Source organism: Malania oleifera, chromosome 1 (assembly GCF_029873635.1).
Source record: "Malania oleifera isolate guangnan ecotype guangnan chromosome 1, ASM2987363v1, whole genome shotgun sequence".
Classification (NCBI taxonomy): Eukaryota; Viridiplantae; Streptophyta; class Magnoliopsida; order Santalales; family Ximeniaceae; genus Malania; species Malania oleifera.
In genome coordinates, this window is record NC_080417.1 from 113,513,484 (window position 1) to 113,585,572 (window position 72,089).

The window sequence follows — 72,089 nt, forward strand, 5'->3', positions numbered from 1 at the left end:
GTTATAAGATCCTAGATATATCTTTTGATGTTTTGGGGATTGTACATAAACAGTATTATGATGGAATGTAGGTAACTCTGGTATAATATATTTTATGGTTTGGTAAATGAAATTTATGTTTACTACTACTTAGGTTTCCGCTGTGTATGATATGTGTATCCCCGTTACCCACGGGTTAGGGTAGACTTTATTATGTTTTAAGTTAAAGATGTTTAATATGGTTGCTAATGTGTTAAATTAGGCAGGTTGTTACATAATTTGTTTTTGGGAATTTGTGGAAACCGAAAGGAAGTACGTTGGTTGATCAATACAAATTGTAGAAATCGTAAGGGAGTACGTTGATTGGTTAACACCCAAGACTTATTAACTGAAAGTCTATTTAAAGTCCAAGTTCTTGGAAAAAGTGTTGAATTTCATATTATGCTTCACATTGAGAAATCAAATCCAACAATACAGGGCTTGAATCAATCATATACATAGGGCTACAAACAAAAGCTAAGAATTACCAAGTAGCTGCTTATTATATCTTGATTTGGTTGAATACTTTGGTTGGTTGATTGTTTTGTTTACTTGTTGGGTTGAAGTGTTGGATTGTGGATTGATTATGTAATTAAGATCTTGCTATGTATTTGAGAAATTAACAAGAGGTCAAAGAATTCATAAAAAGATTTAAAAGAAAATTTAATAACCCAGTTCACCCCCCCTCTTAGGACAACTCCTTAACTTTCAAGCTTGTTTGTAAGCATAATTAGCAACTTGATTAGCACAAAAATCCTCTAAAAATTGTTGAGCTATTTTTCTCCTATTCTTATACTTACAAGCATACACCACTCTCTTTTGATTCTCTTGTGAAAAATCTTAAAAGGGACCCTTGATTCTCAATTTCCATTGGCATATTATTACACTTGGAAGTTTGGTTATCCTTTTATTGTGAGCTTCGCATATTTTTCAAAAGTCCTTACTCTCACTTATTCATTTGCTTTTAAAATCTTTTTGAGGGTAAATCTTTAACGTTCTTCCCACATTATTTGATTGATACATATATTTCTTAGGAAAAACTCTTCATAGTTTGTGAGTATTTCAATATTTAGTGCAAGACTTAAAGGCTTACTTTGTGTTTATTGAAAATTTATTTTTAGATAATCTTCATTACCACCTATACTTGATTGTTTGAAAATATTTGTGGTAGATATTGTTGACCCTATAGGTCATGCTAGGTTTTGATAATGACAAATACTCTAGTATTTGATAGCTTTCAAGTTTGTGTGCAGGTTTATATTATCAGATCATATGCTGGCACATGAGAAGACTCAAAGACTAAAGACCCTGAAGACTTATTGTTGTAATTTATATTATTTGGGTCTGTAATAATTTATATCGGTATGTAATAATCTCTGCATGTCATGCATGTAGGATTTGTAAGCTCAAAATGACCATAGATTGACCATAGGGACCGAATGACTTTAGGGCTTCGGTCGACCGATGTCAGGTTTTTTGGTGTACTTGAAAAGACCCTAAGTTCTTACACATAGTGCACAAAGTCCCCATAATCACTTACATTATCCGAGGAAAGAATTGAATTAAAAATTGGACTTAATAGGAAAATATGTGAGAGGTCGGGCGACCAAACCCTTGGAGTTCAAAACTCCTCGAACGCCCAAACTACTGGAAAGTCAACAGTTTGACTTGGGTTCAGGCTACGAAACCAAGAATAAACTTATCACCCTCCAGTGACCGAACCTCTGTTAGGGTGCTTTTCACCAACTCGGGTTGCTGATGTTTTCAGTTCAAAAAGGGCTCAAGCAACCGAACTTATTAGTTTGGTTAACCAAACTTTGTTTCAAGCACCCGAACCGTGCGACAAATGTTTCTAACTTTTGTTCAGGCAACTGAACCTAGACCCGGGCAACCGAACTGTTTGAAAATGTTTTTTAACTGAGTCTATTTGGGCACCCGAACCTCAGACCGAGCATCCAAACTTCTCGGGTTAAATTAATTTTTACAAGGGTTAAAATTAAGTAAACTGAGTTAATTTTTCTAATTGATTTTAAAACAAATTTAATAATACCTATAAAGTCCCCAACGGTTATATTTTGGTCTTGGCCTATATATAGGGTTTCATTTGTGTGGATTAAAGAGAGATTAGCAGAAAATAATTTACAAAAATCCTCTCTATTTCAAAATCCTATTCTTACCCAAGTACTCTCATATCTTCATTCCCTTAAAACATTTTAGAATTGTGAGAGTATACTGATTGTGCTAGTGTATATTAGGTTGCTAATACTCCCATTTGATTGATTGATTGATTGTATACTTTTCTTGGGGAGTTTTAGTTTAGGTTTATCCCACAGATTTTCATACTATAAATCTTGTGTTGGGATAACCTAGTAAGCTTAGGATATTTGCATTGTTATTTCAAGTGTCTAATAACTTTGTTTTTGGTTGTGCAAAGATATTTTCAAACAAGCAAAATATTTTCAAGCTAGTAGTGTGCCTATTTCATTGAAGAAAATCTTCTTGAACTAGTTTGAATATCTGATTGATATCTTTGGAATACTAATTTGCTATTGATTTGTGCTTTGCTTAAATTCCAAAGTATTGCTTGTTTTAAACACTCTTGAACATTATTGTGATCATATCTTGTTGAGTGTTATTTGCACGAATATATACATCACTGAGCTTACATTTCCTACATTATTGATGTGTGGTTGATTAATTATATTGCGCATATTTGAGTATATATCTGCTTTACATGAAAGTACAATCACTGTACCAGTTGATTGAGAAAAATACTGTTGTATTTCCAGGTGTGGCCTGAGGGGGTTTGATCTAGTGTGGAAGGATCAGGTTAGGGTCAGCCCTGTGAATTTGACCTAGGGCCTTCTACGCCCCGTAATGAGAGTTTGTAAAGGTTGAGGTCAGCTCTGTGCTAATTGACCTGATTGTAATCGGTGTCGCTCCACCCGTTAAGTGAGCTTTAGTGGAATCCTCGGGTTTGTGAGCTAGAGGCGAGGACGTAGGCACAATTGACCGAACCCCGATAACATATCGTGTGTCTGTTTATATTTCCGCACTTATGTCTGTTTATATTTCCGCACTTTATATTTACCACATGTGTATGTTATTATGTGAATGATGCGCATGATTTAAATTCTGCATATTATACTCATCTGTGCATTTGGGTAGATAGACCTAGGTTGTGAATGTACTGTTACTGAACTAGTTTAACCTAAGAGAAAAAATTTTAAATTCCAATTCACCCCCCTCTTTGGAATAAACCAAAACTAATAGATATTATTCTTTGTGCTTTAAAATCCTTGATATACTTATAGAGTGCATTACACTTTAGCATCAAGGATCACACTCATTAGCACTTTAGCATCAAGGATCACACTCATTAGCATCTCTCACTTTTTTACATAACATATCTATTTGAGAGATAAAATTATAATACTCTATTGAGCATCAACACTTATCATACTAGAGTGCATTGGTTTTATTGTTGTACATAGATTGTGTAAGAAGTATCTATATTGTACACATTTATTATTAACAATTGTATTCCAGGCATGGCCAGAAGAGGGTGTACTTTGCCCTATGAAGGAGTGGTTGTATAGGTTGGGCTCAGCCCTGTGAATGTGAGCTAGGGTATTCCTCTCCCACTAAGGAGAGGAGATTGTAATTGTTGTCACTCCACCTGTAAGTGAGCATTAGTGGAATCCTTGGGCTGATTAGCTAAAGGCGGGGACGTAGGCAGAGTTGCCAAACCTTGATAACATATCGTGTGTCATTGTTCCTTTATTTTCCTTACATTCTTGTGATTGCTTGCTTATTGCTATCTATTGAATTCATTGTGTTGACCCTATAGGTCATGCCCTGTTTTGATTATGACAAATACTCAGATATTTAATGTTTGTCAAGTTGATGTGCAGGTTTATCTTGACAGTATCCTATGATGGCACTCGGAGACTTGGAGGAAAACGAAGACACAGAAGACCCTAGATATAATTTTGTTGTAATTTATATTCGGGTCTGTAATATTTAAGTAGGAAAGGTCTGTAATAGTAAATAGGGCTTTGATTGTAATAATTGCATACATCACCTGCATGATGTAATGTGTAAGCTCGGAATGAAAATGACCTTAGAAAGACCTTAGGGAACACCTTGACATCGGATTTTTTCAGTGTCTTTAAAAGGATCTAGAAATGACCCTAAGACACTCACTCATGCATACACATGTTTGATTATTTTATTAGGGTGATTGAATGCTTGAAACAGGACTGAAATGCACAAAATGTGCACCTTCGGTCGACCAACTTAGGTAGTTCATTTTGGCCCCGGTCGACCAAATTCAGTCCAGGTCAACAAGTTGACTACGTCTCAATCGACCAAACTGTATAGTTCAATTGGCCCCCGGTCGACCAAACCTCCTAGGAAGTCAATACTTTGATCTCTCGTCGACCGAACCATGACAGTTCAATTGACCCCGGTCGACTGAACCTGCCTAAAGTCAACATAATTGACTTTATAGTCGACCGAGAGTATTTTGTATGACACCAACCTGGTCGACCGAGTTCCCACGTGTGGGAACCTAACGATCTGGTCAACCGACTAGGTAGTTCATTTTTACCCTAGTTGACCGAACCACGCTATTTTGAAAAATCGCCCATCCCGGTCGACCGATCCTGAAGTTCAAAATTAGCCCGGTTGATCAAGCCATAAGAGCTTCAGTAGACCGAAAGTCTTCTAGTCGACCGATGATCTTGGGTTGCTCCAAATTTTTACTACGGTTAACTATTTTAAACGGGATTAATTAGGGCTAAAATGATTTAAAACAAAATTAATAATACCTTATATATCCTATCGGCTAAAATTCTTCCAACTTCTATAAATAACCCATCATTTGCAAAGACTAAGGGTGATTAGCCATTTTTTATTAGGAAAGATTCTCTGAAATTCCCAAAGTCTATAATACTCATTTCTAAGCCCCAACCACTTATACTTACCTTCTCTTATTGCCAAAAGTCTTTTGTAAGTTGATTGAGTATTTGTGTGAATAGGTTTGCTCTCCTATTTTTGTGTGATTGAATCGATTTTCAATGGGAGCTAAACCTAAGTATTCTTAGGGGGTCTTTGCTAATAAGCCCATCCTAAGAAGACTTGCATTTAGCTTCTGAGTATTGCATTTGTATTGCAATATTTTAAGAAGCTTGTATTTATTTTTGGGTTGCAAAAACGTTTTCAAAAACATACACAAATATCTTGTGTGATTTACATTGACATATCTTTGAGAAGATATTTATGTTTGTGATATTAATCTTTGTTGCAATATTCATTGACCTACATATCATTTGCTGAATACAAAGATTGAATATTTTTTCCAAACCAAGCATATGCATTATTTGATATTTACATGTTTGAGACATTTTGCTGATAGGAATATTTGAGACTTGATTGACATCTTTGTTTGAGCACGTTGATTGAATATTTAGTAATACAAAGATTACACTGGTTGATAATCTCACGCACTCATTACACTAATAGAAAATATATTTGAGAGTTGAAATATTAGACCACACTAAGCTTGCATATTAAATCATCTTGTGGTGTATGTGATTGAGCGCATTTGGGTACATATCTGCTTTACACGAAAGTACAATTACTGTACCGATATTCTTTGATTGAGAACATACTGTTGTATTTCCAAGCACGGGCCTGAAGAGGGAGACTAGCCATATGAAATAGTCCCAAATTGGCTTAAACCTAGTTAGGAAAGTTAGGTGCGCTATCCTAGTAAGGTGTGTTGGTTGAGGTCAGCCCTTTTAATTGACCTAGTTGTAAAGGTTGAGATCAATCCTGTGCTAATTGACCTAGTTGTAATCGGTGCCGCTCCACCCTTTAAGTGAGCCATTAGTAGAATCCTCGGACTTGCGAGTTAGAGGCAGGGACGTAATGTAACACCCCAACCCCGAGAGGCCTGGGATATTAACTTTTTACTACTAATTTACAGCGGAAGCAAATAAACTCAATTTTTATTAAACCAGAGCGCTAATCATCCATATTACAATCATTTATTTCAAAAAAAGAAAAATTACACAAACATAAATATCTAAAACCATACTAATATTTCTAATCAATCTTTATTTTTCTAATCCCCACCCGCATGCTTGCTAAGCTTGATTTCCGACATGTCCTTCAGAGTTATCTAAAATAAAATACGATTGGGGTGAGACGACGCTCAGTAAGTAAATAAGATTATTATTAGTGTGTGGCCAAAATGAGCTTTTAAAGAATTTCGTAAAACAATATTTAATACTATAACTTCAATATTGCTTCTAAATATAAATTTAAAAATTTCTGCATAAAACTTTGGTCATCAATTTCAACAGTAAATTTTTTATAATCATATACTATAACTGCTAAATTAAACTTTTAACTTTAAAACTGTAAAAATATTTTATGATAAACATACATATACTTTTCCTTATACGTTTTCCTTAGATCGTCATTTAAGCACAAAAATGATCATTTTCACGTAAACTTACACTTTTCCTTCAAATCATCAATAACTTTGTACACGTAATTAAATATGTATAAACATATATTATAAAAAAAATCACCCTTAGGCCTTTTTGCCGTAAGTCATGTTTACCCCCATGACTGGGTTGTGCGGTCCGAAGACTGGACTTAGCTGGCTAGCCGACCAAACTAAATCAACGTACGTAAACTTTAAGTGAGATTTTCCTTATTAAGTCCTGGTCCGGAACCAGATGTACACTCAGGAGAAATCCACTAACATAAATAACCACTCTGTAAACAGTGTGGGTGCACTCTGATCCGTATAAACTTTAAGCTGCGGTACCGAGCATCTGTAACTTTGAACTTTCGTTGCCATAAGGGGTTTTAAAATCATCTTATTATAATTTATGCAATTTAAAATAATATCGTAAAAATCTCATCTTTACTCATATTTTCATAAAAAAAATGCAACGTAGAAATAAACTCATGCCACACAATTTTTGTGTTAAAAATATATATAATTTTATTTTTGAATAGAAAGAAATGCTGAAAATTTACCCGAGGAGATTAGAACATTTCTTAACCTAAAAATAGATGCAAGTATATTAAAGATAGAACTGGTATAATTAAATATGCGTAAAAAATAAACCCATGAAAATTTTGTGGAACTAATTAATATAATTGAAATTTACTTATAAAATAAATAAAAAAAATTAACATAATCAAAATTTACTTACCTTCTTCTTTTACCGTGTGCTACGAACACAAAAACTATCTTTAAGCAATGAGATCGGAAAGAGTGGGTGAGTGAGAACTTACTCAAAATTCTCTCTCCACCACAAATTCTTTCGCTCACTAATCCTTCTCTTCCTTGAAAAATTGTTGTGAAAAATGAAGGTTGAGAGCTCCCTATTTATAGGAAAATTTTGGGGAAGAAATGAAATTTATAAAAGTGTGGGGAGATGGGTGAAATTATAATTTTTTAAAAATTAAAAAATGGGTAAGGGATGGGCAAGGTATGGGTTGAGTATGGGATAGGGATGGAGGCCATGTGGGAGTGCTTGCCACCATTCCCATTAAATAAATTTTTAATTAATCACTTACCTAATTAATTAATCAATTAGTTAATTAATTATTTTATTATTTTTCTTAATCATTATTATCATTATTATTATCATTGTTATTAATTTTGAACCATTTTTAGTATTTATTTATTTTATTATTTATTTTTGAATAAGAATTAAATTTTAATTTTGAAAACTCATGTGGGCCCCACACGGTCTTGTGGGCCCCACACAACTTCGAGACCCGAATGGATCCTACGTAATTCGAATAATTCTTATACGATTTTATGCATCCTAAATAGCTTTGAGACTCGTGTAAACCTCCATACGGCTTCGGGACTCATGTGGGCCCCACACAGTCTTATGGGCCCCGCATAGGATACCTATATTATTATTATTTTATCATACATTTCTATAAATTATATCAGTCAAAACATTATTTTATGTACTTATTTACGTATATAAACAGTGTCTACCCTATTTTATCCTATGAAATTCCATTTTGACCAGGCCGACCTCCAGGGAGCGACTGAGCCGCAATGGTCTCTAAGCACTCGCTTAGATAAGGTCTTTCTTAGGCATGAAACATGGAATCAAGGATCCTAACAGAGAAACACTTTCTTTTTTAATACTAACTATTATTATTATTATTACTATTTAATTTTTTTTTTCTTGGGTTATTACACGTAAGTACAGTTGGTCGAACCCCGATAATATATCATGTGTGTGTTTATATTTCCACACTTTATATTTACCACACGTGTATGTTATTGTGTGAATGATGCGCATGATTTAAATTCCACATATTTTACTTATCTATACATTTGGGTAGACTGACCCTAGGTTGTGAATATACTGTTGTTAAACTAGTTGAACCTAGGCGATAATTTTTAAATACCCAATTCACCCCCCTTTTGGGAATACACCAATTCTAACACATTGCATTGGTATTTAGATACATATTTGTGATTGTTTGAGAATTACTAGAACTGTTTTATTGTGAATATATAGCTATGGTACCGTGTTTCGTGAAAGCCTAAACCAAGTCATCCGAGTTCTGATAACATATAGTAAATCCCAAATAATGATACATAGTTGTTTCATAATAATATTTGTCATGATAATATTTTCATGAATTTTTGCAAACCATATCATGTAAACCACGACCCTTGCGCCGACATATTATATTTTGTAAATCATGACCCTTACGTCAATATAATATAATATGTAAAACCACGGCCCTTACACTATCATAGCATATCATATAAAACCACGGCCCTTACCCCGGCATAGTATATCATGTAACAACCACGGCCCTTAGGCCCACATATTATATAATGTAAAATGATGGCCCTTACGCCGGCATATATTATAACATACATAGTTTTGAAATCCTTGTACTGTTTCAATACCATACTTTAAATATAGTTCCTCTTCTGTTTTTAATATCTTCTTGAAAACAACGATAATATGTTTATTCTGAAAACATAATATTCAGTTATTACAAAAAATCATAAAATTTCATACTCATGCCACACAAAAGTAAATGATGTTCTAATCGTAAAAATTGCACAAATATCATATCCCCTGCTAAAATGTATTAAAATCATTTTCCTGATAACATCAGTATTTCCAAACGTAGTTCTATATCATATATATATTTTTTGGAAATAAAAGTTGAATAATAATAAATAATTTCATAAAATTACTAACTTAATTTATCCCTTACCTAGCTTAGTGAAAAGCCCACAAATTAACCTATCTTGCACCCGTGGTGTTCCTAACTCAATATCCTGAAATTACATTTCCCCCAACAAAACTTCAATATAAACCCATCTAATACCTTTTCTCAGCCCATAAATACCAAATATCTTAATAAATATTAAAATAATTAACTTACCCAAAATTTGGGATGGTGCCTAAGCTAGCCTAACCAATGAATCTACTCCTACAAATAAGAAGAGAAACTTTCCAGGAGTAGCGTGACGGCTTTGGATCGTCGAACTGGCGAAGAACCGGCCCAAAAACGTAGAGAGAAGGCAGAGGGCAACGAGTTTAGAGAGAGAGAGAATTCCTACATGTTTCTCTTGTAGGAAAATGGATTCTTGGCCTTTTATAGAATGTTTGTCCACGTGGCCTCATTGACGAGTCCAAGAAATAGTCTCGTCGATGAACACCTTCTCCTTGTCGATGAGTTTCAGCCCCTGCAAATAGTCTCTTGGTAAGTTCTCGTCAATGAGACTCATATCCCCGTCGACGAGCCTAAGAACCCTACTCGTCAATGAGCACTTCTTCACTCATCAATTAGACCCTACTAAAATCCTTTTTTTTTTTTTTTTAAATTCCCCTTCTCTCATTTCTTTATTATTTAATTACTATAATTCTTTGGGTCTTTACATATTTTCACCTAAAAGGAGCTGCATATGAGGCAGATGAGGTGGTTGGAATTGGTTAAAGATTACGATTGTACCACCAGTTACCACCTAGGGAAGGCTAATGTGGTAGCTAATGCGTTGAGTCGTAAATCAAGGTGCGCATCCGTGTTAGTAATAGTAACTGCACCTCAGATCATAATGGATTTAGAAAGACTTGGTGTAGAACTGTGTTAGCTTTGGTGCAACCCCAAGAAGGGGAGTGATTTGGTTATTTAAAAATTATTGTCTAAGTAACAACAGTATTACACAACCTATGGTCAATCTATGCAATCAATAAATAAACATACACATGCAGTAAAGTAAAGTGCAGAAAAAGTAAACGATACACACGATATGTTATTGAGGTTCGGCCAAAGTGCCTACGTCCCCACCTTGGCTACACCAGCACAAGATTCCACTAAGGCTCACTTAAACGGGTGGAGCGGCACCTAATACAACATGCCTTACCAGGGTGGCGCACCTAGCTTTCCTAACCAGGTCTAAGCTAGTTCGGGACTATTCCACTGGGCTAGTCTCCCTCTTCAGGCCCACGCCTAGAATACAACAAATGATATGAAATTTTTGTACGTAGAAATATATTTCTTCGCAAGTATGTACACTAGTATAGCTCAAGCAACAATGCAAGCACGTATGATATGTAAATGTGCTCAGTGCTCTAATGTGTGCTAAACACTCAAATAATTATAGATAACCAATCTAGATCAAGAGTGTATATCAAAGTAAGATTTGAAACACAGTATGTGAATATCACAAAATCAAATCAAGGTTTCAAATATGCTTAATAAGATGATTCAAACAAACTCAGTAAGATGTTCTCAATATACTAAGCACAAGGAGTGTTTGAATGCAAACTTTGAAAATGATTTTTGCACACAAAAATATAGGCTTAAGTAACTTGTAATGACAATGCAAGAACCACAACCCTCAAAGTCTTCTCACGCTAGATTTATCAAATGAAATCTGTGGAAGAACTTAATGTTATACTCTCAAATAAAATCAATCAAATAATATAGCTAATGAGAGTATGAGCTAGTGAGATTAGGCACAAGCACTTTAAAAATACTCACAACACTTGAAAGATCAAGAAGAATGAAGTATATATGTGTTTGGGAGTAGTATAGGCTAAAAGAGGATTTTTGAATTTGAGAGAATTTTGACCTTAATCAATTTGCTAATTCTTGTTAATTATTGCAAATGGACATGTACATATAGGCAAGGGGTAATTTTTGACCGTTGGGGACTCAATGGGGATAATTAGAAAAGTTTAAAACAAGTTTATAAAAATTAACCCAATTTACCCATTTTAATTTCAGTAAAAATCAATTTTAACCCGAGAGATTTGGGTGCTCGGTCTGAGGTTCAGGTGCCCCAATAGATTTAGTTAGAAAATCAATTTTTAATGGTTCGGGTGCCCGAAGTTAGGGTCGGTTGGCTTAATAAAAGACAAAAACTTTCTGTCCGCCATTCGGGTGCTCGAAACTAAGTTTGGTTAACCAAACTAACAAGTTTGATCGCTTGAGGCCTTTTTGAATGCAAAGGTTTGGGCGCTCGAGTTAGTGAAAAGTGTTCTGATACGGTTTCAGTCGCTTGAGGGAGATAGGGTCATTTTTGGTTCGATCGCCCGAACTTAGGTCAACCCGTTGACTTCCTAGTGGTTCAGGTGCCCAAAGTGTTTTGAACACAATGGGTTCGGTCGCCCAACCTTTCACAGTTTTGCCTATGTGGTCCGATTCATTTTCAATTTGATCCCCTAATTGAGCAAGTTATATGGGGACTATTTGTGCATTAGTTTAGGGACCTAAGGTCTTTTTGTCCTACCGGAAAAATCCAGTGTTGATCGACTAAAGGGTGATCCCTAAGGTCTCTCTAAGGTCTTGAGCTTACCTGCCTATCATGCATGAAGCAAATTATTACAAGTCATAGGTGTACAGTCCATAACTAAATTTACATCCCAGAATGAAGAATATGAATAGAAAATACAAATAACAACACAGTTTTCTTCATTCTTCTGCTTGATCACCGCACGCCATCATGAAATGTCTTTCAGTTCGAGTACACGCGTAGGGTGAACCTATATACAAGCCTTTGTGCAACCATCAATACCAAGAGTATTTGTCATGATCAAAATTGGGTGTGACCTATCAGGTCAACAAGCTGGTAGAGGGTAGTCATCAGACATTAATTACTCATTTGGTACTTCAGCCGACTTTACTAGAGAAAATTAAGATTGTGCAGATGTGAGACACAAAATTAGTAAAGATCAGAGATAGAGTGCAAAGCGGACAGGGAGTTGATTTTAATATTTCAGATGAAGGAGCTCTGAAGTTTCGTACTAGGTTGTGTGTACCTGATGACGCTGGAATTAAAAAGACTACTTTGGAATAGGCGTACCGTTCCCTGTATACAGTACATCCAAGAAGTACGAAAATGTATAGGAATTTGCGGATATCCTTCTAGTGAAGCAATATGAAGAGAGAAATTACTGAATATAAAACAATGTTTGACATGCCAGCAGGTGAAGACTGAACATCAGAGACTGGCGGGACTATTGCAACCACTTTACATCCCCGAATGGAAGTGAGAGCATATTTCTATAGACTTCGTATCGAGGTTACCGCCGGCACTTCATGGACAGAACGCCATCTAAGTAGTCATTGATAAATTGACGAAAACTACCCATTTTCTTCCCATTAGAGTTAACTACTCCATGGGTAGATTGGCAGAACTGTATATACAACAGAGAGCTTTGAGATCCCAGTTGGATTTTAGCACAACCTTTTATCCTTAAACCGATTGATAGATAGAAATGACTATACAAATACTTGAGGATATGTTACGTGTCTGTGTATGTTTATAACACAATAGAACTATGTGCCACACACTAATGCTAATTTATCCCACTTACTGAAAGGTGTCTTATCCTAAAATTCAAACATTTCAGAAAACTCAGACAGACGAGCGGAGCGAGCTTTGAGATAGAGGAGGTTTTAATACTGCCCTAACTGTAAGGTAAGTGTTTGAGTTAGAAGAGGAATTTTGTATGAGTCTCTATAATATTTCTATAGATTTTTGGGGATATATATATATATATATAATTATGAAGTTAGCAGGACTCTAGTATTATGTATAAGATTTAGGTATACCATGTTTTCCACTGCACAGTTGATATATATTTATGAACAGGTATATTTTCGGTACCTCGTCTGAGTTGATTTTATTTACAGCTTGTGGTATCAAAGTTTATTAAGTAAAATAGAAAAAAAAATATAAATAGAATTTTCGAGGCATTACAATAATGGTAAAAGTAAATGATATATAAAATAGAAGAAAAATACATTGCCAACAAAATATTTCCCAATGGGTGGAACACCGAATTAAAAAAAGGAAAAAAGGACAAGTGGATAAACTCATCATATCCATAATCCAATCAAATCCCAATAATTTTAGGGATTCCATTCCATTCTTTCTTTCAAATATAATAAATTTTGAAGTCCTATAATTTATCCTAACACGGTGATTTGCAGGAACATCCAATACACAAATTACAACAAAAATAGAATACAGATAATAAAAAGGTAATAGGCGACGTGTCTGCATCTTCTTCCCTCTCTCTCTCTCTCTCTCTCTTTCTCTCTCCTCCCAAACATTCATTCATCAAATTATAATTCTAGGGTTCCGGCTCTCTTGCACTCCATTGATGGATCTCTAGCGTTTCTTTTCGAGGAGAATTCAAGGCTGGATCTTTGTTTCATGGTCTATTTGTCAATTCCTTGATCCATTCTCGGGACCATTTCTCATTTCTCATGGAGGAGGTATAGTCCATAACTCATCCAGACATTGTGGTGTTCTTTCCCAAAAGTTTTGGTGTTTGCTGATTTTTATTTTATCCCAGTTTTGGTTTTGGATTTTTTTGTCCTTGTTCTCGCGGCGAGGCAGTGGTGTGTGGTGGGGGAATTCTTGTTTTTCTCTTGGCGTTTTTGAAGGCGAATTTAGGAGATAATGTATGTTTATGCTCTGCTCATCATTGTGATTATAAAATCGATTTAATATGTTTTTGAAGATTTTGCATAAGATGATTTTAACAGGGCTGGAAGTTTCAGCATTTTGCCGGGAATGGCGTCCGAAAAATTGCAACGGAAGCCATTTCCATTATTTTGAAGAAGCCCAATAATGTTATCCACGAAGCGCCTCCTGTGTTGCGCTGGAAGTGTGTCAGGAAGTCGATTCGGGAGGATTTTCCATTTTCCAATATTATGAAAGTGCACACCAAGCCTGCCCACACACGCACACTAGAATGGATGTGTGCAAGTAAATATAAACATTCACTATTGATTGCTTATAGTTTGTCCTGCTGATCTCGTGGGCGATTCTACTAGCATTTCTTGAATTAGTTCTAGATGGTCCCATTTACGCATCGAACTTGTTTCAATTATTGGGATACGCATCAATCTTCTTCTTCTTCTTCTTCTTCTGCATTTTATTGAATGTTGTTCTGACAATCAAAGAAAATGTATTTTCTTTGCTTACATTGTTTTCCTTTTCTTATCTTTGAATATTTCTTTGGCTTCTGGGAATGTTAAATTGTAGTGCGTTGTATGTGTTTTTAGATTTGCGGGTTTTGTGTTTTGAAGGTTCCAGGGATGGAGGAGGCCAAAAAGAATGGGAGTCACATGACATCAGCTGCAGCTTTTGTGGAAGGGGGAATACAAGATGCTTGTGATGATGCTTGCAGCATTTGTCTTGAGACTTTCTGTGAAAGTGATCCTTCAACGGTATCATATTTGATTGTGCATCCAATTTGAATCATACCCCTCTTGCCCTTCGCCCCCCTCCTCATGCACTTCCAGACAGACACACAATGTTTTAATTGTGAAGACACCTCCTTCTAAAATATGGCTCTCTTGTTTTGTAGGTGACCAATTGCAAACACGAGTTTCATCTTCAGTGCATCCTTGAATGGTTAGTCCCATATTTTTTAAACTGTTCAGTTTTTACATTTTATGGATATTTTTACTTCTACTGTCCACGCATGCACCAGGCTGTTAACTTATCCATTCTTTTCAGATTTCCCTGAGACATGTTGTATTGCATGTCTTTCTATGCCCTATGCTCCCTGATTTCTTAGTAAAAAAGGAGAAATATAATTTTTTTTTATCATATTTTTAAATTTAGAGATGAATTATTTATAACTCTATAAGAACAAGAAGAAATAGCAATATAAAATAATTTTGGTGATAAACTTTTGTGTGTGTTTGTGTTCTTTGTTTTGGTGTTGATTAAAGAAAATTTTTCTTAGCAAATGACCATTTTTCCAATGGAATCTAAATCAAAATTTTCTGCTTTTTGAGTTTCAATGCCCAAGTGAGCTATTTTCCTTGACTGAAGTTTTCCTGCTGCAAACTGTGGGAAACATGTTTCCAAAGGTCATATTCTTTTTGTTCAAAAAATAAAGCCAAGTGTGAAATGATGGTGCCAAGTGACTAAGTTGGTGTGTTTTGTAAGGGGAAGTATTACACACCCTGGGAAAGGATTCTCGTAGTCTTTGGTGATTTCTCCCTCCAAGTTTTTTGAAGCCATGAAATCATACACAATTTTAGTTGTGGAAACTAACTCTGTTTGGCATAAAGTTATCAATAGTAAATCTGTCTTGCAAGCAAATAGGTGGGATTCTAATATTAGAGCTAGAGTTTCCTGCGAAAGCCATGGAATTTCATTTCACAGGTATCTCCTTTTTTCCATGCAATAAACATGAAGTGGGTTATGGTTGTCGCTTCAATTTTGGAACAATATTTGGATTGAAGATCATTTATGCTTCTTCTGCTTTTCCTTCTCTTAATTTTCTCATTTTTCCATCATGATACACTTATTTCTTTGTTTTATTTTAGTGACAGTGATCGTGTTTCTTGGAATTATCATATTTGAAGGAATTTGAATGATAAGGCTGAGGAGTTCACTTTGCATTTTGGTTTGTTGGGGTCCATTTCTATTCATATGGTTGGGAATGTCAGGTTCTAGAGTTTGAATGTTTTAGTGTTTTCCCTTATAAATCTTCTAATTCTTATCTGATTTGTTATTCTCATTCCTTTCCTCTTGTTAATTAGCTGTGGAAAGCTAAGATTCCTTCTAAAGTCAAGGTTTTTGTTTGGTTGGCCATCTTAGATTCTTAATAGAGTTAACATCAACAATCTGTTGCACATTGTCGTAGCATGCAGATTAGAGGACTTTATGTTGCTCTGACTATGGCTCTGGCTCTGGCTCTAGCTCTGGCTCTTGATGTTTGTGTGATGTGTTATGCCAACGGTGGGACTTATACTCATCTATTTCTTCGTTGCTTTCTGGCTGGCCTAAAATTTGTGGAGCAGAATTTTTTAGATTATTTGGAGAGTGTTCGATGTGTACTATTTCTTTAGAAGATTTTCTGCTGATTGATTTTTAGAGGTTTTGGGAGGTGTAAGGATGTGAGGAGATTATGCTGGTGTGCAATTATTATTATTATTATTATTAAGAAATGCTCATATTTTCTGTGATTGCACTTTGCCTCCTATTCTGTGTTTTTTTTTTTTTTTGATAAACAAAGAATTTATTCGAATAGATAGGAATGTACATCAGAAAAAAGAAAGAGAAAAGAAAAAATTGAAAATGGAACAGGAGGATAAAAATCCTCCCTTTGCATCACTAACAATAAATTACAACAAAATTCATCATTGTGAATATATATATTTGTTTTGGGACAGGATTATCCTATTTTTGCATCGTTGTGTGTTTTTGTTCATATTATTTGGCAGTGTTGGTTTCTCTGATCTTCAATATGAGTAGAAATTTGGTAGGCTTTATCATCCTGATTTTCCTTTTTTTTGTGTATATATGAATATATATATATATATATATATATATTTGTTTTTTGTTTTATTTTTGTTTTGTTTTTGTTTTTGTTTTTGTTTATTGTTTTTTCTGTTTTGTGTTGAGAGGCGTTATTATCGTCCTGCTATATTCTTTCTTTTCTAAATGAAAATGCTTTTCTATTAGAAAATAGTTGATTTTAGTTGGACTAAACCAAGTGCAAAGAGCTCATTTGAAATTACCTCAGGTCCCACTAAAGCAATTGCCATTTCATGGCTTGAAGAAAGGTTGGAGAGGAAAATCAGTCCCACTTTCTTGGGATAAGTTTCTGCATGGTTTTGCACTTTTCATTGTCTTGTTGAAGGGAAAGAAGTGAAATATACCGTACAATTAGTTTGCATTGATTGATAATTCCTTTAATCCTCCCCTTTTTATGGGCAGTAATTCCATTAATCTGTCTTTGAATGTGTTTTGAGATTCACTTTTTTCTCGGGAAGCCATGCTGCTTACACCCATACAGTGAAACTACAACATTACTTTTAAAATTCAGTGTATAAGTATAACCTCTGTGTACCTTACTGCACTCTCTCTCTCTCTCTCTGAGAAGAAAGAACAAAATTAGCAAGGAGCAACCATGGTGAGGTCACCTTTCACTTGTGTTCTCTTAGCATACAACCAATTGACCAAGTCTGATATATTTTATTCATTATTCCTTTTTAGCAAACCTCAAAAAATGCTACAACAATGTCAACAACGAAGCATTTAGTCTCTGCATGTGAGATTGACTGTATGAATCCTTCTCTGCCAATATTCTCTGAAAGCTAGTGCATTGTGATCACCTTCTTTAATGGTTCAATCCAAGTTTCCTTTTTGGTTTACTCCTCCTCCCTCATACTGCCTAGAACCCTGATAAGATCACTCTCATTTTAATTAAGGTTTGAAATAATGTGGTTGTCTTTTGAATTTTGACTTCAACCTAATAACTCAGTTTTGTTAATGCAACTGTAGTTGTTTAATATATTTGTTTCTGCATTGATGTAAAAAACTGCAAGAATAATGGGATTGGATTCCAAGGTCCACGAATGTAACTGGGATGAATGTGATTTTGAAAACATCAAACACAACTAATGCATTTAAAGCATTTCTTTAATAAATTTTGAAGCATTTTAGGCAGTATTTGTTTCTCTTTGTTTACATAAAATTTGAGATACTTCTGAACGTTATTCTGATAGGTTACTGATGTGAAATTTATTGTATGCTTTGTCCATTTCTGATATGACCATATGATTCTCGGTCATCTTCCAACGTACCAACATTGAGTGAGAATTTATGTATTTCATAATAACCGTACTACTGGTTTAATTTGTTAATTTGTTGGTCCTGAATAGGCTTGGCTGCTATTCTCATTTCTCATTTTGTGTACCCAGTTCCTTTTTTCATTTTTAAAAATAACTTTCTAGATTTTGTTGGTGTATTCTTTTCTTTGTACATTTATTTTTCAATTTATGTTTCCTTTTTGCAGCTGCGACCATAATCTGACTAAGCTCAATGAAAAAAAATCTTTGTTACTATTTATATCTTATTGCTTTTGTTAGTTCACTGTGTTTGCTTTATTTTGTAGGTAGATTGACATCTTTCCATGACTGTTATGGAAATATTAATGAAGATACATAAAATATTATCATCTGGGGATCTTTCTTTTCAATCATGTCTTCTGGAAGCTTGCTGACTTCAAATTATTATTCTGAATGATGTTTTGCCATTTTTTTTGGGACGTCTTGAACTCAAGACCTAAATCTAAACCCCACCCTGCCTTACCAACAGGCCTTTCTAACCCTAAACCCAAACATCACTCTACCCTGCCACCATGTCAAGGCCTTAGTGGGACATTTTGTTGTTCTTTAGTGCTACAAACATTTGGTTTTGATGTAATCATAAAACTTGGGCATGCATTTGGAAGATGAGGACATTTTCACGCAGAGGTTGTTATTACTCATGAATCATAAAAGATATGTTGTATTTTAACAAATGCAAACTGCTTTGGCATCTTAGCTTTTTGTAGTTATGATTAATTCTAGGAGTGTTCAAGTGCATTTCTAGTTAATTTTAAAAACTGGATGTCAGCATTTCAGAAAATTGGTTTAATAAATTTGTTATATTTATACTGAATTGTGATACAAAACCTTAAAGTAGTGTGCCAGGTGAAGCCTTGGATTGTAAGTTCTATTGAAGGTAGACGTCCAAAAATGGAGCAGCTTATTGAGTGGTCTTCTCTCCCTCATGACTTGGTTAAGTTAATACTGATGATGTATCTAAGGGTTACTCTGGTTTGTGGCTGAGCAGATGTTATCAAAGACTCATCAGGAAAGTGATCAAGTGGTTTTGCTGTGAATATTGGTGTCTGCACACAAATTGTGGGAAAATCTGGTCCTGGCTTTTGAGATTTGGAGCTTGCTGGGGAGAGTGGCTTCTGAAGGGTTATTATCATGATTCATGATGGATTCTTCCATGGTTCTGTGGCTCTCTAATGCCCATCCAAGATCATGGATTCCTCTCACCCCATGTAAATGTTTTTAATGGATGTTGGGACCTTATTAGAAGGGACTGGTTATGTATAAAAACATCATGAGCGGGTTTTTTAATGAGATCTCATGTGCCCCATGAGTAATCCTCCAGATCTCACTCCAAGATATTTGTGGAATGACCTTTCCTACTTTGATCCCTGTGTACTTTTCTTTTTCTTTGTTTTCTTGTTGTGTGATTAGGCCCTCCATTGGCCTGAAAAGGAAAACTTTTAATAACTTAATATTATTTATTTATAAGTAATTATGTACATTACACACTTTATTTGGCATTTAGAGAACTGGTAAAGTGCTTTGTGGATTAGAATGGTCTTATCTGAAATTGATTTGATGCTTATCTGATGACCAAATTTGGATTCTTATCAGATATTGAATTGAGGGCTAAATACCCTGCTGATTTAAAACTTGTTTAAGTGGGGATATTAAACTTAAAAAGTGTACTCTTAATTCATTTTCACAGGTGCCAGAGAAGCTCTCAATGTCCTATGTGTTGGCAATCCGTTAGCCTGAAGGATCCCACGAGGTTCAATTTGGCTGTTTTTGTTATTTAATTTTCTGCTTTTTGATTATCAATCTTTATTGCTTTGATGGATTTACATGTTCTGCATGTTGTGACAGTCAAGAGTTGCTTGAGGCTGTGGAACAGGAGAGGAGCCTTAGATTTACTCCACCAAGAAATGCTACGATATTTCATCATCCCACACTTGGGGATTTTGAATTACAGCATGTCAGTTGTTAATCAGCATCAGCTAGGATTGTTAATTTATTTCGGTTTGGCCAATAAACAAAAATTAGAAGCTGGGCCATCATTTTCTTATGTGCTTTATCTTGTGGTAATGCAGTTGCCAGTGGGTGCAAATGATGCTGAACTTGAAGAACGGATTTTACAGCACTTTGCTGCTGCTGCAATGGGAAGGGCTCAGCACATTGCCAGGAGGGATGGCCAGAGGAGTCGATCATCTGCCAATGGCCATCCGCACTTTTTGGTATTTTCAACTAGTCCTAATGCACCTCCTGCTGGTCCTCTCTCTGCCTCTTTGGGTCAGGTGGAAGGCGAAGCTGAACCGGCCATGATCACTGTTGCCAGTCCATCTGTTCAACTGACATCTGGTAGTGATGGCCCATCACAGCTGACACCACAGTTTCCTTCTGTTCAAGCTGATCAAATTTCTGCTTCAGCATCTGGATCTAGGGTCATATTGGCAAATCAACAAGGAAATTCTAGTAGTAATCGGTAGTTATGCTATTCTCATTTGTGGATTGTTATTGACTTTGGCTTTTGATCAGGTGCTTTTTATGCACTTTCTTTTTTGTGTATGCAAATATTTATTTATTCAAATTATTTATTTCCTGTTAATAGAAGCTCTGCTAATCAATCATTGCTCCAAAATCAAGATAGAGCTGGACCGTCAGAATTCCAGTCATTTTCAGATTCTCTAAAATCTCGATTTAATGCAGTCTCAATGAGGTATAAGCCACATGGAAGATTTTTCCCCCAATTACTCCTAACTTCCTAGTGGGTGATTCCTAGTGGGTGTGACATATTTTTGTTGTTTATTTATTCTTTTTTTTTTTCTTCTGTGTTTCTTTTCTCCCCCCCTGAATCCTCTAAATCAATCATGTTTTCTGTGGCAAAAAAAATGTCAGATACAAAGAGTCAATTTCAAAGAGTACGAGAGGGTGGAAGGAGAAGCTCTTTTCTCGTAGCACATCCGTGGCTGATATTGGTTCTGAAGTTCGGAAGGAAGTGAATGCTGGAATTGCTAGTGTATCTCGCATGGTGGAGCGCCTTGAAATGAGAGAAACTAGTGCAGCTGGCTGTGCTACCGTGTTGGATCACCGCGCTGATTCAGCTGCTGAGCAGAACAACCGGAATAATGCAGAGACTCATGGTGAAAACTCTCTAAATGATCGCGATAAACCAGCTTGTCCTGCTAGCTCGGTTTCAAATTGAGCTGTTGAGAATTGTTTCAGCATGTCCTTCTATCCTCAGCATTTCATCTTTGAAGGTGAGTCTTGATATTGGTATATGGATTTGCTCTTATATTTTTCCGCAACCTCTTCTTCCATTTTCCCTTTTTTTTTTTTGTGGGGGTTGGGGTGCTGATTTCAATTCAGCAACCATTTCTTCACGTGTATTCTAAGTAACTCCGTTTAGAAGACTGGTGGGGGCTAATTCAGCAATCATATGTTCACATGTATCCTAAATAAATCTTCTTCCTGGTTGTGAAGAAGACTGGTATATTTATATTTTCTTCTTTAAAAAAAGGGTTACAGCGACAGGCACTGACCTCCCTTGTGGTTTCAAAATATCCACAGACCTCGCCTGAGGTTTGCCAAAAAGAGACAATGAACTCCCCTTATATTCGGCAAAAAGAATAGCTTTTTGAGGGGATGAGTGTTAAAATTCAAATGTCAAGGAAGGTTTGTGGGATGTTTGAAACCTCAGAGGAGGTCTATGGGATTTTTGAAACTTCAGGGGAGGTTCGTTTCTTTTCTCTAAACCTCAGGGGAGTTCAATGTCTTTTGCCCAAAAAAAAGAACTCTTGGCTAGAAGGGCCATGGGGATTCCAAACCGATGTACAAAAAATCAACAAAAAGTCACAAGTAACATTCAAGCCAATCAGGGAGGTCTGATGCATAGTTTCCAAAGCTCCAGAAAAATGAAGTGTGAAAAAGCATCTTCTTTAACTTCTGTGAAGATAATAGTTTAAAAGAAAAAAACTATTTTTGGACGTGTAATGAGCATAAGAATATTTTAATTAGAAGATTTTAGTGGGCCTTGACCCAATAGTAAGGGTGTTCGAGTCACAGAAACAGCCTCTACAATTGTGGAGGTAAGGCTGCATGCATCATACCCACCCCAGACCTCCCATATGGCGTGGGAGCTTTGTGCACTGGGTGTTGCATTTTTTCAGAAGATTTAGGGAGACCGTTTCTTATCATCTCAAATACAAATGTGATAAATATTTTAGTTAAAATATTTTATATTTAGGAAGTATTGAGGTTTTAGAATGGGGAGATATTTGTAATTTTCTGAATTTTTCAAGCTCTCCTTCCTGTAATTTGTTTCTTTATTGTTGTTAAAATCTGCATGTATATTGTATTTGGATTTGTTTAGAGGGATATTGTATTGTTGTATTTGGTTGGTATGCGTTGGACTGAGTGGTGAAAGTCCTATACCCAAGTTCCATGGAAATTTCGAGAATCCTGATTTTTGACAGTTTTAATTTTAATTTTGATTTAAAAAAAATGGAAATCAATAGTCAATGGTGGAAATTTTGAATTAACATTTGTAAAAATATTAATATGTGTGATCATGCATTGTTTGAAACTAAAATAAATTGAGGAAAATGGACCTATTACAAGTAATGGACATAAATTGCACGTCACATAGCATGCAACTAAGTAAAAGAACATCCGGATCATTATAATAAGACCTGTGCATGCATATTTAACCTCTGAAAATTATCATCAAAAACCATAGGAGTCAACATAAGTTTCTTGGTAGTTCAAATCATAGTTGCTATCCTGTCATTACAGCAATTTTGAGATGCAATTGATATTCTTTACAAGATTTTTTCCATATATTATAATTTGCAAAACAATTGGGTATGTGTAACATTACTTCATCTAATATAATTTCAAAAATTTTGAGTGTAGGTGTGCATGTGTTATCATTATTTGCTAATAGCCTAATACTACATTATAATTTGTTAAAAAGCCATTATGAGATAAGCTATAAATTCTTAAGATGTCAGTATAGATTATTTTGATGACTTCAGTTCTAGAATTAAAAAATAAAAAATTGAAGTTCAGCCAAAAAAAAGAGAAGGAAATATCTTTTGCTTTGAACCCCTCTTAAATTTGAAATTTCAACAAAACTTAATTCCATGGCTATATGCATACTTGGTTGAGGGCATCACCAAAATAGCATCTCCAAATGTGGGGTAAGGATACATATCCTTCCTAGATCCCCAATTTTCTTTGAGAGTGTTGTGTACTGGGTGTTCTTTCTTTCTTTTTTCTACAAGAGAACAAAAATGTGAAAATTCCATCACAAATTAAATTATGAGGGTATTGCAAATAGAGAATACCAAAACAGTTGGAGCTTGCTTTGATAAAGAGACATGGTTAATCAGTTGGGGAAAATTGATGACTTGTCAAATGGAGTGAATGCTTCTCAACTTGAGGCATAAAAGCAATCAAAATATATGCGTTTAAGTATTTAATTAAGCCATGGATTGTGAGATGTGTGCTTAATGTATCCAACACTAAAGGTAGTTGTTTGGGATATGGGGAGCGAATCCTTAATATCCTCAAATGGGAATGAATTGCACACTTGTGTATTGCATGTTGGGAATTATTTGAGATGGACCCTGTCACTAAACTTTGGTTGGGATTTCTCATTCAAAGGAATTGGGAAACTTGGGGATGTAGGAAATATTGTCAAGTTCTTAGAATATTATGGTCAATATGATGTCACTTTATTGTTCTTATTACTACAATTTGGGACTCTTTATTTTTAGATCTTCATAGAAATTCGGCTTCTTTTTTTTTTGTGTGCGCACGCATGTGTGTATGCGCATGCACACAATTTTTTGTTCTTGAAATACTTTCTTTGCACATAAAAAATGGAATCTTATATGTTAGTTCAGTTTTCTGTTCCCTTTATTTCTTAGATGTACTGATTCTGCATTCTCTTGTAGCTTCTATTAATTTGATGATGCAGAATTGCGAAGCATGATTCTCATTTTTGACCTCAAATAGTAGGTTTGAGGTTCATTGAGCTGTAGTTTGTGTTGAATTTTTTTCATAAAATTATATTTTTTGATAGAAAAAAGAAAAAAAATATTTTTGAGAGACGGTAGAGAGTACAACGAGGACAAGAATTCTTCCTATGCCCAAAAAAAAAAAAAAAAAAAGGAACCAAAAAAGTTACAAATATATCAGGCTAGAAAAACTATTCAATCATGTTGATAAAAAAATGTACAAAGACTAACAAAACAATCATAAAAGAAAGCCCTCAGAGATACAAAAAGATGATGATCCTGTCCCAATTCAAATGAATATGTGAAGAGTGAAATGAAAAATGTGAGCATTCCTCTCCAACCAGACCATCCTGAAAACAACAAAAACTGAACACCATCATAGCCTCCTTGCACCTTATGACTCTCAAAACCTCTAGAAGTAATACAAGAAGGCCTCAAAAGAACTAGTGCATGCCCGACATTTGCCAAACAAACCAAAAAGCTTATTCCACAAACTCCAAGCCATAGAGCAATGAAGAAATAGGTGAGCATGAGACTCATCACTAGCATAGCACATCAGACATGTCAAGAGGCAAAGCCTTACAAGGCCTTCTAATGTGCAAGAGATTATTGGTGTTGTCTTTGTTAAGAATGGCTACCCACACAAAAGCCTTGACCTTGTAGGTGATGTAGGATGCGGGTAATTGTATGGATTATTTTGACCCAATTTGGAGACCAATTTCAGAGAATTGGGTCATTGATTTTCCTATCAAACAAGAAAGTGGCATGGCTGTTGTTGCTTCTCATTCATTTGAGTTGTGTGAAGGCTAAAGTGATCATTTGAATTAGGGAAAGTTGGAAGTTTTATATTTTAATGGTGATGGTTCTCCTAATGATTTGATGATTGGGTGTATTCTTTGGACTATTATTTCTGATGGTATCACATGAATGAGGTCCGAAAGTTATATTTAGCTGAATTGAAAGTGAAGGGAACTGCTCAAATTTGGTGGATTGGAACCTGTTCTTTGCATGATCCCTCTTAACTGAGCCAGGAGAGCCAATATTTGAAGTAGGAATCTGATTGATTCAATCATCCATATAGGAAGGTAATACTTTAGAAGAAGAAGATGTTTAGAAGATTCATTGGTATTGGGTGAGCCTCTGGAAATGTTAAAAATGAAAGAAGGTTCAGTTAACAATGGCACATCGATACTGTTTTTCAAACTATTATGGAATGTTGTCTATTTCTTTTGAGGGGTTTGGAAGAAGGAAAGATAGGGCTGCACTTTGGAAATACAACTTTTTTTGCAGTGTTGTGGTGATTATGGTTGGAGCATAACTGCATGGTTTTTTTTTTCAGGGAGGTAATTGAATTGGCAGCTGATCTGGGAGAAGATTCAATACCTGGCCTCTTTACGGTGTGTTGGTTTCAGTTGCTTTAAGGAAGTTGGCTTTTTGGAGGTTCAGCGAGAATGGAGGAATCTTTTCCTCTGATTTTTTCCAGTTTTTTTGTTTTATTAGTTCATTTTTTCCTGGATTATGATGGGAGAAGTCTTTTTCTCCTTTTTGTTATCAATGAAATCTCTTCTTTTGTTATAAAAAAAAAAATTTTAGTGATATTAGAACATGGAAGGAGAGAAAGCAAGTTATGCATGGGCAATTTGTACCTTCGAATTAATGGCAGTGTGTTCATCTGCAGCTGTTTGATTTCAAGCAAGAACAAGGACAGTGGCAGATTATGCTAGTAGGTTGTATCATTTGGCTTCTCGGCAACATAGAATGGAAAGAGGATGTGATGATAGCTTTTTAGAAGCCAGCTATTGCCTCCAAGCTTGCTGGTGATGCAGTTGAAGTTGTCACTTGGATTAAGGAGAATATGCAGTGTAATCCTCCTTGTGCTACATCAACCCTGTGATATGAGTAGACTATTAGTGGAGTTATGTGTGAGAGTCAGCTGAGCAGTTAGGTAAAGGAGTGTTCAGACTACTACCCCTTGGAACAGTCCTGAGCATTTCAGAGCAGCTTCTAAGGTCAAAGTTTTAGGATTTTGGGCATCAAACTGCACAATGTCCTGACCAGGTCATGGAAATTGCAGAAAAGGAAGATAATGATGATGCATCCTAGTAATTAAAGATGAAACAGAAGCTCCTAGTCACTTATATGAGGATGGAAATGTGAAAAATTGTTTAGTTCTTTGACCTATTCGCTCATCCCACAAAGTTGAAGAGCAAGAAGATTGGAGGTGTACCAACATCTTTCAGATTTAGGTGATTTGTCACAACTTTGTACTTTGATTGTTGATCTTGGTAGTTGTAAAAGTGTAGTTTCTAAAGAAGCAGTGAAAATGTTAAATTTAGAACCTCATCCTGATACATGCATTTTTTTCTTGGTGAACTGTAACAACTTGAATATCTATGAGCATTGCTTGCTTACCTTCAAGATTGGTTAAATTATGGAGACACTGTAGCGTGATATCCTTCCTGTCAAGATTTGTCATACCCTTTTAGGCCAACCGTGATGGTTAGAAGGGTTAAACATGATACACCTGTGAAAATTCGTATACCATCTCCATCAATGAGAAGTTTAAGTTGATGCCATCTCAAGTTCTTCCATTAACTAAATTGAAGTGCACTATGGTCCCTTTCTTGTGAGTCAAGATGATTCTGTTCATGGTGATGGGCTACTTGGTGCCTTCCCTCTGTTTGAGTTCTTTTTAGGAGGAGGGAATCAATGTAGGGTGGGAAGTGGGTAATTGGATGGATTGCATTGGCCCAATTTGGAGACCAATTTCCAATAGGGACAAGGGATTGTTGAATCCTAAACCCAAATATGTTTGTTTAATTAGTAGTAGGCTAATGTATATTTGGGGGTTGGTTTGTAGTAGATGTGTCTTCTTAGGGTTCATTTGTAATTTCATATATCTCCAGGGTTTGTGTAACTTCTTGTAATTTAGGCTTTCTTATAAATAGACTAATAGTGTGTCAAAGCCATGTAAGAATTATTTCTTTGTGAATTTTAATTGAGAAAGTAACTTCTAGTTCTCCCTTCCATTGAGATTACTGCATAAATAAAAATCCCATGAAACACAATCCTCATCAAGATTCAAGGAGGAAATAGGTTCATTATGACATATGGTGAGGCGATAAAGAGAAGGAAAAGCACCAGAATAAAAATATCCCCCAACCAAAATTCCTTCCACAAACATGAAAACCATCCCCACTTCATATCTAATACATTGAAAGAAAAGATGTGAAATCAGTGAGAAGAATTTCCAGAAGCTTCCATGAGAAACTCTAATTTCAGCATTAGTATCCATCCATTTTCCTGTAAGCTAAATTTATTATCCATTAGTTTAGGCTGACGAGAATTAGTTTTCGGAGGGAAATGCCATATCCATTTTCCCATCAGGGTGATGTTCTTCGACACTAATTTCTTGAGAACTAGACCCTGCCTACCCCTTTAGCTTTAGGCCTACAAATAATCTCCCTAGTCCCAACTTACCAGATGATTTCTTCTCTCACGCACACCCTACCAAAGAAATTCTTTTGTAACTCTCTCCGAAGTACTGTCCACCCCTACAAAAACCTTAAACATAGACTGAAAATTAAGGGGTGGAAGAAGAAAAGCCTGGATCAAAGTAAAGGAACTCCTGGATATGTCCTGGATCACAGCAGAACTTCACAGCCTGCTAGAGTAGCAAAATTAGTACCTTTGGGCCTTGTATTAATAGCACCTAGACTCGGCACAAACTAAAAAACCAGCAACATAGTAAGAATATTACAGGGAGAGGATCTATCATCAGGGTAAAAAATATGTTTTGATCTGCAAACTTCAAATGCAATATAATCACATCAACCTCTGTAGTGAAGGATGTTAAACAAAACTCCTACAACCCTATCAACCATCCTACTTTAAAGTCAGAGCTAACGGATACAGAGAAAAGTAGACAAAGGATCCCCTCTTTTCACTCCTTAGAGGCCGTAAAACATGTCTTAAGTTTTCCATTGGTAATCACAGAAAAGAATCAGCACAAAGGCAACATCAATCTACTCCTTCATCTCGAACCAAAACCCTTCCTTCTGTATCCTAAAAACTCCCACCTGACCCTAACTCAAATCTTAGGTCTTTCCTGTTTCTCCTTCTAACATTGTCAGCAGCCTCATTACCGACAGGAACAATATCCCAGATCTGTCTCTCCAGCAAAAGCTGGCTGCGAACTGGAGATGTTATCTAAAATCTCTCTCAATCTATAGGCTAGGACCTTAACATTAATTTTATATACTCTAATGGTCAAACTAATAGGTCTAAAATTGTCCACCCTTATAGAATGGTCATTCTTATGTACTTTATTAATAAATGTTAGTTCATACGTTTGTGAGTTGCCCCATTACCATAAAATTCCTGAAAAGCTCTCAATAAGTTATATTTAGCCACACTCCAATACTGATAAAAGAAAGCTAAATTAAACTCATGTGTCCTTGGTGCTTTGTCCCTCCATCCCAAAATCATCCTCAAAAGGCCTCTCCAACCACACAAACTTATAGCTTGAAATAAGACACCAATCCACTCCTTTTACCATGGGTCTAGCCTCAACCTCCTTCGATAAAAGGTTCTTAGAAAAGCCACTAATCAACTTTGAATCCCTAACATCTTTCCACTACTTTCCAATTCTTTAAGCATTTTTTACCTCGCCCTGCCATTTTGTACCCTATGACAGAATGTAGTGTTTCACTTCTTGAAAGTAACTTGCACATTCTTTTCCTCCAAATCATTCTGAAGAGATGCTATCTTCATCCTTAAAAGTCATCTCCTTAAATAGAGTATCCAAGGACAGTAGCTTCAATCTCCTTCAAAATGTTATCCTTTCTAATCCTCAAAAAACCTAAAACCTCCACATTCCAAGTCTTCAAAGCCTCCTTAAAGATGTTTCAGTCTCTTAATAAGCTTAATCCCTCCCACCCTCAAAAGGAACAAGAACTGGAATGGAGTAGGACCCCACCTAACTTTAGACAATTCTAATATAAGAGGAAAATGATTACTGAATCCATTCTAACTAGAACCTAGTGTGAAGTGTTGGGAAAGGCGTTCTACCACATGGCAAGGTTAGAAATCCATCAACCCACACTTTATAACAAAATTTTCAAGAGACTCCATGCTAGAGGTCACATTGGAACGGTAAAGCATTTCCAACATTTAACTCCCTATAGCCCAATTATAGGCACAAAAACCAAACAAATAGAAGAGCTCGTCCTAGAAGAAAGAAAGATCTATAAGACAATACCTAGATGGCCCATAAACTGACCAAACTGACCATTGATCCTTCCCAATGAAAACTAACCAGAAAAAAAAGAGTCAAGGACATAGAAAGACTATTAATTCTAAGAGAACACCTACTATCCTATCATACAAGTTTGTCCTGATGCATTAAAAGAAGGATGACGCTCCCAATACTTCCTAGACACTCCTAACAAGGACCTATCTATCAATTCCATCTTTTAGCAATTGGAGCATTTTTGCCTTGCTCCACCTATTTTCTTTTCTTTTCTTTTTTAATTATTTGTTTGCTCATCATTTTGTTTACAAGCATTTCCATTTTTATTTAGGAATTGGAGCATTGTCACCTGTCTCAGAGGGAAGGCTTTACCATGGTTTGAATTCTTTTCCTTGATTTTGTCTATCCATGTAAAACAACATGATTCAGTTAGTGATTATCATTAATTATATATAGCACATATAAAGTTGTATTTTATTGTTTAGGATGAATCTCGTTTCTAGAGAACAAATTGACTCTTGACTGTTCTTTTGGTCTAGAACTATAAGTTTATTGAAAAGTAAAAATATATACAGGCAGGAGGATAAGGCATCCTCCATTCTTCCTAAGTAACGGGGGTAAAAAAAAGACTAAAATATACAAAAAAATATACAAAGTAAACAAGTCATCACTGCAGAGCATCTATCCAATCCCAGTGAGAGGTAGTGAGGTACACTCTTGAAACTCTCAAACCAATGCTGCAAGGAATCAAGAGAAACAAATGTGTCCTCCTGAATTAAGCATGAAGTCAGAAAGGATCCTTAAAAATCTGAGCATTCCTCTCCATCTACAAACATCGAAATTTTGCAAAAGCTGCGCTATTCAACAGCACCTTAGCTGTCTCTTTCTTCCCAAAAACTTGTTATGTTTGGGACAATGGAAGAAAATAGTATCATCTGCAATTTGCAAATAAGAAGCAACCACCTCGTCACTCCCAACAGGAAGACAACCTCACACTAAACCTTGCACTAAACCTTTATATAATACCCTGCCCATCATCTTACTAAGAACATAAATGGTAACAGCAAATGAGAATGTGAGATAAGCATCACCCTATTCCTTCAGGAGTTGACAGTGGATCAAGTACCTCTACCTTTTCCATATTGATAATAATGCAGAAAAAAGGCCCGACTACAGTCCATTCAAGAGTGTTGGAATAGTGCAGCCATGTGTTTTTCTAGAGAGTATGTCTGTGTGTGTGCGTATGTTATTTTTATTTATTTATTTTTTGAGTAGGTTGGGGTGATGTTTGGCTTGGCTATGAATGAGTGGTTCTATTTCTTCATCTTGCGGGGAAGGGATATAAATCACTAAATCTGCTTACTGTTAAGATTCAAAGCTGTGTTTGTATGAATAATAGGCATATTCAATAATTGGTATGCTGTCCCCGGACAGGCGGACACCATCCTGCTCGATGCTAATGTACTCGGTTTAGAATTTGGGAATGTTCCCATTACAATGTATGATTTGTGGAAACCATGGCTAGGACAGGGCAGCGTCAAGCCATAGAAGTGGCTATAAAGGCGTAAAGAAGTATTGGGATCTTGTTATTTTATATAGCCATTTTTTTCCCTGCATGTTCAACATCTTTGCTGATATAATTTTTTGGGATTTTCAGGTTGTTGGCTAGCTTTCGCCTCTCTCCAGATATGACATGCTGAGGACAAGATGCTTTGTATTTTGGTTGAGCGTTATAATGTGCGAGTGCCTTAAGAGATTGTGCTCTGAATCCAAATAAGTGCGAGGGGAAAGTCCGAAAGAGGGGGCTTCCCTCATGACAGGCTTACAGATGTGCATGTAAATTTGTATATGATACAGATTTGGTGCCGCATATATCCCGAATATATCGAACCATGTTCTTGATGACTAAACGATTTGTGTGTTGATTGCAAGTATGCCAAGGGAAAAAAAGTTGCTTAAATATACGCTTGTGCTATGCTTGGGAGTATAAAATTTGAACATTAAATTTAACATTGTGTGAAATGCAATAAAATGTAATATAATTTTGTATTATTTTTATGCAAAATTTAAGTACGTCTAAATTCACTCCCAAACATACATTAATAGGCCTGGAGTTGCATCAAGTGGGTAGTGGGTCATTTTCTAATTTATTGAAATTTGAAAAGAACAGGTCTTCTGCTCTTACCGGAAATTTAGAGGGTCATTGCAAGTGCAGAGACTCCACACTGGTTTTTGGCACTGGTTTAGTTATTGGAAAATTATCTGAGAGTTGGATTCTTAGCTGGCTCCAATATAAGAAGGTATTGTATCTCATATGTCTTGGTAGAAATGAAATGTTCAGCAATTTATTTGTATTTGTTGTTATCGAGCAAGTAGGAAGGGACATAAGAAATATAGAAATAATGACCCACAAATTTTAGACCTTGTCTTACAGCCCATTGAACTATTTAGTTTTTTAAATTAAAATTTTATTTTTAAAAATATATGAGGAAAATATATTGAAAAGTGAGTTTCTTTTTTGTTTTCCTTTCTCCCCCCCCTTTTTTTTTCAAGTAAAATTCTTGATCCAAATGAACCCTCCCCTTTTTCTCCCGCCCTGTGTTCGTTGAAACGTGGAACCAGTATCTAGGACAATGATGAAAATATAAAGGAAATCACTTTTCAGGTTTGTTATTTAGGGAAGTAAGAAAGAAAACAAAAAAAAATCCAAAAAGCCATTAATACATATATGGATTTAGATTTTCGACTTATTTACATTTGATTTTTCTTAATTTTTAAACCATTTTAAAACAAATTTTTGCTTTTAGCAGCATGTGTGGAATAGGTCGGAAAGATATCGTGAAATAATGAGTTTCGACGTCATTAATTCAGCCTTTTTACACACCCCCATGGATCCGGTATATAAATTTTAAATACCATGTTACCCACCCTTTAATTGACTTCATTCCCACACACCAAACATTATAGGCAAATCTAAATCTGATATTTTCCCAGGAACTTGCCCCACGCCACAAAACATAGGATTTATCCTTTTCCCTTTATGTCCCTCCAAAAGAAAAAAAAGAAAAAGGAAAAAATCTGGCCAAATCTTTCCATGCAGTTTGTGACTTAGGTGGTGCATCCAAATCTACCTTGGCGTCATTAATTTCTTAGTAGGTCAGGGATCATACCATATTCATGCTTACTCCATCATCCTGACATTGCCACGGGTAGAAGGCTTCTATCTTTTCTTCTTCAAAAATGTTTTACCATCACCATCCATTCATAGAATTTTCAATTTTAAACAACGTGATGAATATAAATATTCAATAAAAATAATTAAAGATAAAACAACTCATATTTAAAAAAGAAAAGAAAAGGGAATTGTGCATAACTTAGCTTTTACCCATCCATCCACCTACATGTTGTGCATCTTTGAAAGTTGAACTAAAAGCAAAGAAGGTTGAAATCTTTGTGCGCTCGAAATTATATTGTTAATTGGCTACCCCAGCATTCACATGACCACTGACCACACCATCTTTTTGTCTTAGTGACAAATTATTGCAAAGGACCAACAAGAGCACACCAATCATTGTATGGAGCTTTTTGGAGAAGTAGAAGTAGCTTAGGGTTGGAGTTGGTCAGATGTCAACACTAGCAAGCTTATTTTTAGCTTGCACTTTTGGTTACATGTAGCCCCCAATATTATATTTATTTGTTTTTTGGTAGGGATGGCCATTTATGAGTATTTCTACAAGCATCGATACCCCCCATACTTGGACGAATTGAACCCCGATCTTCTCTTTGGAAAATCGAGAAACTCGAGCTTGGTATGTAGTACCAATATATGTGTAAATATAATTACATTAATAATCTTCAAACTATGCCCGTTGTTCACCCTCATTCTTGAGTTTCAATTTGTCTTGCCCTTAGTCACGAACTTTTCAAATGGTTTCAATTTTGACCTATCATTAATTTCAATTGGATGTTTTGAATAAAACTCTATACTAACTGCCATTGTATCTAACCAGATTGCTCAAATAGTCACTACTTACTAAATTGTATACTTGTTCTCATACTATTGAGTAAGTCTCGCGAGTACTCACTCCTTAAATTACTAAATGAGTTTTGTATAATAGCAAAATTTGGATATAAATATAAAAATTAGTCAATAATTTAGAAATTACTAATACGATATTTTAGTAAAAATTTGATTATATATAAAACATGAACCATAATTTAAAAATTCTCTCTCTCTCTCTGTCTCTCTCTCTTTATATGTATACAAGTATACAACCTGTATAAGTGCTGTAATCTAGTGTAACACATGTACGAGTGCTGTGCTGTAGTTTCACATAACACGTGGCAGGCTGGCAGCGGTGAAGAAGTAACGATGCTGCATGCTGGGGAATTGAAGTAAACGTCGTCGTTTCGCTATATTTAAACATTTTTCCTTTTATATAAAATTTTTTTGGTAGAAATAAATAAATGCATGACAGGTAACAGGTTAACGCGCGTTTTGGATATTTGGCTTGGCTTAGAAAATGGGGAATTGAGGGAGAGACACCGACAGCTGGCCTTTTAGATATCTTAAGTCCTCAGCTACACTACGCGTCGGTCGGTCGGTCGGTCTTCTCAATTCCTTTTTTTTTTTTTTTTTCTATTGGCTCAGCCAATATCCTCCTCAGCTAACAGCTATAGCTAAGCTTAGCCACCTCTCCCCAAGCCAAGCCAACCCATACCCACCTTTATTTCACTTTCGCATGACTCAATTATAATATAGCATTCCATAATTAACCCTCTTCTTCTTCTTCCACAATAATTTGATCGACAGGTTTTGATTAATTACGAAGTTGATACATAATTAATGTCATAATTTTTCTCTTCTTGTTTAGAATTTGACGGACTAATTTATTATTTTGAGGGAATCATACAATTTTTAATGTATTTAACCATTCAATTTTTAAAATCTTTGAAATTATAATACCCTAAAACATTGAAACATTGGGGGACTCTAGATGGGCTCAGAAAATTTTTATTCTAATAATTTAATATTCGGAATTCTCTATCTTTTATGCTATAGTATTAATAAAATAATAAATTTTTATATTTTAATTTATAATAAAATATTATTGCACAAATTATCATATCTATAGTAATAAATTATTTGTAAAAAAGTATAAAGTAATGTTGAAATATAGATGTTGTAATGATATAATATTATTATATTCAAACGTCATAAAATAAATATATTTATATATTAATATTATGTTTTAGAGGCATATCTGTTGGTCAAAATTTATAATTTTATAGGGCATCCTTAGCTAGGTTCACATGTACAATAAAAATTGGTTGATTAAATTAACTCTTTTACCCTTTTAAGTCAAAGGGTAAAATTTTGGTACATCCACATAAGAGGACAGTTTGGCAGTGGAGGCTAAATTGAGAAAGGGGAAAAGTTTTCTTTATTTTAAAATAAAATTAATGGTTTTTCTTGCATCAAATTTTTTAATTTTTATTTTGTGGATTTAAACTAGGGGTGGCAAAATGGATTAACAAGTCGGGTTCGGACGGATCATAAATGGGTCAGCGTTAAACAGATTCGAGTTCGAACTGACCCATTTATTAACATGTGACTATTATATAAATTCAAACCCGCTCGTTTAACAAGTGAGTCATAAACGGATCCTGTTTAAAAAATATAATTTATTTATTTTAAAATAATTTTAAACATTTCATATAAAATGACATATTTTTTTTAAACACTTAATTTTATTTTTAAACGGATCAACTAGCAGGTGACTCGACCCAAACCTGTTTAATAAATAGGTCGGGTCTGGGTTGATCCATTTATAAACGAATTAGTTTGTAGTAAACCCATTTTGCCACCCCTAATTTGAACATCAAATGGCTCTGTCTGAAAAAAGTACAAATAAATAAATAATTATTTTTTCCTAACATGAAAATAGGGACTCGACAAGAAGATAATAATTTAAAAATAATATCTAAAAAATAGAAATATTTGCATTTTTCTTTAAAAAAATTAAAAAAATTAATGTTATTCCGTAATTGCTGCATATTATCTAAGATATCATTATCATAATTCAAAATCAAATTGCCTTTTATTGCAATTGCAAATTTACATTTCAAGCGCATGAAATATATTAATTTTCCCTTCTAACAAAGTTGTGTCTTCCACATAAAGGTAGAGAGAGAGAGAGAGAGAGAGCTTGGTGAAAAATAATTTTTTGAGGAAAAATAAATTTTTAAAGATTGACTTTGTCATCAAATGATAACCTTAAGTAAGCATTCACTATTTACAGAAAATACATCTCGTAAAATAATATGGTTGTTGAATCCAAATTTTAAATTACAATTATTTTTAGCAATTGATAGTTGCTTTTAGCAATCACATTATCTAATATTTAATTTTTAATTTTACTAAAAATAAGCATAAATATAAAATCTTAATTAATTTACCCACATCTACCACTCTATACCTATTTAGCTTTACTTTTTCCATCAAATTCAATTTTTAACTAATGGAATAAAAAAATCCTTTATAAGTCTATCTCAATTTCTTTTATAACATTCAATATTGAATAAAAACTTTTTTCCTTTCTCTTATTTTGTAATCTATACAGTTCTGATAAAATATTATTATACGATTTTACAATACTTATAATAATAAATTTTGATTATGTTATCAACTATAAAGCAATGTTGTATTATGTTATAATGATAAAGTGTTATTATCCTAAAGTATCATCATAATAATTTAATATTTAAATAAATATATTTATATACTAAATTATATAGGTATATGTGATGATTGTTGGAATTTAGGGGTTATGTCTTGGTTGAAACTTTTGCTTGCCTCTGCATTCACATGTTGGAAATAATAATTAGGTGATTAGATTAAATCATATAGGAAGTTGATTTTTACATCTAATTTTATTTATTTTTTGAGCTTGGACATTAATTAAATGATTATGCTTTAAAAAGTAAGAAAAATATTTTTTGTGACCCTACAAGAAGATAACAATCTCAAAAATAATATAACTTACAGTTGAGGTGGTGTAAGAATGATAATTCACTAATTAGGTATTTTATTAGGACACATCTACAAATAAATTTTTTTTTTCTATTTTTTAATAAGAATTAAATACATTATCTAAATATAAAAAATAAACAAATAATAATAATAATTGCATGTTATCCAAAATACAGCTGTTACATTATTTGAATTTATAATTTTCAGTGTGCTTAGTAACTTATAGGGATAGAATCCACGTGTAGTCTATTGTTTGAGAATTCGAACCGCACTAAGAATTACAAGATATCGATGAATGAAATATCTCAATATCGAAAATGTAATGATGTAAGAATCATAATTTAAAAATAATTATATATTTTTTTAATGTAATATTCACAAACTCTAATTCCATGCATTTGAAATGTGTTAATTTTGACAGGGTCCAGCAAAAATCCAACCTTGAAACATAATAATTGGGACAAGCAGCAGCAGGACCACCCCCACCCCCACGCAAATCAATGCTGGCTCAAGATGATCTACAGCTCAGCCGAAGCCCTGCGGCTCCTCACAATGCCAGTCTACTTGCGGGCCCCACAACCCCCAGCCTGTCCGAAGCTCCCTGCCCCTTTCCACCTGTCTCCCTCTTCCCCCTCTCTCTCTCTGCTTTAAAGCATCCAATGCCCCACCACTTGTTTACCCTCTCTCTCTCTCTCTCTCTGCAATTTTTTTTTAATCTCAAAGCAACCTTTTACCAAACTCTCTCTCTCTCTCTCTCTCTCTCTCTCTCGTTGCAGAAAATAAAAAAAAAAAAGAGTAAAGTTTCTCTCTCTTTCTTCTTCCAACTACAACCATTCTACACAAAGACAAACCAGCCTACCTCAATCCCCCTCCATTCCATATTCCCATCCAGTTCCGATCTGTTCGTTGTTTCCCACCTTCGTTTCTCCGAGCGCCATCCTCATGGGTTCTCCCATCTATGGCGTCTCCTCTACTACTGCCTTCTTACTCTTTTTGATCTCAACCCTCTGTTCTGCGGCGGCATTGCCTTCTTCTCCGCCCACTGCGTCCGGCGGCCAAATCAACTCCAACTCCGTCCTCGTCGCCCTCCTTGATTCCCATTACACCGAGCTCGCCGAGCTTGTCGAGAAGGCCCTCCTCCTCCACACCCTCGAAGACAATGTCAGCTCCCACAACCTCACCATCTTCGCCCCCAGGAACGAAGCTCTCGAACGCAACCTCGATCCCGAGTTCAAGCGCTTCCTGCTCGAACCAGGCAACATCGCCTCCCTCCAGACCCTCCTTCTTTTCCACATTCTCCCCAATCGGATCGGCTCCCTCGACTGGCCCGATTCCGGCGCCACCGCCCGCCGCCACAAGACCCTCTGCCACGACCATCTCACTCTGATGCACAAGAGTTCCGGGGAGAAGTCGGTGGATCTCGCCGCCGTCGTCCGCCCCGACGACATCGTCAGGCCCGACGGCGTCATCCACGGGATCGAACGCCTCCTGATTCCTCGCGCCGTGCAGGAGGACTTCAACCACCGTCGCAATCTCAGGTCCATCGCGGCGGTGCTGCCGGAGGGAGCCCCGGTTGTGGACCCCCGGACTAATCGCCTTAAGAAGCCGGCCCCGGTTCCGGCTGGAGCGCCGCCGGTTCTGCCGATCTACGACGCCATAGCTCCCGGGCCATACATTGCTCCGGCGCCGGCGCCGGGCCCGGACGGCGCGCACCGACACTTCAACGGCGAGAGGCAAGTGAAGGACTTCATAGAAACCCTCCTCCATTACGGCGGGTACAACGAGATGGCGGATATTCTGGTAAATCTGACTTCGCTGGCCACTGAAATGGGTAGATTGGTGTCCGAAGGGTACGTCCTCACTGTTTTGGCTCCGAACGACGAAGCGATGGCGCAACTCACCGCCGACCAGTTGAGCGAGACGGGAGCGCCGGAGCGGATAGTATACTACCACTTGTTGCCGGAGTACCAGACGGAGGAGAGCATGTACAATACGGTGAAGAGGTTCGGGAAGGTTCAGTACGACACGCTGCGGCTGCCGCACAAGGTGGTGGCGGAGGAGGCTGATGGGTCGGTGAAATTCGGGCAGGGCGATGGGGCGGCGTATCTGTTCGATCCGGACATTTACACCGATGGGAGGATCTCGGTGCAGGGCATCGATAAGGTTTTGTTCCCGCCGGAGGAGGAGGAGGAGAAGAAGACGGAGACTAAAGCGGCGGCGCCGGCCAAAATAGTTAAAAAGCAGAGGAGAGGTGAGTAGTAATTAATGACTGTTTCAATTTCGTACCTTTTTGCATATGATCTTCTCCTGTTTTTTTTGATTGATTTTGATTTTTTGCTTTTGCTGTTGCAGTTTTGGTACTGAGAATTGGGGTTTTAATTTTAATTAGTTGCTAATTGATTACAAAATTTGTGCATGCTTGTGTTAATTTCTTGATTTGGAATTAGGAATGATTAGTGGGTTCATGAGCATCCTTCTTCTTCTTCTTCTTCCTTTTAAAAAAATATAGGGAACAGCTAAAGAAGAATAGAATAATATGGTATATTGGGGGAGTGTGGTGTATAGCTGTGATGCATGCCCCATTCCCATTCAACTCTAATTGCATTGGCATATATATCTATAGGCTACAACAGCCTGGCATTGGCACCTCCACCTCCACCTCCGCATCATATCTTAATTATATTGATTTTGTTCTGTTTTTGTCAACCCCCAATGTTCAGTATTTTCTTGTGTAGCGTTGTTGCACGTGAATGCATAGTATTATTATATAATAGGGCAAAAAGATAGTCCTTAAGAGGTGTGTTTGGATGAAAGGATTTTATTTGAACAAAGGACGGAAAATTCCTTTTTTTCATTATATTTTTCTTCTATTTTAAATTCTATTCAAAATAAAAAATTATTTTTATATGACTAAAATTTTAAAAAAACTAAATATTAATAATATATAAAATTGAACTTTTTATTTATCAATTTGATATATTTTTTATTTTCTTAAAATCTATATATATTTTTTTTCAAATTTGTGGAGGGATCAGTATCGTCCTATACAATATTATATGTTATATAGCTTATAACACATGAATGCATGCATGGGGGGGCTTGGATTGATCAACAGGATTAATGTGTTTGGGTTAATTTGCAGGGAGGTTGATGGAAGCGGCATGCACGATGCTAGGAGCTTTTGGGCAGGACTCCCGCTTTGCTTCCTGCCAATAAACAAAATAAAATAAAACCCATACACTCACCCTGTAAAAAAAATTTTATCCACAAGAAGCAAAAAAAAAAAGGAAGGGGGCGTAGAGGAAGGGAGGGAGAGGAGAGAGGAAATGGTGAGTAGCCGCTAAATTTGATGTAGGTGGAGTTTCAAAATCCGCAAGTGTGATTTGCTTTGGGGGTGGTGAATTTTCTTAATGCTATATTGCATTTTGCTGGTAGGGGTGATTTGTGCAATGAAGGAAAAGTGTTCAGATATATTGCAGGCTTTTTCTGGATGAGAAGAATCAAATCTACATAAAAAGAGGGAGGAGGGGGTGGGGGGGAATTTTTACTGTAATTTTTTTTTGTTTTTGTTTTTGTTTTTTAACATTACATTACATTTCATTACGTTGTTATAAACATAAAACGTTACTGCTGTAATTACCTTTCATGTTATTCCATTTTTTATTTTATTATATATATAAATATTTGAATATATATGTTTGGTTGGGCACAGCCAGAGCCAGTTAGCCAGCTGTATCCACTGCTCCTCCCCTCGCATCTCTGTACTGCTTCTGAGTTACTGTGTCTTCTTTTTGTTTTTCTCATATTATATATATATGGACTTTTGGATTGGGTCTGTGTATTAAATGAATATTGAGATGAATGGAGGATGGACTTTAAATTGGGTGGCTCACATTTATATATTTGTATATAATTAGTGGAGAAAAAAGTTAGAAGGTGTGGTGCTTGAATTATTTCTTTTTAAAATAATAATAATAAAAATAATAATGTGAAAGAATGGTTGGTGGTGGGGTGAATAAGACAGGTAAGGTAACTAGTTGAAAAGTAGAGGATGCTACTTTGTGATCAGGGTGTTGGGGCGATCACATCACTGTCTAATTAATCTATTACTTACACTATGTATAAATAAATAAATAAATAAATAATGCTTGGCTTAGCTGTGGAAAGAGGGAATTTCCTGGCCTGCCATTTGGGCTTGGTCAGCAACTTGACTTTACACTTACCGTGCATCACACTCTGGATTAGAGATGCACGCAGTTGGATTTATGGTGGTCTTTGACAGAGTTGCTACAGTGGGTGGTTTTGGTTACTATAGTTGGATAGCGAATTTGGGCATATGTCAAGTGGCCTCAATGAATCGTGCATGAAACGGGGTGTTCTTCACCCATTGATTGCATGACAAAGGTTGCAATGGGTTGACGTGTTGAACAGGGCGATTAATTGGGAATGACATGTATGAACGGATAAATTGTGGGTTGACATACAATGATGCTTCTAGTCACATATTAGTAAATATAGTCAGTTACTTTTACTTGACAAATGTTGATTGTTTCCAACATAACTTAGAAGTTAGGATTGTCCACTATTAAAGCTTAAACTGTTGGGAGTGTCAATATGATATGTGGGTGACATGGTATATTAAAGGAAATTTGTGCATAATATTTCTACACAAGTTATGTGCATATAACCCTTATCTTTGAATAAGTTTAAACAGGTGTTGTTTCTTTAATATTGTTACTCTGTATGTTCTTCTCTTTTTACACACTTGCAAGACTCAATAACATGTTTGATTCTACAAGTCACATTTGCTTAACCAGGCAAGCCTTGGAGCGGTCATAGTTTCAAATGTCAAGGAGAGGTGTGAGATGCTAAGACGACTTGTGACACGGTGTATCATGATTTTATGTTACATTTAGATGGCAAAATAGCTAAGCATGTTATTGTAATTCTATATTGTTGTGATATGATCGTATAATGAAGATACGCAACGGAATAAACAACAACAACAACAACAAGTAAATGTAAATAACACTTACACAACCAAAACAAGATCAACACAAAGATTTTACGTGGTTCGGAAAAACCTACATTCATGGAAGCAATGACACACAAATTTCACTGAAAAAATCAAAATGTATACAATACACTTCTCTAATGGTAATTTCTATTCTAAAAATATGCCCAGATGACATGTATAGAAGTTTCTCGGAGGTTTCCCTCCGTTTGCCCAACTACTTAACATTCAAAAATTCAAAATTTAGAAAAAATACAGCAGCCCAGGCGCCTTTTGTCAACGAACACAAGACCTCGTTGATGAGACCAAGAAGACCCTTCGTCGACGAATACAGGGCTCTTGTCGACGATGCCAGAAATCTAAAAAATTCCTGCTCTCGGTAATTATTCGTCGACGAGCTTCAGAACCTTCGTCGACGAACCTCTGCTGTTCCCTCATCGACGAGCATAGGCCCCTCGTCGACGAGTCCTGCTGTGCTGTCCCCCTTCATGTTTTTCCTCCTTCCTTCTTTGCTTATAAAAACAGAAGTATAAGAGTCATAAATAACAATCTCCACCCTAAAAACGCTTGGTTGCGTATGTCTCCCTTCTATCACTTGGAGACATAAAATAAGTTCAAACAATGCTTGAACTTCTCTGAAGTAACCGATTTGGTCAAAATATTTGCTGCATTATCAGACCTGTGAACTTTCTCCAACACAAATTCACCCGAAACAATCAATTCTCGAACTCTGTGGAACCTCACATCAATGTGCTTGGTCCTAGCATAGTATACTTGATTCTTCACCAAGTAAATGATACTCTGACTATCACAATGTAGCACCACACCATCTTGTTGTAACCCTAACTCTTTGACTAAACTAGTAAGTCATAAGGCTTCCTTTGCAGTTTCGGCAACTGGCATATTGTCACGCCCTGAACTCGCAGATGGCTCCCAGGTGTGAATATAGTAACCTAACCTATCTTTGTATCAATTCAAACATACATGATATAATACTATAAAAGGGTCCGACCCCGTTGGGTACATGGATGTCCTATACACATACACATATACATCCATACTCATCAGTTACGCAGCGGAAAATGCTTCATCTATCTACATTACATACCATACCAGAGTTTGTACAAAGTTAGGATACGCGAACCCATACAATACTAAGGTATATAATCCCATAAATATTGTACATACTCCGGGTGTCTACAAAAACTATCACGACAACCCAGTTACAAAATCTCGTACCTAATCAGGTACTAACAGCAGCTAATGACACCCCCGCTTCTGATTTCTAGGATGCTAAATACAACTACTTGATGGACCTGAAAACATTGTACGTACATTTGGGGTGAGACACCTTTCAGTAAGGAAGAAAACAGGTTATATCAGTGTGTGGCATATCAGTGTTATTTTACGCAAAATATTGTTACAATATAATATAGTTCGAAAACATTTCCATATAGTTCCAGTATTTTCACAAATGCATTCTGTAACACCTCGACCCCGAGGGACCTGAGATATTAACTTTTTACTATTGATTTACAGCGGAAGCAAAATAAACTCGATTATTATTAAATCAGAGCACTAATTATCCATATTACAATCATTTATTTCAAAAGAAAAAAAATTACACAAGTATAAATATCTGACATCATACTAATATTTCTAAACAAATCTTTATTTTTCTATCCCCACCTGCATGCTTGCTAAGCCTGATTTCCAACATACTCTTCAGAGTTATCTGAAATAAAAATATGATTGGAGTGAGACGACGCTCAGTAAGTAAATAAGATTATTATTAGTGTGTGGCTTTTTAAAAATTTCGTAAAACAATATTTAATACTATAACTTCAAAATTTCTTTTAGAATAAATATAAATTTAAAAATTTCTGCTTAAAACTTTTGTCATCAATTACAATAGTAAAATTTTATAATTATATACTATAACTGTTAAATTAAACTTTTAACTTTAAAACTATAAAAATATTTAATAATAAATATACATATACTTTTCCTTATACGTTTTTCTTAGATCATCATTTAAGCATCAAAATGATCATTTTCACGTAAACTTACATTTTTCGTTCAAATCATCAGTAACTTTGTACACGTAATTAAATATGTATAAATATATATTATAAAAACCACCCTTAGGCCTGTTTGCCGTAAGTCATGTTTACCCCTATGACTGGGTTGTGCGGTCCGAAAACTGGACTTAGTTGGCTGGCCGACCAAACTAAATCAACGTACGTAAACTTTAAGTGAGATTTTCCTTATTAAGTCTTGGTCCGGAATTAGGTGTGCACTCAGGAGAAATCCACTAACATAAATAACCACTCTGTAAACAGTGTGGGTGCACTCTGATCCGTATAAATTTTAAGTTGCGGTACCGAACATCTATAACTTTGAACTTTCGTTGCCATAAGGGGTTTTAAAATCATCTTATTATAATTTATGCAATTTAAAATAATATCGTGAAAATCTCATCTTTACTCATATTTTCATAAAAAATGTAACGTAAAAATAAACTCATGCCACACAATTTTTGTGTTAAAATATATATAATTTTATTTTTGAATAGAAATAAATGCTGAAAATTTACCCAAGGGAATTAGAACATTTTTTTAACCCAAAAATAGATGCAAGTATATTAAAGATTACGCGTAAAAATAAACTCATAAAAATTTTGTGGAACTAATTAACATAATTGAAATTTACTTATAAAATAAACTCGGCTATGAATTTTAAATGAAAAAAAAACTAACATAATTAAAATTTACTTACCTTCTTCCTTACGAATACTGTAACTATCTCTAAGAAATGAGATCGGAAAGAGTGGGTGATTGAGAACTTATTCAAAAATTCTCTATCCACCACAAATTCTTTCACTCACTAATCCTTCTCTTCTTTGGAAAATTGTTGTGAAAAATGAAGGTTGAGAGCTCCCTATTTATAGGAAAATTGTGGGGAAGAAATGGAATTTATAAAAGTGTGGGGAGATGGGTGAAATTATAATTTTTTTTAAAAAAATTAAAGAATGGGCAAGGGATGAGTAAGGTATGGGTTGAGTATGGGATGGGGATGGAGGCCATGTGGGAGTGCTTGCCACCATTCCCATTAAATAAATTTTTAATTAACTACTTACCTAATTAATTAATCAATTAGTTAATTAATTATTTAATTATTTAATTATTTTTCTTAATCATTATTATTATCATTGTTATTACTTTTAAACTATTTTTAGTATTTATTTATTTTATTATTTATTTTTGAACAAGAATTAAATTTAAATTTTGAAACTCATGTGGGCCCCACATGGTCTTGTGGGCCCCACACAACTTCGAGACCCGAATGGATCTTATGTAACTCGAATAACTCTTGTACGATTTTATGCATCCTACATAACTTCGAGACTCGTGTAAACCTCCATATGGCTTCGAGACTCATGTGGGCCTCACACAGTCTTGTGGGCCCTGCATAGGATACCTATATTATTATTATTTTATCATATATTTCTACAAATTATATTAGTCAAAATATTATTTTATGTACTTATTTACGTATATAAATAGTGTCTTGTGGCTCCGGGACTCATGTGAACCCCACATATAATACTTATATTATTATCATCTTATTATGTATTTCTACAAATTATGTCTGTCAAAACACTATTTTATGTCTATATACTTATTTACGTATACAAACAGTGTCTATCCTGTTTATCCTATGAAATTCCATTTTGACCAGGCCGACCTCCAGGGAGTGACTGAGCCGCAATGGTCTCTGAGCACTCGCTTAAACAAGGTCTTTCTTAGGCATCAAACATGGAATCAAGGATCCTACAGAAAAACACTTCTGTATTGATATTAATTTAATGACCATTTTTATTATTTTATTATTATTGTGCTTTAATCATGTATATATTTTTGGGTCATCACACATTCCAATACATACGATAAATGTCGTCACACTAATATGCAACTATGTTATAAAACCCGAAACTTCATAGCGATTGCATTGCCAATACAATGTAGCTTATAGTAGTACGCAACTACTCCATGAATCCGAAGCCTCATAGCGATTACATTGCCAATATGCAACTACTCCGTGAAACCTAAAACTTCATAGTGAATACATTGCCAATACAGTGTAGCTCACACCCCTCGGTGACCACCCGAGATACGTAGTGATATTTCACACCCTCGGATATAGAGTCGGACACTCTCGCCCATGATTTTTACACAGGTACATGGCGCAGCGTACGGTAATTAGCCGTCGCATAGTTGTTTCAACGTACGGTGATTAGCCGCCACTAGTCGATTTCACAAAACCTAAAATCATTTTGGAGCTCACACCCCTACACATATCAGCGTACGATAATTAGCCGCCACATAGCTATTTTACAAAATACCTGGAACAATTACATACAACCATATATACCACACTTATTTGGTTTATGACAAAACATATCGTTTTCTAATTCAAGTATACAATTTTATACAAATATGGATAATAGTCATCTCAATCATACAGTTTAAACAAAACAAACGGTTTTCCAAACAAAGCAGAGATGATACTCAAAATCTCCAAATTTTCTCAAAAATTGTAACCTTAAAATCCCGTATTTTACTCGATAGATTTTCCCAAATAAGTTACCAAAACATACATACGATCATAGCCTACAAGCTTACCAATCCCAATTTCAAAAATAAACTGATATAAATTGAATCCCCTTACCTTAACTCGAATTCCAACTATGAACTCTACGATCCCCAAAACTACGAATCGAGATTCCAAAACCTACAAACCACAGTACAATACCTGCTTACAATTCGTACTGCTACACATATTTTGAATCAGAAAGGAAAACCAAGCCTTACCTCGATTTTGTTCCGAAACAGGAAACGGCTCGAAACGAGATTCTGATCCACTAGAAACGTAGAGAATCCTTCCCTGATCCTCGCAGTAACATTATATTTATGAATCCGGTGACAAACGGTGAAGAAATCAAGAGAGAGAGAGAGAGAGAGAGAGAGAGGGGGGGGGGGGAGAGAAAATAAAGCTAACTTAGCTTGGAAGCAACCCTTTTGGATATTTATAGCCCTTTGACTCGGGTGAATTCGTCGACGAATTGGCGTCCTCGTCGACAAGTTCGCCATTACCTTCGTCAACAAGATGGTGGCCTCGTCGACGAGCCGAGGTTCCAGATTTTTCCCAAAATCCCTCGGGATCTCCTCGTCAATGAGACATTGAATTTCATTGCCGAGAACAGAAGGGACTTTGTCGACGAACTCTGGCTTCGTCAACGAAGCTTTCCCAAATGACCACTTTACCCTTCTTTCGAATATTTAATCCATATACTACGGTTCAGATTCTTACAACCTCCTCTCCTTTCAAAAATTTTGTCCTCGAAATTTGCAATCTCTCATTACGAACACATTCATACTACTACATACATACACACAATGAGGTGAACCGGCAGCCACTTATACGCAGCCCTGTTACAATACATACATACTCTAAAGAAAATGACGACCATTTATACGCAACCCCATCATGATACATACATACATACTCTAGAGAAAACGGAGGCCATTTATACGTAACCCCGTCATGATACATACATACATACTCTAGAGAAAACAACGGTCATTTATATGCAACCCCGTCATGATACATACATACATACTCTAGAGAAAACGACGGCCATTTATACGCAGTTCCGTCATGATACATACATACATACTCTAAAGAAAATGGTGGCCATTTATATACAGCCCCGATACAATACATACATACATACATTTCCTCACTTATGGCGGAGGAATACGGTGGTTACATACATACGTGACCTCGGGAGCTTACAATACAATAGGACTCTCCCAGAGACTAACCACCCAATACTAATATGATAACAGAGTATTACATACATATATACATACCCATACCAACCCTGCTATCCAACTACTACTCAAAACAACTGCAGATACTTCTGGCGTATTTCTGTTTCCAATTCCCAAGAAGCTTCCTCAACCGCGTGATTTCGCCACAATACCTTTACTAACGGTATTTCCTTGGTACGCAACTTCTAAACCTTCTAGTCTAGAATCTGAATAGGTACTTCCTCATATGCCAAAGTATCCTCAAGTCCCAAAGACTCGTAATTGATAACATGCGATGGATCCAACACGTACCTCCTCAACATGGATACGTGAAATACATCATGGATCCTCGAGAGTGCTGGGGGTAGTGCAACTATGTAGGCTATCGGACCCACTTGTTCAATAACCTCGAATGGTTCGATGTACCTCAAGCTCAACTTGCCCTTCCTCCCGAATCTCATCACTCCCTTCATCAGAGCGATTCTAAGGAATGCCTTAGCCCCTACCTTGAACTCCAACTCACGGCGGTGAACATCCGCGTAACTCGTCTACTGACTCTGAGCCGATCTAATCCTTTCCCGGATCAAACCTACCTTCTTAGACGCCTGCTGCACGAGTTCAGGTCCTAAAACCTGACGTTCATTGACCTCATCCCAATACAAAGGAGATCGATACCTCCGATCATACAAAGCCTCGAACGGTACCATCCCTATGCTAGCCTGGAAGCTAGTGTTATAGGCAAACTCCATTAGTAGCAGAAAATGGATCCAATTACCACTGAAGTCTAATACACAAGCCCATAACATATCCTCAAAGATCTATATCGTCCTCTCCGACTGTCCATTAGTTTAGAGGTGGAACGCTATACTGAAAGTAAGTTTTGTCCCCAGTGCTTCCTGTAAGCTCTTCTAGAATTGAGAAGTAAACCTTGGATCTTGATTTGAAACAATGGACACTGGTAATCCATGTGTAGACATCCTATTTTTGCCCTAACCAAATAGAACACGAGGTCCTCTCTTATTATTTTCATTATTATTATTATTATTATTATTATTATTATTATTATTATTATTATTATCAGCATTTTTATTATTACTTTCTTATAATCATTTTTTATTTATTATTATTACTAGTAGTATTATTAGTATTACTTTACTACTATTATTTTGGATATGTTTATTATTATTATTATTATTATTATTATTTTCCTATATTATTAGTACTTTACTATTATTTCGCTAGTATTTTTATTATCATTATTATTATTATTTTTCATTTTTATTATTATTACTAGTACTTTTATTATCTTTATTTTATTTTTACTTTACTATAATTATTTTTATTTTTCATTTATTTTATTGTTATTATTTTTGATATATTATTATTATTATTATTAGCATTAGTATCTTATTTTGGGTATTATTATTTTTATTATCTGTATCTTTATTATTATTATTATTATTATTATTATTATTATTATTATTATTAATTATTACTTTATTTTTATTAGTATTATTATTATTATTATTATTATTATTATTATTATTATTTTACTGATAATATCATTATTATTTTTATTTTTACTATAATTATTTATTATTATTTACTATTTAGTATTATTATTATTATTATTACCTTATTGATACTTATATTATTATGATAATTATTATTATTATTATTTCCATTTTCATTATTACCATAAGAATAAAAGTATAAAAAAAAAAGAAAAAGAAAATAAAATCCAAAAGGAAGTTTTTTTTTAGGGTTTTTCCAAATTTTTTTATATAAAGGGGGGCATGCACGGAGAGCAGAAGAGGGGGGGCGCACAGCCAAAGAAACCAAAAAAAAAAAAAAAAAAATTTCTTACTTCTTCTTCTTCTTCCCGGAGACACACATAGCAGGCATATCTCCTCCCATCTCCCTCATTCTCTCCAGGCCACAGCCTTCTCTGATTTCTCCATAGCCCCATCGCACCACAGTTCCATTCCAGCACCACTCCTTTGCTCCGACTAGATACCCATCCGAACTCCGGCCACTCCTCCTGTTGAGTCTGCTGCAACACCATCATCCGCCATCTTCTCTGCTCCGCGGATCTCCGGAGACCACGACGTACACCGCCCCGCAGCCATCTTTACAACAGCCCAGCTTCTCCGGCCAGCCCCCCCTCGGCCACATCCAACAGCCGCTGCAACCACAGCCGAGCACAGCCACAGCCACCCTTTAGTTGCAGCAGACCTGAGACACCATCAACCAGAACTAACGGCCGGGCACAGCCCCAACTCCAGCCTCTGCCTCTCGGCCACATCCAATAGCCGCTGCAACCACAGTAAGTCCCTGTGTAAGTCCTTCTACTCGTGCACACTGCAACACAGTCCGGCCACACACACATACACGCACTCACGCACACATAGCACACACATGTTTCTTATTTTACTTTATTGTACATGCTTGTGTATTATATTCTGAGATACTTGTTACTTCTTCCAAATCAAGTGTTTCTTTTTCCCACGTAAGAGTGGTCACAAGATTTTAATAGGTATGAGTTGAGGGCAAAAAATTTAACAACATCAAAGTCTTATTATCCTCATCAAACTTCACATCAACTCTCATAAGATCACTTATGATTTGATTAAACACATTGATGTGTTGATTTAGACTAGATCCTTCTACCATCTTAAGCCAATATAAACGCTGCTTAAGAAAAAAATTTGTTATTGAGGGATTTAGACATGTACCGACTTTCTAACTTTCGCCAGATAGCCATTGGAGAATCCTCCTCCATCACCCGATAGAGAACTTCATCGGCCAAACACAAGCGTATTGTCAACGCTGCCTTTGCTTTTAAATCTACCCATGTTGTCTCATCCATTTCTTTCGGTTGAGTATCAAGCAATGCTTTAGTCATTCCTTGTTGTACTAGAATATCTTTCACTCTCCGCTACCATAAAACTGAAGTTTCTGAATCCATGAAATTTGACAATGTCAAATCTTGCAGAAGATGATCCCGATGCGATAACAACTACACACTGATACCAATTTGTTGTGATATGGATCGTATAATGAAGATACGCAGCGGAATAAATAACAAGTAAAAGTAAATAACACTCACACAACCAGAACAAGATCAACACAAAGATTTTACATGGTTTGACAAAGCCTACATCCACGGAAGTAATGACACACAAATTTCACTAAGGAAATCAAAATATACACAATACACTTCTCTAATGATCATCTCTCTTCTAAAAATATGCTTAAATTACATATATAGAAGTTCCTCAGAGGTTTCCTTCCATTTTCCCAACCACTCAACGTTCAAAAATTCAAAATTCAGAAAAACTGCCACAGACCAGGCGTCTCTTGTCGACAAACACAGGACCTCGTTGACAAGACCAAGAAGACCCTTCGTCGATGAATACAGGGCTCTCATCGACGATGCCAGAAATTTGAAAAATTCCTGCTCTCGGTAATTATTCGTCGATGAGCTTTAGAACTTTTGTCGATGAGCTTCAGAACCTTCGTCGACGAACCTCTACTGTTCCCTCATCGACGAGCATAGGCCCCACTCGACGAGTCCTGCTGTGCTGCCCCCCTTCATGTTTTTCCTCCTTTCTTCTTTGCTTATAAAAACAGAAGTATAAGAGCCATAAATAACATATATAAAAACTAAAACAAAAGGTAAAAATAATTACAAACATACTCTTAACTAAGCATAAGAAAGAAACAAACATATTCTAAGGTTATGTTTAGTTTAGAGAATATATAATTTTATGAGTAAAACTGTGAGTAGGAATTTAATTTTTTATGAAAGAGAAAATGTGTTTTCATCATAAAATAAATTACAACAGTACACATCTTTATTAATTAAATAAGATAGACAAAGAATGTTATTTTCAAATTTTATTGTGGAAATATATATATGTAAAGACTCGGAAAATAATAGTAATTAAATAAAGAGGAAAAGGAGATTTAAAGAAAGTAAAGCAGGGTTTGTCGACGAACTCCCTTATACGGTTCGTGGACGAAGTTTAGTGTTTCGTCGATGAAAAGATACCGAGAGGGGGTGTTTTGGACCCAGTGGTTCGTCGACGAGATTCTTACCTTCGTCGACGAACTACCTTCTTCGTCTCGTCGACGAGTACACGTGGCTCATCAAAGAAGCCATGTGTCAAGTCACCTATATATATATATCTATATATATATATATATATATATATATATATATATATATATGCGAAAATTGGGATTTCAGCGAGTAGATTAGTTCCTCCTTCATTCTCTCTCTAGAATTTCGGAATTCTCTGCCTTCTCTCTAGATTTTCGGTTCCGTTTCTCCCCGGTTCGACGATCAGAAGCTACCACGATGATCTTGGGGAGATTCTCTATAACTTAACGAAAGCAGAATTTTGATTTGAAAAGTTTGGGAACCATCCCAAAATCAGGGTAAGTAGGTTATTTAATGGTTATTTGACTTGTAGATTTTTTTGAACCCAGATTTGGTTGTAGATGTTATTATACTGGTGTTTGGAATGATTAAATTTGGGTGTTGTGAATTTAGAGTATTAGGGCTTATACTGCAGGCAGGTTAGAGAACTTAGTGGGTGTTCTCAAGAATCCAGGTAATGATAAATAATTTATAAATTCAAGAAATGTGAGTATGTAAATTATTCTAAAAATTCAGTTTATTAACAGGGAAATATGTATGTGTATAATTTCAGGATTGTGAAATTATTAACGTCGTGGGCGTAAGTTAGAAATCAGTCAACGAACCTAATTTGTTAGGTAAGGGAAATATGCTATGCTAGTAAATTCAGAATTTTGAAGGGATTGCAGGCTCCCCAGAAATCTGGGTTGAGGAGGCCAGTTTGACGAGGGAGAGGTCAGTTATCGAGCCTTTGGATGGATTGTAGTATGATCAGTTTGATGATTGATAGAGTTTCAATTGACTTATCTTGATGGGTTAACCAGGGTTAAGTCCCGCCTACGGGCCGTACAACCCTGTCATGAGGGGTTAAATCATGACATACAGTTTTTTAGGGTAGTTTTCACATATATATATATATATATATATATATATATATATATACAGATTTACAGTATAACAGTAGATACACTATAATACTAGAAGTATAATTAAATAGAAAACTCAAATATTATAGATGTATTTTAAACCACATAGTTGTGAGTTATACTGTGTATTATTTTATAGGTTATCTCAGTTTCAGTTATTTATCAGTAAATTGTTTATGTAAGTTTAGTTGCCACACACTGGTAATAGCATATTTTTTTTTACTGAGAGTTATCTCATCCCATTAAATTAACATTTTTCAGGTGATCCTACTAGACGAGCAGATCAGGCTTGAAGATAGGGAGGTCGGTTGCACTGCCCTGTTTTAAGGGTAAGTGTTTTCAGGGAAAAATATTTTTAGGTAGACTCCAAGAGTTTTAATAAATGAAATTGGAAAGATATGTATTTATGTGCTTATATTTTGGGTAAATACAGAATTCTGGTATTGTGTATATGGTTGTACAGTATTATGTTTTCCGTTGCATAGATTTTTCTAGTAGTCGTTACAAGGGTATCAAAGTAAATGATTATCAATCTATTTATATTTTATTTAAAAAAAAAATGGTATGGGATTTTGAGGTCGTTACAATATATATATATATATATATATATATATATATATATAATTTTCTCGCTAGACAAGGGAAAATGAGAAATAATGTCATTTACGAAGAATAACATCTTTTACCACATTTTCTGAAAGGTATCGTTTGGATGGATAGGTTGGGTCTCACTTACCTTCATCATTAGTTCATTCTCTCGATTTTTGTTTGATTGATTTAGATTTTTTGATTTTAGTTTATTTTATTATGTTTATATTTTGCTAGGCCTGTTTAGATTTGTTTCTTATTTAATTTTGATTGGATTTGTAGTCCTATTTTGATTGGTTGTTGGTGTTGTTTTTGGGAGACCTTTAATGTTTTTTTTATCTGTAATCTCCTAATACTCGTCTTGTAACCACGGTATTGCTCCGCCAAAAGTGAGGGTATATCAATAAATAATTGGAGATGCTGTTCTCCTTTGGTTAAAAATAAAATTATATATATATATATATATATATATATATATATATTTCCCATTTCATGTCCCAAGAAAGATTTGTTTAGTACATAAGAGAGGAATGGAATGGAGTGAAACTAGTTTTTATAAGTTTACATATTCGTCATATAATTTTTCATTTCATTTTACTTTCAATCCATTTTATTCTAGTGTACCAAATATAGGATAGGTTATGTATGATTTTTCGAATACCCATTCTTAGAAATAGAACGGTTTTAATTTAAAACTTTCATAGCCATCAAACTAAATGCCAATAAAATTAAATCAACTTTTTATAAATTCATAACATGGAATGAATAAACAAAAAATGAGTGTCCCTAATTTTACTATAAAAATGTCTATTTCTATCTGGTCACTAGATGAAATAACAAAAGCTTTTATATAGTTTTTCTTTTACTAAATTACTATATTTTTATAATATTAATTACATTTCTATTTTATTTCACTTTCCTCTTAAAAATAACCAAGAACCAAGAATTTTACTTAGAAAAGAAAAGGAAATGAAAAGCATTTTCCATTGTATTCTCTTTTTATAATAAAAATTATTAAAAATAAAAGTTGTTTTAATATGATTAAAACTATGAAAAAACTAAATATTAATGACGAGTAAAATCAAAATTTTATTCATAAATTTGATATATTTTTTATTTTCTTTTTCACTTGATAGATAAACATGAAAATATGAATTCCTTTATATTTTCTTTCCCTTTTTTAAGGTCCGTTTGGATCAAGAATTTTATTTGAGAAAAAGAAAGGAAAGAAAAATAAGGAGGAAACTCATTTTTGCTTATATTTTCCTTCTCTATTAAATGCTATAAAAAAATAAAAGTTTATTTTAATATGTCTCAAAATTAGAAAAAAACTAAGTATTAATAATGTGTAAAATCAAATTTTTGTTTATAGATTTAGTATATATTTTATTTTCTTTGATAACCAAACAAAGAAATGAGGATTCATGATATTTTCCTTTACTTATCGTAATATTGTTTGTGTTCCAACGGAGCCTTTGTATTTGCTGAATTCCAAAGGAAGCCTGATGGTGTGTTAGGATAAAGGATTTTACTTGAAAAAAGGAAAGAAAAGAAGAAGAGGGTGGAAACTCATTTTCTATTGTATTTTACTTCTATATTAAATATTATTAAAATAAAAATTTATTTTAATATGATTAAAAATATGAAAAAGTCAAATATTAATGATGTACAGAGTCAAAATATTATTCATAGATTTAGTGTTTTTTTTTTTTTTTACTTTTTTTAAAATTTTCCTTGATAACAAAACATAAAAATATAAATTTTTTGATATTTTCCTTGGCTTTTTTCAGGTTCCAAACGGAGCCTGAGAGAACATGGAAAGGCTCAAATGAGCTGGTGAAGTGTAGCATCTAAAAATTCAACTTCAAAAACTTCCATGATGGATTCATGATCCTCCAACTAAATTTGCTCAAGCATTAATATTTATAATAATTTGTTTGGTGTGCAAATATGAATTTAGGTAAATAAATCACATGAATATATATATATATTAAACTGCAGATACCAATATACAAGTAACTCATATATAATATTAAACCACACAGTTAATTTATTCACAAGATACAACATTTAACGCTTTAACAACCTACAAATAATTTAAAAGCTGCCCATAAGCCTTTAACCTCCAACAGCAACTTCATTTGGCATCACCTCAGGATTTGGTGAGCTCAATACCACTGCATTGTTCTCAGGATTATTCCTTTCAGGTTCGAGTTCTATCATATCCTCACTTTCAGGGAGACTCGCACAACGATTTTGGTTTTCTTTGGTTTCTCCAGTGCATCCATTCTGGTTTTCACTTTCTGCTTCTGTAGTCTTTGGCTTTGACTTAACTAGCTGTCCTTCGGTATTTTCCGTGGCACTTTCTTGAGACTGAAACCTAGTTTGAGCTTTTTTAATTGACTTCTTTGCAGTGCCAATGTCTTTATCACAGTTTGCATGGTTTCCCTTGGTCGAAATGCTTCGTTCTCGATTCAGCCGTGGGGTTAGACTAGAGCCACCTCCTTCCAAAGTGTTCTTCGTTGTGGATATGGAGCTCTTGTTCCTTCCAAGCTTTGGAGATTTTGCACGTGTTGTGGGTATCTACATTAATCAACAAATGTTGTTTCTTAAACGTTAATAAACAAAAGCAAGTCGAGTAAAGTGGGGAAGCCACAATTTGTCTAGCTGATTTCAAATTCTAAAATGCTGTTAAAACAACAGATTCTAAAACAGACGTGTGGCATCAAAGATCTTTTCCTCTCTATAAAAGTCAGTAGACTAAAAATGAAGTAAACTGAATAAGCAGGCTTAGCATTATGATAATTGAAGATCATGTCTTATATTTTACAATCAAATTTCTCATGAAACCATTGGGCAGGGACTGGAAATGAGAACAAAACAAGAATTCCTGTTATGTTCCACTTTGCATTCTCATTCCTATTTCCTTTTCATGCAACCAATCACAACCTTATGGCAAAATATAACTACTGAAATCTGCCCCTAGCTTGTCACAACTGTTATTTGGGGCATCCATGGGATGCATTCTTTTTAAGAAGCAATCAGATTGGGGGAAAAAGCTTCCAACTGTTGAAATATGTTGGCATAGGAGTTGTTCATCACAGCCAACTCCTAAACAATCCAGCAGAAAGATTCCATTCATAAGACTGCACCATATTGCAAAGCCATTGATCGCCAAATTGACATGTTGTAATTCCAAATCAACTTCCTACAGAATTGGCACACATGAACCTTTTATAGGCTTTGCAATGCTGAGAACAAGAAAAATAATTTTAGAGCCAAAACTCAAATACTACTTTCCAAAATAAGAAAAATTTTAGAAACTAAATGAACTCAAATACTAGTTTCATAAATAATAATAGCCAATAATCAAAAAGACATTAACTGAAAATACCCTAACACTGGATTTGGATTTGTGTGGATTTGGACAAGATATAATACAAAACTGTATTGAATTTTGTCCAAATCTAAGGCCCAAAATCCATGCTCCCAAACGCACGTAAATAAAAATACCTCCTCCTCTTTTTATTTGTTGAGCATAATTATGCCCATATTATGCATTACTTTTAAAATGATTCTTCCCCATAATGTGTTGGATTTCAAGCTAATACAAAGGGCCTAAGACCAAACACAAAACTACAGAAAAAAAGATGAATGTATTCATGCCAGCATTGAGACCTCAACCGACCTGCATTTGAGCAGGTTCAAACCTCACCAACCCCCTCCCCATACTTTCCTACAAAAAAAAATAATAAAGAACTCATTTATGGTCATCGAAGCCTACATTGATGCAGCAAAGTCATTGGAAACAAAGAAATTGAACTCCCACAGAAAGAGTCATTAATAGAAATGAGGTGATCAATTCAAATAATTAAATGTTTTTTAAATGAATGTTAAAGAAAGGTCACGGATAAATGAACCCATTTAAATACCATAAAATGCTTTTACTTTAAATAAAGTTGACAAAACACGTTGCACTCTTTAAATGCATAAAATGACAATGATACTTGTTGCAAATATTGTTGAAACATAATCTGCGGATTCATTTTCCACTAATTGTCCGATAGCTCTATCATTGCAACAATATATGGTCATTGAAGCCTATGTTCAGTTAAAGAGACAAAAATGAAAATATTTTTAAGTAAATTTAAAAAAAAAAAAATGCAACGAAAGTCATATACTCAGAAAGCAAACTTCTATAATTTATCAATTAATAATAATAATCCAATAGGTAGGCTGTTAGAATCTCTATACCCCGTGTGTTTGCCCATGTAACAAACATTATGTACTTGAGCTATATTAATATCATATGCAGTAAAAATTCTAGGCAATTACAAATTGCAAACTGTTCGTGATAGGCCAACTGCAAAGCTGTGGAGATCCGCTTGTATTGAAGATTCTAGAAAGGTCCTATGAGAGAATAACTTACTGGCATCAAACTTAATAGATGAGTTACCTTCTTCAGTTCTACTTTTGGAGGAGGTTCTTTATAGAAACTTGGCATAGGTGTAGCTTTGAATTTCAAGCTTTTCCTCAGTTGTTTGATTTCTGCCTCCTGGCTCTCCTGCATCACCCCGAGAAGAAAATTAAGTGACTACCTGAAATAGGCCACGCTTGAAATGGGAAGGTAGAAACAATAAAATGACACAAAAGGCATATTTCTTCAAGCAGATCAAAGTGTCAGTCCCAACACCTTTGATTTTGCCTGTAAGTTACTTCTTTCCACTTCCTTTGCATGGATCTTCTCTTCCAGCTTTGAAAAGAACTGGTAAACAGAAGCCAAAAACCACACATGTTCTTTATTCACTCTAAAAACATCAAGAAGGCAATAGGGAAATTAATTGTGCATTCACAACCTCCTTTCGTCTTTCAGCACGTTCATCCAACCTAAAAGCAAATCCAGAGCCACTGTTTCTTCGTTGCCCATGGGGAGTTGCACATCTGATAGTAACACCAATACAAAAATGTGGCAGGCATGTCAATATAATTGCAACCAGGAAGAGATAGATACTACGACAGGAGAAACAACAATAGGATGGAGTAAAGATGAGTACGAAGTGGTGGAATGGGCATCATCATCATCCTTAATTGGTTCTGCTGTTTCTACTGGTTTTGAATTTTGATCAAGTGATCTGCAGTCGCATAGAACTTAACATTAACTATAATGCATATAGCAGAAACGAATGGGCATAAAACTCTATTGCCAAATTTGGAATTAAAGGGATTAGCAAAATTATATGGCGAAGGTGGTGGAGACTTACTTGGAGATGTGCAGGTTTGAAGGAGGACAGTTAGCTGTCATGTTTACAGAACCAGATTTCTGAGACTGAGAGAAGATCAGGTAGACACATCTTGAATAGGAATTAAAAGCGAGAGCAAGGATAAATAGGGAAATCTGACAACAAAAAACCTTACCAGAGATTGTCGAGTGCTAGGCATGGATGCCAAAGGAGTCTGCCTGGATGATGCCCTGCCACCATTTGAGCTCATTTCCTTTGAGTTTGTTCCAGTCGATGCTCTCCTACCAGGATGACTTGTACGGGATGTTGAGGCAAACAATCCATTGGAAAATCGGACCTCAGCTTTTGCCCCATTTGCTTCAAAGTGCTTGGTGGTTTTCGAGGGGTAACCATCAATGCTTTTCTTCATACCATCAGCATGAGCTCTTGCTGGGAAGGAAAGACTCTGCGAAAGATTTGGCCTCTGGCTCTGGTTATGGGAAAATGAATCCATAGCCTTCAACTTAGACTGGTTCTTGGCCGTTTTATTATTCTTTGAATGACCACCATTCACAACACCAACACTGGGTCCCTATACACAAAAATCACATCTTGTTTATTTATATTTATCTATTAAATCTCATGAAACATCCCACTGGCACAATTGAATGCATGGTCTGCAGTACCTTGACAATATTTGAGCTTTTTGTCTCCAAAACATTCACAGTGGCTTCAACGACAATTTCTGAAGAATGAAAACTTTCTTCAGCTTTTGCTACGTTTTCAGAAACTTCCTTTGCATTTTCAGCTTCTTCATTTATTTCCCCTTTATTTGTATCAATAACTATTTCTTCCAGTCGATTGCTTTCAGCAACAGCACTTTTAGCTTCCAACGAAATCTCATCCTTTGATTCCATATGTCAACAAACTTTTGCAGCCAAAGAGACAAAAATTCCCGGAGAATTACAGTTCAGCCACTGTGATAAAACCCCAACAAGCAAAACTAGTGAATTACTCTTCAAAGCCCAAAATCACAAAACTAATGATTTGGAGTCGAGACTCACATTACAGAAAAATTGCCACAAAAGTCTACAATTAACTTAGTTTGCTTACGTGCTTGTAATTGAATTTTCTCAGATTTGTGTCATAAGATCCACAAGGAAGGACCCAATCTCTCTACTCTTGCAAATCGCAACGAAAAAGTGGGAAAAGAAAAGAAATGAAAATTCGATCTTACTTGGCACGTTGCTCTGATTTTCATAAATGGAAAAACCCACTTCAGTTAACCCAACTAAGCCTTAACTTGAAAGCAATAAAACCACATTCCTTTCCCTTCACCACATTTTCTCAGCAACCAAACAGCGCATAAATTATGTAATAAATTGCAAAAATAGCGCACAAACTCAAAACAGAAAACCGAACACAGTAACAGCTAAGAGGACCAAACTACAGCAGAGATCCAACAAGCTTTAGCACCAAACGACAAATCTACGCACCAATCGACAAAAAACTAAGAAAACCCACAAAGTTGCAATTCACAGAGACAGCAAAAGTACCTGAGATCTTTCAGTTAGCACATTCCAAGCACCTTTTCGTGCTTTTGCAAGCAAAAAAGGGTTGATATTCTTCAAAAGGGAAACCAACAGAAGAAATGTGTAGGTTAAGAAATGGAACCCACCTTAAACCACTCACGCACTGGAGAAGCGGCGAAAATGGAAGCAAATGCTCTTGAAGTGCGTGTATACCCAGCGAATCAAAGCAGAAATGGGGATAGAAGGGAAACAGATAGCTTAGAGTAAGGAAACCCAAGTGATGATTCTCTGCTTGGGAGATATATATCAATGATATGAAGAGGGTGGAGTTGGAGAAATGCGAGAGATCGAGAAGAGACACAGCCGCTCTCTGGCACTGAAAGTTGGGAGAGAAGCAGGGGACGAAGGGGAAGGGAGTGGATGGATAGATGGAATTGAAATTAGAAGGAAGGCCTGGGTAAAATTACTTAAATGCCACTACTGTTGCACGTGCCCATAACTACCCTTTTCATGGGGCCCAGAGCGCGGCTGGGCTCTTATCTATCCCGACTCGCTGCCACTGGGAGAGGGCATTGGAGTCAATGTCCTATATATAATAGGATTTTATATGTTTATTTATTTTATATTAATATTAATTTATATATTTTTAATCAGACTATTTTTACCCGTTCTTAAGATTTTAAATGTCCCTACAATTATTTTGAGCTCCTTCACTTCAAAAAAAGCTTGATTTGAGTATGATATTAAAAATAATCTTCCATTTGATTTGCGAAATGAAATTTGAAATGCTCGGAATGGAATTGCACGCAATAATTTAGTTGAAAAGTAACTTTTATTCTAAAGTTTTTATAACAAACTTTTATCCTAAAATGATAAAATGATTTTTTTAAGTTCAAATTAATTTTCAATACATGAATGCAATTAATAACTAAATTATTAAATGTTAACCTACAATAAATTATCCCAAATAAAGACATTATATGGTGTAGCTAAAAGTATTGTTATTTTGCCATATTGGGTAAATTTTTTTATGAGAAACTTATTGATAGAAAAGTGAAAAGCACACTTAATTGCTACATGATTTTACTTTAATTTCAATTTTTTAATGCATTTATATATTCATTCATTTGCATAAGTTTGGGTTAAATATTTTCTAACTTATAAACTCAGGATGGTAATTTATATTTCTTATTAGTTTGATTTATCACTATTTCTTCAAATTAAACAGTTTAATAAATTATAGCAATTGCAAGAAAGATTTGAAATCTTCTCATATAATTAAAAGTATTCTATGCCAGACCAAGATCAAGTGGTTGAAGTTCCAAATAAATTCTAACTAACCTTCACTCTCTTTCTTACAGACCCAACTTAAATTAAGAACTGAAAAATCTGGAGGCTTTCTGAATTATAACATTATCATTAATGCTTACCAATAAATTTTCGCATGAAATTAGATCTGGAGTATGGTGAAACAAATATCCTTGATCTGGATGAGAACCCTAGCTATTTTCTTTGGGGGACTTCGATAGTCCAACTAATTTATTCGTGGTCTTATCTTTTAAATCATAAGTATTTTCTTTTCAATCTAAAAAAGACGAACATTCTTCCACGTTGAAATACGAACTTAAAGTGTTTGTTTGGGTAGCAACCTTTAGAGATACCCACTCTTTATCCACAAATCTTCATGCAAGTCCATGTTTCGTTTTCACTGTCTTTGATCTACAACGTCTTGTCTTAATAGTTTCTCACCTCACTATTCTCTCGATGAATGGAAATGTGAGTTTCCTATGTCTAGGGTCATTGCACTCCCGTGCTCTTGTGTAGATGTGGTTAGCCCCAAGTCTTGTTCCAAGTAATGACATTTAGCAATCCTAAGCTTGCTTCTCTAAGCCCATTGTACCCCTAATTAAATTGTCTCAAAATTAAAGAACCTCTTCAAACTGCATAGGGGACTGTCCAATTTGAAAAGAATTAAAATTACATTAAAATTAGATGCTATAATCATTATTTAATGCCGTTTGAACTTAACTCAACTTATTAGTTATTATCTTTAACTCTCTCAGGGACTCTAGACCATTTCCTTTACTAGTATTTTTACTACTTTACTTTAACCGTCACAAATGAAGAATAACATGCGTACACATAAATAGGGATGATGTTGATTAAATTCAAGTGAATAGCATCTCACAACATATATATATATATATATATATATATATATATATATATAATCTTTTTGAGCATTCAAGTCAACTTATGAAAATAGTTTATCGTTTAGGCTTTAGTCTAGTATTGTAAATATGAATACCCTAAAACAGTGCTTCGGAGCAAATTAAGAAACTCTACCTTAAATTTAAACTTTTATTAATTTAAACAAATATAATACAAAATTATTTTAAATTTTGTCGAATTTCCCATGATTGGAAATTCAATATTTAAATTCTATACAACCAAACACAAAATAAGATTAATCTCAATTTGTATCAAGCAATTGATTGCTTAAAACTTATGAAGCACAAAAAAATTACTCGAAATCGTAGAATTAAACAAGATATAAAAAAGTTGCTTATATATGCACTCTATTAATCTACCATAATAATAGTCCTTCCTTTTCACCTTTCCATACTTAAAGTTGTATTTAAATTGGAAAATTGTAGCTACCCAAGACTTAGCCCTAATGTCTCACTAGGAAAATCTTGAATTTATCGACTAAACAAGTGATCTTGGAGGCCTATTAAGAGGACGGATGTAGGGCTTGGACCATATAGTGCTAGGAGGTAACCCGTTCTCTATTCCAAATCTCTTTCCACTTCTAATATTCGAACTCGAAACGACCATCATAGAGTTTCAAAGTGTAGCTACAGCTCCCAAAAGGCCAAACATTAATCGTCTAAAAAATCTACAAACATGCAAAGGTGGATCATAAAAAGCTGCAAGACAAGAAATTAGTTAATTACAGAGTGATTAAGTAATATTGGTTAATGATTTTGGAAGAGATTATGAAAACTAGCAAAATGCCAAGATATAAAAATAGGTAGGTAGGTAGGCAGTAGCGAAGCCAGGACCAGCAAGTGGGAGGTGGCATACATGAATTTGGCGATATTGTATAGGCGAGAAGAGCCAATCCCCATGCCATGAGTTGGAGTGTGAAGATTGTGTGAATAAATTAAATGTGGACGGGACAGGATGGTTCCATTTCTGGCCTTAGATACTTACGTGATCCATAGCTTTCAAATTAAGGACTTCAACGTCGATGTTGAAAAGCTAGCGTATGGTATGAGCGCACTCACAAAGCAATTTTGAAGCAAAATCATCGACAATTACACTAAATCATCGGCGATTATATCAAATTATCGATGGTTTTATGGTTTGATGTAATCATCTATGTTTTGATGATTTTATTTTGAAATTGCTTTTTGAGTGTATTGAGTTATAATACATTGTTAATGTATGGGAGCTCACCATAAATGATAAGTTGGATACCCAGTCACTATCCTGTTCATTTTCACATCCAATCCAAATTTATCGCATTAGTGACATAAAACAAAGACAGCTCCATCACAGACGCATGCGCATTGCCATTCTAAATCTGCCTTCTGCCTTCTTTTTGTGTGGTACAATATCTAATTTACACAATCCTCTCTCTCTCTCTCTCTCTCTCTCTCTCTCACACAGACACACACACACCCCCGCGCACACACGGTGGTCCAACCATTCAACAGATATTAAGTCTTCAAATTTTATTTTATTTTTTGATAATATGGGAACTCTAGCCGCCATCGCACCACTTTGGATACTACGGTGCGACACCAAATCCGGAGGGTGAAAGCTGCCCGCTCATTGGTGCACCCCTAATAATTCATCGGCGCAATGCTTCAAGGACAAATCAAACGTACGATCTTGAGATCATCAAAGTCACAAGTCGTTCTTACCATTTGACCTGGTATAAACTAATTTAAGCTTTCCCATATGCTAGTAGTAGGGATTCACCATGCGCACCTTAAAAATAGTTGTAATTTTTTATCATTGTAATTTTAGTTTAAGTATAGAAAAAAAAATAATAATAATGATTGTAGGGGCACTAGCTTTAAAAATTCAGAAAAATTAGGACCTAACTTCTAAAAGATAATTGTCAACTATTTCTATTGATTGATTTCTTAAGTAAAAAGAAAAAAAAAGTTGTAGCAGAGACATTTTGAGAATCCAAGACATTAGGCTAAGTGTTATTATAGAATACAATATTTTTCGTTATCCATAAATTTTAGAAGCTTCATTTGTATTTGCATAGAGTGTGAGGAACTTGTTACACAAAACTTGATGTTATACATTTCATTCTTTTTGCTAGAAAATCTCACAATTGTAGGGCGAAATTAACTTTAAGCATCTCATTTTCAATGACTTCATTATCAAATCCAAATTGATTTTTAGATGAATGTTCACTTTTCAATAAAATTAACATTGTATGTCAAAATTTGTATTATACAATCACTTTTACCTCAACATTTTCCTAGATGGACCCTAATTTGTTTTCTTATTAAATAAATCATACTGGTTATTTATTAAATAGATCATGCGCATGTCAATGTTCACCTTAAACAAAAAACAAAAAAGAATATGTTAAAGTTATAGAAAATAATTCACATATTTTATATATTTTGCTTATTAGGGAATCATAAAAGTGATTTTTTTAACTGTAGAATATTTGAAGCGAATGTTTGAAAAAATGTTTTTAATTATTTTAAAAAAAATTTCATCTAATTCTTGGAACAACGAAAAGTAAGGTGGTATCTTATATATATAATCTTAGAGAGGTGGGGTTTTTTTCTTTTTTCTTTTTCATTATTCGTATGTCCCCACCAAAAATCTCTTAGGAGTGTTGCAAATTATTTTTGAAATTTTCAAAACACTCATCTCATAAATTGGAAGACTTGCACTCACAACCTTGATGAGAACACTTCTTCTTGTCTAAGAAAGGAGGACACCTTTTCAAGGATTGTTCGTGAAGCAATCTTTTAGATGAGAAAGATGAACCTTAACATAATCTTGATTCAATTTGACTATATAAAAACTTATTGATGGCATTAATAGCAGATGCTACTCCTTTTGGGACTCGTAGCCTATCTTTAATGACATTTGGGTTTTCAGTGATAATCTCTAAGGATGTTTTTTTAGTTTTGTTAAAAGACAATTCAATGCCCTTACTCGATAGTAAAATCTCTTTTATCTACTCCTAGGGACTTCACTAAGTTCCCCCTTTTCTCTCCTTACTTGTAATGATAACTTTTAGCTTACCCATGGTAAGCCCTAACTATTTAATGAATCCTACTCTCTTTTTTCAAAATAAATAAATAAATAAAGTAATAAATAAATAGTGTTAAGGTAGGCTTAATGATAACTTTTTTTTTCTTTTGGGTTCCATAAGAAGTCTATTGTCTTGGACTATAGAATAAGTATCTCATCTCATGTCCCTTTTAATATATATTGAAGATCGATATGCGGCCATAGCACAACACACCCCACGTCGATCATACTTTCGATATCCTCTCTCCCTTTCTAAAGTTTGGAGGGATTCTTGCCAATAAAGTTTGAACCTGATATACCTCAAAATATATTAGTTAGCAAAAGGGAGTCAATGTCTAACAATCACTCCCCAAGTCAAACCTTCTAATAAGAGCAATCAGCTCCAACTCAATAAAGAGGGGAGAGATTCACGTTGGCGCCTTAAACGTTCGGAGTGAGACACACTGACACTTTATGAACCGGGAGCGATCCACGCTCCCGCATCATAAAGATGAATCACCTCAAGAGTCAACCCATGCCACTATAAAGAGGGGAACGCAAACAAGCGGAGGTGTCTCATTCTTAACTCATCTTTATTGTTGCATTCAACCTCTTTGAAGCATTCCCCTTACTTAGGCATCAGAGTGATCCCCCGGAGTACACCCGGGGTCCTCTAAGCCTATTTTGCTTTCACCCTTCTCAGGTCATCAAATTTCGGAGAGCAGTCTGGCAGGTCATTGGCATTTTTTATCCCACAATAGTTGGCGTCGTTTGTGGGAACTACTTCTAAGAGGTGCTCATTCTGCTCCCGACCTCCGACACTCAAATAATGACAACCATTCACAACTCAAGCTTTAGCCTTGCCGCCGAAAAAGAATCACCCTAGTCCATTCACTCGACACCCATAGAACACTCGGGGGTCACCAGGAAGGAATTTCTCGCCTTCCAAAAAAAAAAAATGGAGAATATGTTCAACCTACTCTTGCAACAAAAGAGTCAAGAAGAGCATGTCCCCCACCAACAACAGGTTAGCCCCAACCGACCTAAGAAAGTAGAGAAACTAAAGGAGAGTGAGGAAAAAACTAACCTCGCTAAGAACGTGGAAGACGCGAACAACGTAGGAGTCATTGAGCAAAGATCGACCGAGTTAGAGGAAAGGATTAAGAAGATAGACCAAATTGAGAAGATGATGAAAGAGGGCAGAACCAACCCCTTTTACAGGGAAGCCTCTCTAAGATCCTTAGAGCCACCTTTCACCAAAGAAGTGATGGAGGTCCTGCAGCCCAGCAAATTCAAAAATGCTGACCTTTGAAAGGTACGAGGGTTTGACTGACCCGATTGATCATCTGGACACCATCAAGGTGTTGATGCAATTGCAGTGCACACCTGATACCATCATGTGATGTGCATTTGTAGCCACTCTTAAAGGTTGTGCTGGGGATTGGTACCAAACCCTACGGCCTGGATCAATCGGCTCCTTCTCAGAGGTGGAACAGATGTTCATCGGCTATTTCCTCAATAGTTGGAGAATCATTAAAACGTCGGCTCATCTGATGAGCATGGCTCAAGGAGAATGAGAGACACTAAAAAAGCTCATGCACCATTTCCTCATCGTGACCCTGGAGATCTACAACCTGGACGTGGGAGTGGCTTTGGCAGCTCTGATCACGGCCCTTTAGCCAGGAAATTTCCTATACTCATTAGAAAAAAAGCCACCTGCTAATATAGAAGAACTGATGGTCAGGGCACAGAAGTATATCAACCTAGAAGAAATGATGGATACTAGAGAAAATTGGATCGAGTTGAAAAGGAAGGGTAGCAGGGAGATTGGTGAACCTTCAAGACCTGTGAAGAGGCAAGAGAACAGCACGCTGCATGCCAGCTCTAAGGTGAGAGGGAAAACTAGTAAATTCCCCACTTATAACCCCCTAAACGCACCGCGAATCGATGTGTTGATGCACATAAGAAAGAAGGAGTACGTCTCATGGCCCGAACCTATGTGACACCCTCATATAAATGGAACATGTCAAAGTTTTGTCGGTTCCATAGGGATCACGGGTATGATACGAAAGAGTGTATTCAACTGAAGAATGAAATTGAAGCCTTGATAAAAAAATAAAATAAAAAAGACCACCTGTCAAGGTTCATAAAGAAGGAAGATTGTCAAAGGGAAGCTCGTAAGCAGAAAAGGCCAAATAAGGATGAGAAAGAGGAACAGATCATAGGAGAAATCGCTATGATCTTTGAAGGATCCGCTAGTGTTGGAGACAGCGGAGGTGCTCGAAAGAGGTCTGCTAAACGGGTACTCTTGATGGAGAAAAGAGGGCCAAGCGGAAAAATGCAAAAACAAGAAGATGTTATCACCTTTGATAGTGAAGATGAAGAAGGAGTCCAACAACCCCACGATGACACTTTAGTAGTCTCCCTTTTGGTGGCTAACTACAAAGTGATGAGCGTGTTGATAGACAACAGGAGCTTGACCAACATTATATTCTGGTCGGTGCTCAAGGGAACGAAGATTAGTAGGGAACACCTCAAACCGATCTCCACCCCCTTGGTTAGATTTGGATGAGACGTAGTGCATCCCATGGGAACAATTTCACTCCCCGTAATAATAGGGATAGCCCCGCAAAAAATCACTTCGTTGATGGATTTTATGGTGGTCGATCAGCCATCAGTGTACAACATCATACTAGGCTACCCCTCGCTCAATGTGGCCTGAGCCATAATGTCCACGTATCACCTGAAGATGAAATTTCATACTTCGCACGGGACAGGGATGGTCAAGGGAGATCAAGCAGCAGCCTAGAGTTGCAACATGATGGCATTAAAAGGTAAGGTGGAAGCAAGGGAGACCTTGACTGTAGAAGACCTAGAAGTGAGAGGTGAGTACCCTCAAATTAGCACATTAGATGATGACCTCAAACGTATACCCATAAACAGCAATCAGGAGAAGCGCGTGCAAATAGGGAGTCGCCTACCTAATACGCTGAGAGCAAAACTAAGTGAGCTACTAAAAATTTGTAGCCTGGTTGGGCCGAAAATATGTCAGGGATTGACCCTGCAATCATGGAGCATCGATTGCAGGTAGACCCCCACCATAAGCTTGTAAAGCAGAAAAAGAGGAGCTTCACAATATTGAGCCAAAAAAATGGTGCCTCGTGTCCTGGTGTAGATGACAGAAGTACGAAATTTTGGTAAATAGCACCAATTCGTCAGGGATGGTTTTCCGGGTCTAATTATCTGGAGGGGGTACAGCAACGTTTTTTTATTTCCCTTAGTCCTAGTTAAAGAAAGAAATCAAATGGATAGTGGCGGATGTCGTATGAGCTTTACCGACTTGTAATAAAGGTATTTTTTTTTTTCTCTACCTTTCTCTTCCTTTTTTCCTCTCCTTGCTTCGTTTTCCTTTTATTTTGTTTTCACTTTTTTTTTTCCCCCCTCGCCTTTCTTTTTTTTTGCTTTTGTTCATTTTTTTATTTTCTCCCCCACCTTGTCTCTTTTACTTTTTCTTTCTCCCTCTGGTTCCCCGTTTCTGCTTCCCTCGTCGAGAAAGAGAGCTTCCTCTTCCTAATATTATTGGTCATACTGGGACTTGCTTGTATGGGCATAAGCTCTTGAGCTTTATGGATAAGTACTTGGGATACAATCAAATCCCAATGCATTGAGAAGACGAGGAAAAAACATCTTCCATCACCGACAGAGGGCTCTATTACTACTAAGTAATGCCCTTCGGGTTATAAGACTGCCCCTTGAGTGTGCCAACCTATTCAGACGGCTGGTGAACAAGATTGTTTCATAAGACAAGCTTGGTAAAAACCGTTATGGAGGCATATGTTAGATGACATGCTTGGTGTTCTTTGGTGAAAAGCTTTATTAACGGGCAGTCGGTGAGCACTCTTGCAACAGATCCATGATTATGCAAAACATTTCTGAAACGGCTGTGCAGGGTTTATAAAAGAAATTGAATCTTTTTACAAGATCGTGTTTTGGTGTCTCTGATGGAAGTTTATGGTATTTATGTGACGCACAGCGGTGGATTTTACGAAGCCAACCCTAAAATAGGCTTTGAATTCTTGGAGTTATGAACGGCCCATTGAATGAAGAGTGAGATCAAATATTTGTACAGGAAGGCTAGGCCTCCCAGCAGGTTCTTAGCTCTATTTCGGCGAGACCAACATGTTCTACCTCCTTTTCCTTCAGGCGCTGAGAAATTTTGAAAAGGGGCATTTGATAGGTGAGGAGTGAGCAAAGTTAAAGCTATTTTTTCTTGATAGCTCAGGCAGCTACCCCTCTGGCCTCCACTTCCCAATACGAACGAAAACGAATATTAACAGGATGAAGGTCTCTCCACGAAGAACCTCTACGAACGGGGCATTCTTTGATTCATATTTGTGTGTTACGCGCCTGGTTTAGTCTAGCAGTAAGAAATTCATAAATTGGATTAGTCCACAAACCTTATATATACCCCAAACAGCAAAACCAAAAACAAAGGTAGCTTGGGGGGAACGAGGTTGAGAGACAATTACAGACACAGCCAGAAACTGCGGACTTCCCTATTATCATCTGTGTCCGCTCGCAAAGTTCAATCCATCCTTACTTCAAAGCATACATTTAAGATAAGTTGCTTACAAATTTACATAAGTTTTCTAAGACAAATACCTAAGCGGCCCCCGGAGAGTTCGGGATGACTAAATGATGGGGTGGTCAATTGAGTTAAAGGGGAGTTCAAAATATATATAGCCAAAGCCTGTCATCAAAGCGTAGTCTTAACTGACTTGCATGGTTCTCGAAACAATCATACCGAACATGCTATGAGAATCAAAAGTTGTGGGCCTATTTTGCATGTTAAACGGGGAGTTCTAACACAGCGGGAGGTGCGGCAAGCAGGGCGAATCCTCATCGGCACGGACTGGGTCGGAGACACGTATACGCACTGACATCAAATTGTTCCTCCAACAACAACAATTGATGTTTGAATGTAACGACCAAAGAAATAATAGTATTTAAATAAATAAGAAAAAGGGTAAATGGGAAATGGTTTAGTAGAACGGATCCCTTCTTCCTTCTTTTTCCTTTTTTTTTTCCATGGGTACAGACTAGAATTTCGTTTTCACGTCTGTCGATCGAGCGTTGCCCAATTTGAAGATATACACCCAAAGAATCTCTCCCTAGTGGCCTCGTTAAAGCAAATTCACGGGATCGTCGATTGAGGGGAAACTTGAGCGACCTCTTTGATGAGAAAAAGCATTTTTGTTTGATGAGAAAAACGAGCGTTCTATTTTGCAAATTCTAAACTTTTGTCGAATTCGAGGATGAGGGCGAATTCGTGTGACGATACCTCTTCGTTGAACCCTTTGAAAAGATCCGATGACATGGTCTGCTCGTAGACGTAGTTGGCCAGCCAGGATAAATAGTATCCTCTCAATTGGTTTAATCGAAAAAATCTTTAAGCAAAATCTTCACCCTCTCTCTCTTTCCTCTCTTCTCTATATATTCTCTTTTTCTGCTGTTCTACCCCACTCATCTCATACGTTCCCCTACTTTATACTTGACGGTTTCTCTTCCCTCTATCTTCCCCGATTATTACGGCTCCTGTCAATCAGTGGATTTGACAGATATGAGGATACCACGACGCTCTGGGAAAAGTTTTATTCTCCACGTGTGCCAGGGCAGTTTACGGCTAGGATCGTTGCGGTGGTCGATTTTCGAATATTGATCATTTCCTACCCCAGGTTCAGGGTAGTTCTTTTAATTAAATTATTAAGTTATTTCAGTAGTTGTAAGAAATGACGTGATAGAGAAATAATTTTGTTTCTGTCGGTTTTGAATAATTGTTTCCAGGGAGTTGAGTGGGATAATTCCCTCTGTGGCTAGAGGCATGCAATAGTCAGTAGGGGCTTTCCTTGTAAAGTGAGTTAGGTTGAGGAAACATGAGCCTTATGCTAGGAAACCACCTGTCATTTATGATTCTCTTACAATAATATAGGTTGTTATCAAATTTTATGAAAATTATATATATACGATTTTCAAACCCAACTATATTAGTAACCCTGTACGTGTGTGTTTTGAGCTTGTTTAGGCCACACGTACTCTGTTAGTTTACGAAAACTATGAATAATCATGGTTTACTAGTTTATGCATTTGACCCCATACCTATTAGTGATATTTTACCATGTTATAGAATAAAGGACTTTAAGTATACAGTATACTCAGAAAAATTGATTTCCATAATTCCAGAATAACTCATGTTTTATTCTACAGACGTAATGCCCACGATATCACTATACAGAGCAACCACAGGTCTAGCTCAGGTTATAAGAAATCAGACTTTAAGTCCATTAATTAGAATTTTAGATAATTCTATGGTTATGGTTACTTCACACACTCATGGTAAAAATAAATAGGATATGTTTAAGATACTCAGTCTCTAATTGTATCCGATTCCCGGATGGACTCAACATTCTTAGTCATGAGCACGATACTGTAGATATTTATTACAGATTCAGTTAATAAGTGCATACAAATGGACTTAGAACGTAAGTATCGTATGAGTCGATCGTCGCCAACACGGCGGGAGAGGCTCCCAATCAGATAATGGGTTGTCAGGGGATTTTTTCACGATTTAGCTGTTGCGGTTAAGTGAGTGATGTGAAAATATGAATTATTTTGGGAATTATGTAGTATTTATGGCAATGTCGTGTTCAGATGAGTTATTACTATAGATTATAGTTAGCAAATTAGTAAATATGGTATTATGTTATATGGATATTTCTGATCATGTTTTCCACTGCATCGGTATGAGTTTAATTATGGATTATTAGGATAGACGCTTCGTACCCGGTTTAAGGGTTTCGGTGCGTTACAGTTTAAGGAGAGTTGCTGTTTGAGTTAACGATTCAACCAACAGCAAATATTATTCAAACCCCGATTCTATAGAAAAATAAAAATTTACAAAAGGAAAGAAATCACAGCAAGAACCTAAAAAGCAAACTGAAATCAAAAAATGCAAGA

General features: G+C 35.7%; 3 protein-coding genes across 11 annotated transcripts; 2 read left to right on the forward strand and 1 right to left on the reverse strand.

Moving 5' to 3' along the window:
• Positions 1-13,478: 13,478 nt before the first annotated feature.
• Positions 13,479-31,423, forward strand: LOC131154041 (E3 ubiquitin-protein ligase RHF2A-like). 2 transcript variants are annotated; one of them, XM_058106526.1, is made up of 11 exons: positions 13,521-13,593; positions 13,690-13,830; positions 14,650-14,790; positions 14,931-14,977; positions 19,901-19,963; positions 20,059-20,167; positions 20,283-20,674; positions 20,801-20,908; positions 21,088-21,449; positions 29,795-29,839; positions 31,121-31,423. In XM_058106526.1, the coding sequence occupies exons 2-9, from the start codon at positions 13,822-13,824 to the stop codon at positions 21,392-21,394; spliced, it is 1,176 nt and encodes a 391-aa protein (XP_057962509.1). In that variant the 5' UTR covers positions 13,521-13,593; positions 13,690-13,821; the 3' UTR covers positions 21,395-21,449; positions 29,795-29,839; positions 31,121-31,423. The 2 variants fall into 2 exon arrangements, with proteins under 2 accessions (XP_057962501.1, XP_057962509.1); XM_058106518.1 differs by lacking the exon at positions 29,795-29,839 and having other exon boundaries at positions 13,479-13,593.
• Positions 31,424-37,173: 5,750 nt separating this feature from the next.
• LOC131163972 (fasciclin-like arabinogalactan protein 16) lies at positions 37,174-40,325 on the forward strand. The gene is made up of 2 exons (XM_058120844.1): positions 37,174-38,747; positions 39,639-40,325. The coding sequence occupies exons 1-2, from the start codon at positions 37,439-37,441 to the stop codon at positions 39,710-39,712; spliced, it is 1,383 nt and encodes a 460-aa protein (XP_057976827.1). The 5' UTR covers positions 37,174-37,438; the 3' UTR covers positions 39,713-40,325.
• Positions 40,326-54,999: 14,674 nt separating this feature from the next.
• Positions 55,000-60,353, reverse strand: LOC131155421 (protein WVD2-like 4). 8 transcript variants are annotated; one of them, XM_058108564.1, is made up of 10 exons: positions 59,942-60,327; positions 58,950-59,240; positions 58,460-58,855; positions 58,306-58,364; positions 58,099-58,176; positions 57,901-57,985; positions 57,738-57,809; positions 57,501-57,608; positions 56,733-56,780; positions 55,000-55,627 (listed from the first exon to the last, which is right to left on the reverse strand). In XM_058108564.1, the coding sequence occupies exons 2-10, from the start codon at positions 59,178-59,180 to the stop codon at positions 55,163-55,165; spliced, it is 1,542 nt and encodes a 513-aa protein (XP_057964547.1). In that variant the 5' UTR covers positions 59,181-59,240; positions 59,942-60,327; the 3' UTR covers positions 55,000-55,162. The 8 variants fall into 8 exon arrangements, with proteins under 8 accessions (XP_057964547.1, XP_057964554.1, XP_057964529.1 ...); XM_058108571.1 differs by having other exon boundaries at positions 59,820-60,327; XM_058108546.1 differs by having other exon boundaries at positions 58,306-58,370; positions 59,942-60,323.
• Between the last annotated feature and the right edge of the window lie 11,736 nt (positions 60,354-72,089).

Bases quoted from the DNA above. Each gene is read 5' to 3' on its own strand.
- LOC131154041 (XM_058106518.1), top strand. The intron at 14,791-14,930 runs GTATCATATTTG...CTTGTTTTGTAG, and splicing joins GTGAAAGTGATCCTTCAACG to GTGACCAATTGCAAACACGA. The intron at 20,909-21,087 runs GTATAAGCCACA...AAAAAATGTCAG, and splicing joins TTTAATGCAGTCTCAATGAG to ATACAAAGAGTCAATTTCAA.
- LOC131155421 (XM_058108546.1), bottom strand. From the start codon at position 59,180: ATGGAATCAAAGGATGAGATTTCGTTGGAAGCTAAAAGTGCTGTTGCT. The intron at 57,986-58,098 runs GTACTCATCTTT...TGTTACTATCAG, and splicing joins GATGCCCATTCCACCACTTC to ATGTGCAACTCCCCATGGGC. The intron at 56,781-57,500 runs GTAACTCATCTA...TTTTTTTTGTAG, and splicing joins CAAAAGTAGAACTGAAGAAG to GAAAGTATGGGGAGGGGGTT.
- LOC131163972 (XM_058120844.1), top strand. From the start codon at position 37,439: ATGGGTTCTCCCATCTATGGCGTCTCCTCTACTACTGCCTTCTTACTC. The intron at 38,748-39,638 runs GTGAGTAGTAAT...GTTAATTTGCAG, and splicing joins AGTTAAAAAGCAGAGGAGAG to GGAGGTTGATGGAAGCGGCA.